Source organism: Balaenoptera acutorostrata, chromosome 1 (genome assembly GCF_949987535.1).
Source record: "Balaenoptera acutorostrata chromosome 1, mBalAcu1.1, whole genome shotgun sequence".
Taxonomy (NCBI): domain Eukaryota; kingdom Metazoa; phylum Chordata; class Mammalia; order Artiodactyla; family Balaenopteridae; genus Balaenoptera; species Balaenoptera acutorostrata.
This window is the reverse complement of record NC_080064.1, coordinates 118,409,465-118,470,412: the sequence shown is the minus strand read 5'-3', so window position 1 is coordinate 118,470,412 and position 60,948 is coordinate 118,409,465. Positions and strand designations below refer to the sequence as shown.

At 41.6% G+C, this 60,948-nt stretch overlaps 2 protein-coding genes and 1 pseudogene across 5 annotated transcripts; 1 reads left to right on the top strand and 2 right to left on the bottom strand.

Annotated features, from left to right (window-relative positions):
* Positions 1–544: 544 nt before the first annotated feature.
* Positions 545–15,826, bottom strand: SLAMF7 (SLAM family member 7). 3 transcript variants are annotated; one of them, XM_028163897.2, is made up of 7 exons: positions 15,759–15,826; positions 8,332–8,664; positions 6,768–7,040; positions 6,434–6,550; positions 5,403–5,506; positions 3,220–3,282; positions 545–2,392 (listed from the first exon to the last, which is right to left on the bottom strand). In XM_028163897.2, the coding sequence occupies exons 1-7, from the start codon at positions 15,811–15,813 to the stop codon at positions 2,318–2,320; spliced, it is 1,020 nt and encodes a 339-aa protein (XP_028019698.2). In that variant the 5' UTR covers positions 15,814–15,826; the 3' UTR covers positions 545–2,317. The 3 variants fall into 3 exon arrangements, with proteins under 3 accessions (XP_028019698.2, XP_007171812.2, XP_007171813.2); XM_007171750.2 differs by having other exon boundaries at positions 545–2,389; XM_007171751.2 differs by lacking the exon at positions 5,403–5,506 and having other exon boundaries at positions 545–2,389.
* A 1,662-nt stretch (positions 15,827–17,488) lies between these two features.
* On the bottom strand, positions 17,489–18,270 carry LOC103019083 (40S ribosomal protein S3a-like; annotated as a pseudogene).
* A 24,291-nt stretch (positions 18,271–42,561) lies between these two features.
* On the top strand, positions 42,562–58,281 carry CD48 (CD48 molecule). 2 transcript variants are annotated; one of them, XM_007171752.2, is made up of 4 exons: positions 42,562–42,703; positions 50,988–51,281; positions 53,676–53,933; positions 56,431–58,281. In XM_007171752.2, the coding sequence occupies exons 1-4, from the start codon at positions 42,622–42,624 to the stop codon at positions 56,508–56,510; spliced, it is 714 nt and encodes a 237-aa protein (XP_007171814.2). In that variant the 5' UTR covers positions 42,562–42,621; the 3' UTR covers positions 56,511–58,281. The 2 variants fall into 2 exon arrangements, with proteins under 2 accessions (XP_007171814.2, XP_057412556.1); XM_057556573.1 differs by lacking the exon at positions 56,431–58,281 and having other exon boundaries at positions 53,676–53,959.
* The last annotated feature ends 2,667 nt before the right edge of the window (positions 58,282–60,948 follow it).

The window sequence follows — 60,948 nt, the reverse complement described above, 5'->3', positions numbered from 1 at the left end:
ACTTCCTAACAACCATGTGGTACTGTGCTTTGCCTGATAACCTCCCATAACTGCCCCCACCTCCGTCTTCCTTTGTCTGGAGATGTTGATGGAAGAGGCCATTTCAGGAAGGTTTATTCAGTTTTCCTGGGTATCTCACATGTATATAGGAGGAATACTTGTTATTAAACATGTTTGTTTTTCTTCTGTTAATCTTTTTATTATGGGGTCTCAGCCAAGAACCCAGAAGGGCAGAGGAAAATTATTTTTTCTCATCTACATCTGCACGGCTCCACATGGAGGCCAGCTGGGCCCTCCTCCAGGTTCCTCAGAGCTGGGGGACTGCCTCCTACTCACATTTGTTTCCCCTCAAATCAGCCTCAGACTGTTCTCTTGGTCCCCTCCCTTTTAGTTTTTTTCTTGAAGGCTTATTATCTCTTACATTGGCCATTTTATATCTGAAGGTTTTTTTTTTCTAGATATTTCCTCTTTCTTTCTCTCTCTCTCTCCATCCCTCTCCCTCCCTCCTTCCCTTCCCTCCCCCCCCCCCCCCATTCTCTCTCTCTCTCATGGTTTAAAACAACAATTTTTAAATTTCTCACTATTCTCTGGATTGCCTAGCTGGTTCTTCTGCTTCACGTGGTATTGGCTGAGGTGCCAAGAATGATGCAATATACAAAATGGCTTCCCTCTCATGGCTGGCAGTTGGTGCTGGCTGCTGGCTGGAAGCTCAGCTTGGCTGTCAGCCAGTGGCCTTGCTCTTCTCCCATGTGGGCCTTTCCACACAGAGCAGATATTTTCTCCCTTCACAAACTTTAACACACATTTCTCCACCTTATTTCTAATAATTCATATATTTGGACCCACAAAATGGCAGCTACCCCAGTGGTCCAGCCCACATCACGAATCTAAGCCTAAGTCAGCCTGCACTTATGGGAAACACCTGTCCAGGAACCTAACATCCACTAATCACAATCCTCCAACTCAGCTTTCCCTAGCTCACCTTACCCTAGAAACTAGAACTTATAGGGAAATCCCCACCTCTTAGCCAATCATGCCCTGTTTCTAAGTTGCCTCTTCTAAAACTCTATAAAACTCACTCTTGCCCAAAATCCCTCAGGAAGAGTGCTGCACTGCTTGTGAGGCACTGTACTCCAGAAGTTGTTTTCCCTTGAATAAAGGAAACACTTCACACCCCTAGACCTGAGACCTCAGATCCCTTTCCAACATTTCCATTCAAGATGTGTGTCCAGGAAGACATCCAAAGCAACCCTCTCCCTCCACATGTTTCTCATTTCACTAAAAAGGTGAGCTCTATGGGGGCAGGAATCACGTCTGTCTTATTTACTAGACTCACCTAACAGAGGTTCCTAATAAATATTCATTGAATGAATTAAACAACTTTAAATGTTTGCCAGTCTCCTATAAATAGATTCAAAGTGTGTCTTCAGGCGCAGTTCTTCCACTGAGATGGGCTCCTGCATAGGCCTAAGGCCTGGGTTTCTCCCTTGCAGCACAAAAGTGTAAATGAAGCTGGGGCAGTGGTCAATCACACTTCTGAGTTTCCACTCAGCCAAACTGAGTCTTCTACTTGGCTTCTCTGTCCTTGTGCGCTTTGACTCCCAAGTCCTGTGGATCCACACCCGACCCCCCTGGGTGTTGGGAATCAGTGGTCAGGCCTGCTGCCACTGCCCACGGAAGTAGTTCATGAAGGGTCAGTTTCAGGAGAACAGAGAGCACATCTGACGAAAATCACAGTAAGCTCAGCACAGTGTCAGGCACGTCGTTGATGAGTCAGTAAATAAATCCATTTCTGACTGCTGTCTTCTGCTTCTGCGGGGAACATCAGCTGGCTGCTCTGAAGTTCTTGTCCTCTTGGCAACCAAACCCTTGGTATATTCCTCATCTCCAAACCCTGGAATGGGAGCTGTCATTCAAATGTGTGAAACTGCATTTACATTTCAACAGAGATGCTTCTAAGCCCTTGCTTTGAGTTGGCTGATAAATTCCCAATCACATTTCCAGGAGGGATTCTGGATTTGAAGAGATTTCTCAGCAGTGGGTAGGATTAAGAACTCTCTTTTTTTTTTTGGCCTCACCACACTGCTTGTGGGATTTTAGTTCCCCAACCAGGGATTGAACCCCGGCCCTCAGCAGTGAAAGCACAGAGCCTTAACCACTGGACCACCAGGAAATTCCCGGATTAGGAACTCTTAAGTCTGAAGGAGCCTAAGGGATACTTTATTCTGGAAGGAAGTCAGTGTCCTTCATTCTTCCTTGATGTTTTTGGTCAAGTCAGTGAATTCTTTTGACCATTTTCTTTGGAACACATGGCTGCTTAGATGACATTCTCATGGGTAAATTGCCTTGGTGTGTCTGGCAACGTGGGCAGTGAGTGGGATTCCTCCACCTGCTGGGCAGACATAAGGATGCAGAACACTGGAGAGGAGCAGAACTATGGACCCCCCCCAGGAGACCCCACCATCCCAGACACTCTTCATTGCCAAGGGTACCCAACCCAAACCTCTCGCTATGCTTGCTCCCATTGTTTAATCATTTTGACTTTAGAAAAACTACTCCTCAAGCCTAACCCACATTTATCTTGTTGAATGCTTAATGAACTCAACTTTCCTTCTAATAATCTATCCAAACCAACCTTTCCTATTACTAGGCAAAGTGCTTTACCCATCCTCATTTTTCTGATGTGGTTGGGAGAGGAGACAGGAAGGTATCCCTGCTTCTGCCAAGCGTGATCTGTGAAGGAATAAGCTTTAAAAGCTTACTACGTTAGTAGCTTGACTGGGGAGAAGTTGCAAATCACATGTAACATAGCTAGACCATGGAAAAGAAGAGGAACACTCTCCTGCCTCCAGTTTGCTAGTGGCTCAGAAACAAGCCGGAGTTGTCTCCCCAGCCACCCCTTTCTCCCAGGCACAGTCTAAGCCATGGAACTTTTCCCATGCCCTCAGTCAGGATCCTGCTGATTTTCCCTATTGATCCCGCCTGGAACCTCTCTCCTACTCTATTTGTTCCACATTACCCCCATTTTCACTCTTAAAACACAATTCTCTTCTATTCCCCACATACTTGTGTAACCTTAAGCAAAGGGAATGGGTATCCTGGTGTGCCTTTTAGTAACAGGGAAAATGAGATCCCTGGGGCCCAAGAAATTCTAGCTAAACTTGAAAAAGGAAGAAGGATGGGACAGCTAAGATAAAACTCAGCTCTAAAGCTTCTTACCCTTGGGGGTATTTTCACAGTGGAATAAAGTGTATTTACTGCATTTTCCTCTGGTATAGTGCTCTGTTAAAAAACAAAAAACAAACAAAAGAAATCATCACCAACCCCCTGGGTCACATAGACAAGGCCAAAGAGACAACCAGAATCCAGAGAAGGGAAAACAGAGGTGGGAGGAGAGGGTGAGAGAGAAGAGAGGGTTCTGGAGCCAGAATGGGGGAGTGGGAAGTGCTCTTGTCAGTGACTGCTATTGTAATTATTAATGACATTTTTCAAGAAGCAATTGTGGGCTTCCTTGGTAGTGCAGTGGTTAAGAATCTGCCTGCCAATGCAGGAGACGTGGGTTTGAGCCCTGGTCTGGGAAGATTCCACATGCCACGGAGCAACTAAGCCCGTGCACCACGACTACTGAGCCTGTGCTCTAGAGCCCGCAAGCCGCAACTACTGAAGCCCACGTGCCTAGAACCCGTGCTCCTCAACAAGTGAAGTCACTACAACGAGAAGACCACGAACCACAACGAAGAGTAGCCCCCGCTCACCACAACTAGAGAAAGCCCACGCACAGCAACGAGGACCCAATGCAGCCAAAAATAAATAAATTTTAAAAAAGAAGAAATTGCATTATTTTAAAACTGTATCTTGTTTAAATTACTTAATAAATATATAAGATATATTAAGTCCTATGAGCTATGAGCCTCCTAAGATGATTAAAGGATAATTTGAAATCATATTGTCAATGTTGGAAATAAACTTTTCCATCAGTCAAAAGAGCTTATGGAGCAAATCAGAAATGAAGACTAAAGGGACAAAACAAAACAAAACAATGACAGCAATAACAAAAGCTCCTTCCAGGCTGGAGAAAAATATCCTGGGTCAGTGAAATTTATTCCTGAACATCTAGGACAGTCTTGTGGTCTCCAGGGAATGTGTCTTGAGCAGGGGAAGAGGGAGGATGGTGATAAAGTGATCAATTTTGACAGAAGCCGGGCTGAGTGAAGCACAAAGAGGTCGCCCTTGTGAGGAAAGAAGGAGCTCTCAGGACACCAACAACTTCGAAGAGGAAACATAATATCTCCTCTTGGAAAAGTTGTGGATAAGTTTAAGAAGATGCATACTGATCAGGAGACACTGAAGGCTGGAGTAAAACTAAGATTTTTTTTAAAAATTAATTAATTAATTAATTAATTTTTGGCTGTGTTGGGTCTTCGTTTCTGTACGAGGGCTTTCTCTAGTTGCGGCAAGCGGGGGCCACTCTTCATCGCGGTGCGGTGCGCGGGCCTCTCACGATCGCGGCCTCTCTTGTTGCGGAGCACAGGCCCCAGACGCGCAGGCTCAGTAGTTGTGGCTCATGGGCCTAGTTTCTCCGCAGCATGTGGGATCTTCCCAGACCAGGGCTCGAACCCGTGTCCCCTGCATTGGCAGGCAGATTCTCAACCACTGCGCCACCAGGGAAGCCCAAAACTAAGATTTTTGAAGCTCCAAAGTGCTTTTATTTCTTCATTAAGTGGGCCAATGTGGAAAGGACACTATGACCCCTAAGGAGCAAACCTAGCCTTGGCTGCAATGATTTTTGCCAGTGGACATTTTGAAGCTGTCTACGTAGTTCCTGTCTCCAAATTGTCTCTTGTTATTTGTATTTCTTTAAACCTTAGTCTTAAGATTTTCTTTTCAAAGAGTTTTCTTTGAATTAACCTTGTGTTCGTTCACTGCAGCTTGGCGACCCACACTTTGGAAGCCTTGAGTGAGGGCTCAGAGCCACCATGGACCCTCTGAGCCCCCTCCTGATGGTTCCTTGAGTTGCCTCAGAGGAAATGGCATCTCTAAAGCCAGCTTTCTGACAACATAACTCAAACATCATGTCAAAGTCACATTTCTCTACCCGCCATCCTATGCAAAAGGAATTGGGTCTGTTGAGTGGCCATTTTGAACAGTGGAGGGGAAGGAGTGATCCCGTAGATCACAGTGTGAACGTTACTGGCTAGGTCAGAACCAGATGCTCCAGGGGCCACCAGTTCCTGCACAAGAGAGAATCCATAAAGACTTGGGGGAGACACAGGTACGTTGGGTTTAAAGGGTTATACATTTTCATTTCCCATGTTGCCCAAATCCATGAAAAAATCTCAAGTAAAACAAGGAGGGCCTCAGAGAGGAGAATCAGGCCCCAGGAAAGATGGGAAAGAACTCACATTAAAGTAAGAGATTGTGTCATACTCCGAGGTCTCTTCAAAAGCGGGGGAGTAGTTAAGAGTTTCTGGATGAAGGTTCAGTCCCTTCTTCTCTTCAATGAACTCTGAAACCAAGTTGGGAGAGAATCAGAGCTGGCTCCTCCTTCCACTGGCCACCCTCATTGGCCCACCATCTGGATGACCCACTTAAGGTGGCCAACCATCTTGATTTCCCTGTAACTGAAGGGTTTTCCAGGACATGAGACTTTCAGTGCTAAACCCAGGAACCCCAAGATGAACTGGTCACCCTCATCACTTCACTTCCCAATTTCTGGACAAAGGCAGCCAAAAGAGGAAGCAGAGGAGATCAGAAATGCTTTTACAGTGTTTCCAGGAGGGAGAGAATATCTCAAAGTCTGCAGTTCATACCCAACCAGCGCTTAGGTCCCTCCCCAATACCCTGAGTGGACAGTATCAGTGGGAACCCGAGAAGACAAATCAGCAGGGTTTAGGGACACAGAGCATGGGGTACATCCTGGAGAAAGACAGAGAAAGGCTTCTCCAGGAGTAATGTATCTAGACTGAGGTGGGGAGTAGAGAGAAGTCTCTGGAGTTGATCCAATGGAGAGAACAGGGATGGATTGGGGGCTCTGACAGGGATGGGCTGAACGGACGGTGCTGGTTTGTGGACCTCAGAGTTGGAGGCCATGGCCTCCCAGTCAGGGGAGCAGAGTCAGCAGTGTGTGACCTGTGTCAGCAGGAGGGATACACTAGTAAGTCCCTCTGGGGGGAAGGAGAAGGGCAGGCACTGGAGAAGGAACTAGGAGAACCTTGGCCTTAGGAGAGAAGTTAAGGGCTCAGGTATTCTCTCCACTCCAGAACTAAGGAGTACAGATGGATGGTGCTGTCCTTTAGGGCAGAGATGATGGCTTCTTCATTTCTGCATCCTTAGTGCCTAGCACCAAGCTTGGCACACAATCCAACATACTGTTGAATGAATGAGGGAGAAAATGCATGATTGAGTGTGAAGACAAAAATAGTTTATGCTGTACCTTTTCTTCTTTCTCTTCGTATGATCAAAATAATTAGCACCAGTGCAATGAAACAGAGCAGGATGAGTGACAACAGGAGTTTGAGGATCACAGAGGTAGCCAGGCCACCAGCAGCACCTTTAAAGAGAGAATGGGTGGAGGCTAAGGGCAAGGAGAAGAGTCAGCTAGGGAAAATGACCCAACTTTTGGAGGAATTGTAACCTTCCTCCCAGTCTGATGACTTCCCCAGGGTTCCCAGTTTTCAGAAAAGGCTTGTTCCCATGGGGGACCAGGAGCTGAAGAAGATATAGGTCCTAAGACCAGTGGCTCCTGGAGAGAGAAGAGAGACAGTCACCTTCACAGAGTTTCCAGGCAAAGATGGGGTTTGAGGAATTGCTGCTGATGGGGTTTCTGGCCATGCAGATGAAGGTCATGTCCCTTTTCTCCTGCCTCCAGGATATGGGGAGGATGGAGCCACTATGAGACTCATTGGTCGCCTGTCCTAGGGACTTCCAGCTGTAAGTTACATCCTCTCCTCCCTGTTCCATGGAACATGTCAGATTGGTTACACATGTGCCATTCTTATTGTTCTGCAGACCTATGATGACTTTGGGCTTTGACAGGTGCTCTGTAAAAGAGAAACAGACAACCAAGTGTGGAAACTATGCCCATAGCCCTCCTTTTTTCTGCATTATTCTTGTAAACCTTGGACCTGAATCTCCCTGGTGTGCTACAGAGTGGAGAGGAAACAGTAGTTCAGAGCAGAATTCTCATTCTTATCTGGGGAAGAGAACTATCTAGGTCAGATTGCCCACAGCCATAAAACAACAACAATAGTAATAGAAATAATTACAGTGCAACAAGAATGAGCTGCCATTTACTAAGCACAGACATATGGCAAGCACTGTGTTAAAAGCATTTTAGATGTTCATTAGTTTTATCTTTTTTGGAGGCTCCCTATTCCCCTGTCCTCAGGCTTTCTTGAAGAGACTCACTTTACTCTCTAGGAGAGAACAAAGGTATTGGAGCAACACTTTTGGTTCCCCTCTCTACCTTGTGCTCATTCTTTCAGAGGATGAGCAATTGTTTCATTGCTGAGATGGTGAGTCTGACATCCCTCAACTACATTTCTCTATTTACATGTTTGAGCTGTTATGATTGTTGTGTAAATGTGGTTTGCTCTCCCCCCACCCCCGCCACCCCACTAGTTTGCCTGCAGAATGCATGTCTTCCATTCTTTTCAACTATATCTATATGGAGGACACATCTGGATTAAGGTGCATGGTCTACTTCCTACAAGCAAACCTCCAGGCCCATCTCCTGGTGTCCCTGATATTGCAGCTCAGTGAGAGAGGCAGCTATTCTTGTAGCTGGTTGAGTAATTGTTTCATAAGTTCATTTTCCCTGAATAGGCACCAAAGTCTAGACTTGGGAGAAAGTATTTTTATTATCCAGCTTTACCAGAAAAAACAAAGCTGATATTTTTATCTTCCTTTCTAATTCTTGTGTCTATTTCTCATTTGGTTAGAATATTCAGGGGAAGAGGTGTGATTGATAGTTATACCTGATAATCTTTCTAAGATAGGTATCACTTTACTCCCCATTACAGATATGGAAATGAAGTTTCAAAGAGATCAAGTAACTTGTCTAAGGCCATGTAACTAGTAAGTAGAGAAGCCAACATTTGACCTGCGTGATTGCCACTTCTCATAACGCCTATCTGCTGCACCACAATCCTTCTTACAGAATCTCTAAGAGGGGACTTCAAGGGTTGACTATATCTACTTCATCCACGCACGAGTTCCCTCTTTCACTTTATTGCCAAGGGTTTATCCAGCCTTTGTTTGAACAGCTCCAATATCAGGGAGTTCACCATTTTAAGAAGGCAGTCATCCACCTTTGGAACTGATTCTGCTCACCATAGACACGCAGCTCATACTCCTGGGTGAGGGGATCCTGGAGGGTTGAGCTGTGTATCTCCACACGGTAGACACCTGAGTCATTCTTCTTCAGTTTGCTGAGCCTCAGGGAGTAGCCTTCATGTGGGAAATTCACCCTTTCCTTGTTACGATGTTGGGTCACTATGATAACGGCTTTTTTGTCTGCCAACTTTGGCTGTATGGTGACGAGAGTGGTTGTGTTGAAGACCCAGATAATGCTGTCAATTGGATCTACTGAGAGATTCAGTGGGAAAGTCACAGACCCACCAAGGGCACCAACTAGCTTCTTCAGTACTCCAGAGGCTGCTGGCCCTGCAGAAACAGAGAACCATAAAATAAACCTGAGTTCCTGCCCTTGCCACCAATTACTCACTCCCTTTAGGTCCCAGAAAGGTCCCAAGAAACCCTCTCAGTCTAACCCAACCAGTCCTGGGAAACCCTTTGGAACCTCACTCACACAAAGGCACTGAGGTCAGAACTCTCTGCCTGAAAGGGGTGACTACAGGCGAACCCACCCCATTCCCAGAGATCTCTGGCTGAAAAGACCAAGCTCTGAGGTAGACCATGACGTCGGCTGCATCCTTGACAAGTTCCTGTGGGGTGACAAGTGGGAAGGTTACTGTCCAAGCTCCATTTAGAACTCCCAGATTGCTCCTGGGAGAGCTGATTGTGTTGCAGATGAAGAAGGTAGCAGTCTATCTGACCTGGGGCAGAGGTTCTCAAGCACAAACCAGGGCACCGGGAGGCAAGCTCTAAGTTTTTAAAGATAGTGGTAGCTTAGAAGTTTGAGGATGATTTATCTTTCTATTTTATGGTAGATGGGAGTGAATTCAAGATCATCCCCAAATGAGGTTCTCATTCACTTGAATTCCAATATCCTTCCTTGAGTGGAAAGGAAAAGGGTGAGTGACTGGGAGCTCTGGAATATGCCCAGGCTACTTTGTGATGTTTACCCTGAACTATCAGGAATTGTAGTAGGGCTTTACTGCTCCCTGCCTCCCAAATTTCTGTTTCACTGAAATCTTAATTCACCTCAGAAAGCATGACTTGCAAACAACCATCACTGATTTTGTGGCTCTAGGTGAAAAACAGTTAAGAATGTCTGCTGGAAAAGCTTCCGGAAGTGGTCAACTGAGCAGCAACCTAATAAATAGCTCATGGGCCAAAACTGGCCTGCCCCCTGTTTTTGAAAATAAAGTTTTATTGGAACACAGCCATGTTCTTTCCTTTGCACATTGTCTATGGCTGCTTTTCCACTACAAAGGCTGAGTTGGATAGTTGTGACAGAGATCATACTGCCTGCAAAACATAAAATTTTAGTATTTGGCCCTTTACAGCAAAAGTTTGTTAACTGGATTTGATTAAAAAAAAACAAACCTGAGATTCAAAAAAACCTAAGTAACTTTTCCAAGGGCACAAAGCTAGCAGCTGATAATTTGAGGATTTAACCCAGTGTCACTCCAGCCCTGGAGCCTGGACTCTTTCCACTATGGCTCGATTTGAGGATCCCTTGGCATTTGTGCCAGCTCCAGCCCTTTCCATAAGTTCCCTTCTTCAGTTCCCTCAAGGGCGCAGGTATCAAACCTGAAGCCCTGGGGTCTCATGGAATCCCGATTTACCATTCAAGTCCTTTGGTGACCTTCCTTCAAGTACAAGCTGCTCTACCAGTGCCTCCAGATTAAGGGAATCTGGTGCTACCAAATGTTGATCTAGCCCCTTGATAACAGGTCTTGGATCTTGACCAAATTTTTGCTAAATTTATCTCTAAAAGTACTGGTTTCTCTTCCTGAATAAATGCCTTTTAGGAGCTGATTCCTGTTTTCAAACATTTGTCCCCTATAATTTATATATATGCATATATACTTTGGATCACTCAAGCCTTTATCAAGTTATCCTGTTAAGTAAGCTGAGTTTCCGAAAAGCTGCCCTCCCTGCTTCTCTAATACTAAGGGAGGATGGTTTTTCTTTACTCTCTCTTTGATCATCTCATGGGGTGTCAAAACATTTCCAGTAAATGTTATAGACAAAACCAGTTTTATTTGAAATTTTGATTTATCAATTAATGTATTCATTCTTTTACTTCAACCATGAGATGGAAGGGGTGAATATTTTGCAGTCAAATAAAGATTGGATAGCACTTGCCCACAAGTAGGTGCAATTCTTGGATTAGGACACCTTTGAGTATTTTAATTTGCATGTGAGGTTTGGGGGACATGTATATGTCAAGGAGGTGACAAAATTGTAAGGATGTGGCTTTAGTGTTTTAGCATGTGTGCGTGCACTTAAGCCATGAATAATTAATTGTTCTTTTCACATCTTTACAAACATGGTGCTATCTTCCTAGGGTACATTTTAAGAAATGTTAATTGTGTGGAGATATAAGAAAATATCTACAAATTCATTGTTCCTTGTTAGAGTGAAATTGGAGGACAATACAGTGCAAATTGCCAACATGAACCTAGATGGAGGATATTGTTCTATCTTTATTGTACCTTCAGGGTGAGGAGAAGAGTCATAAAAGAAGAAAGTAGTTCCATGCCATTCCCTAAATGTGACCTCAGGCGTTAAGGGGCTGGGTTGGTTAAGTCCTAACTAGTTTTGTTTCCTCTTCCCAGTTGACTGTGAAAGGGGATCCAGAAACAAGACACTTCTCTTCTCAGCTTCTAAGACTGAACTGAAGCTCCCCTTTCTCTGATGGCTTCTCCACCTGTGGTGTGTGACCCTATAGGGTTTTACCATGTCTAGGTAGGTCATGCTCTGCTCATTCAGTCATTCCTTCCTTTAACAAGAATTTGTTTAGTTCCATACTTGTGCCTGGCACTGTTTAGGAGCTGAGGGTATAACTGGGGAGCAAGATAGTCATGATCCTTGCACTCATGGAGTTGGGAGAGAGTCATTAAATAAGTAACAACATGTGCTGTGAAAGGGGAAATGACAGTACTTAGGGAACACATGATGGGGGTGGGGGATGTAACATGACCTGTGTGATCAGAAGGCCCTAGAGAATGAGTAGCTACTAGCACCTATCTACAAGGCCAGGGAGGATTGGGCCCCATGAGACTCATCTACCCTCCCACCTGGATTAATGTGGTGAATGTTGTAACTTGCCTCCTCTGTATCCATTTCACTCCTTCCTCATTTTTTAGCAGCCATATGGTTTGGTAACTCAACTCAAGTGGTAGCCTTCCTCTGCATAGTAATTAGTTCAGGGGTATCACATGTCCCAGGTTGATTGTATCTGAGAGAAGCCCAGGGCTTTTGTTCCTAGGCCAGCAAAAGTTGATGCTGTGGGAAGATATGAAGCCTTGGACTGCCACCCACTTACTACCACCAGACAAGCAGTCAGGGCTCCTCCTTCAGCTTATCCCCAGTTTATGTCCTAACTCATGCTTTTATTGGTGTTTTATCCTTTTCTGTGTCCATCTAGATCTTATTTAAGAGGCATAAATCCTAGTTCAAAGCCCTTCCCTGAGGAAGTCTTCAACTCTTTCTCACACCTACCCTCTGAAATTCCACCATGAATGTCACTTCATTTTCCACTTTATATTCCCCATGAGGAGCTATTCCCCTGGATGGTGACTGGACATACCATTTTGCTGTGAGTTAGCGGATCACTGATCTACAGGCATTAAGTTCCAGATCACCTGGTGATGGGGTCTGGAGTCTCATCCAGGGACGGGTGGAGATGGCCTCTTCTCCCAGGCAACATGCAGCAGTGTAAAAAAGTTAGAGGTCTGGCCTAACTGGGGGTCAGGAGACCTGGGTTCCATTCTGGTTCCTCTGTAATAATAACTCCAGCAATGAATACTTGGTTTAATGGGTATTCTCGTTCTTGATCCTCAAGTCAACTCCATGTGATAAACGTTAAGCTGCACTTTATAGATGAAGACATTGGGGCTCCAAGATGCTGAGTGACTTTCCCAAGGCCCCAAACTGGAAAGTGGCAGATGTGACATGAGAAGCTAGTGTGTTCCCCCATCTCCTCTAGAGGCCTGCATTCTTTCTGCTGCTACCTCCCACTACCACTTTGAATTTCAGTGTTCTCACCTCTCATAGGAGAAAAAGAATAACCTTTATTCACCAGGATTTAGGGAAGGATGAAGGGTGAATACAGATGTGAAAACATTTTGAGAAGTACAGAGCAGTCTGAGACACGGTGGGAGGCAAGAGGGAACGACAGGCAGTAGTGCTATAAGGGACAGGCTTTGAGAAAGCTTCCCACTTTTTGGTCTCATTTCTGCAAGAATAGCTAAAAGTGAGATTTCCCAAAACTTCTTTGGATGGCTTCTCAGTAAGGTAAGCTTCTTAGAAGGTGGTCTGGACCCTAACGCCTATACATCAGTCACTGGCTAATTCACAGCAAAAGATAAGTCCAATCACCACGCGGGGAGATAACTCCTACGGCAAGCATCCCCGCCAACCTACTTTTGGAGGTTGAGGGAGCTGGGACAGGAGACCCTTTGCTTTCTGCCCTGGCCAAGTCTCAGGTATTTTTGGCACCAGGAGATTCAGCCCTAAGATGCTCTTCATAACAAGAACGGACAACAGCTCTTCCCTTTTGCCACCTGCCTTTCCTTTTGGCTGTCACCTCCTCCCCTTAACCTGTTCCCCCAAGGCTCATGTGTTGAGTGGAGGGAGGGAGCCAAATTAGGAGGAAGGGACACCATCAGTACAGCCAGAATCAAGAGATGGTGACCTAGGAGGAAGACCTCGGCATAGCGGAGTGTGTAAAGCCCACCTCCTGCTTGCCAGCCCAGTCCCCGAGCACCTCTTCCAGTACTGGGTGCCTCTATCAGAATGCACCATCGTGTCATGCCACCCTCACCATGGAAACCAAGGACCAGAGCATCTCAAAGCTAGGAGGAATTTTAGGGACTACTTAGTCCAATCCTATTTTATAGATGAAGAGCCTGGTGCTCTGAAGGTTATAGTGATGTGTGCCAAGTGAGTGGAAGGCCAGGATTAGTAACAAGGGCTCCTAAGGCAGGGTTTCCCAAGCTGTGCCCCTGCTACCTTTGAGGTCTGTGGCAGTGCCTCAGTGTATTTCTTGGGAGCTTAGATAGAGGTCAAGGGGGTAAGGGATGGAGTGGAGGCTATGGAACTGCCCCCCTCCATCAGGGAGGCTTCAATTCTATGCATCAGAGTTGTTTGTTTCTGTGTAAGTTTTCTTTTTATAAAAGGAAACCACTGCTTAAAAAAGAAAAAAACGACTTTGGAAATTACTGCTCTTTACCCAAATTCCCCTTAATTAATGTACTTGGAAAGGGCATTCACAATCAGTACCATGTAAGATGTACATAGAACAGAGGCTGGCAAGCCTCCCAATTCACCAACTACCTTTGCCAACACTCCAGTTCTAACCTGCAACATTCATATTCAAGTTTCCTACTGTTCTGCCCCTCACTCATCTCCGAAACGCTCCTCTTGTTTGTCTTTTCTGGTCTTTTTCAACACCTCCCCAATACCTCCTCACCCACTTTTTCTGATTTCCTTTTATAAACTGTCTCCTCAACCCTACTGTATCCTATAATCATCATAAAATTGTGCCCATTTTCCAGATGAGAATACTGGGGCGGCAAGAGTTGTTCCTTGGTCCCTCTGAATTTGGCCAGGGTGATTTTTGTTTGGTGCATTCACATCCTGGAAATGGAGTTCCCTACACTTCTTGGGCATTTCCAGTGCCTACCTTGGCCTCATGTACCTGGAGAGGGAAGGAATCTCTGGGGAAGATTCATCTCAAATACACATTTATTGAGCACTTTTTCTGAGGGTACAATATTAGGCCGTTAGTCTGGTGTGATGAAATGAGCACTAGCTTTGGAAACTCAGTCTCTGTTCTACCTCTTAATAGCTGTGTAATCTTGCCTAAGACACTTGACCTCTCAGAGCCTGTTTTGGGGATAATAATATCTATCTTATAGACTTGTGAGGAGATTGTATGAAAAATGCCTTGGACGTAACAGGAGCTTAATAAATGGTGATTATTATTATATTGTTTTGCATTTGATATCTTATTTAAAACATCACAATAATTTGCAAGTTAAGTTTCATTTTCTGTTACATACTTGTAAAGACCGAGGTTCAAAGGCTAAGAAACTTATCCACAGTAATATAGCTACTAAGTCAAACCCAGGAGTTCTTCTCCAGGGCCAGCACTGCTTTCACAGTCCTGCCCACTGGAGGCTCTACGACAATCTCAGATTGTTCTTTCAGTCACGGAAGGTATATCACAGCCTCCTGGAGCAGGGTGCACACTTGCAACTTGCACCTTGCTGCCCCAGGTCATGTTTCAGGTGGGCACCTGGGTTTTGAAAAGTCCTGCCATGTCCTCCCCCATTTCACCATCCCCAAGTTCCACTTCTGATCACCATTTCCGTTCAGGGAGTGGTTTTTAAAGTAAGGGTCAGTTCCAGGACCAGGTGCTTCCTAAAATTGCAAACTTTTAACGAACTCACGGAGGGTGAGAGTCTGTTGATGCTGAACAGTTCAAGAGGCCAGGTTGCAGGGAGGAAAGGATTGGGAGCCCTGACTTACTATGAGGGCTTGGGCAGGTCTCTTCTGGCAGGTCTGGGGCACACATAAATGAACCAGCCACACCAAATCCTCAGAGGGAGACCTCATGGTGGTTCTCCATGAGTTTGATGACCAGAGAGATATTCCTAACTTATGGGGTTCCTGGTCCTTTCTGAGATCCCTGAAGATAGTAACATCTTGAAAGACTAGAATACCTGTGACAGGCATAGAAAAGTCCTCAGTCCTTCATGGCATTAAATATAAAGTGCCTACCTATGAGTTGGTTTTCTAAGTAGAGACTGATTGGGTTACTTGGGTTAAGAGAGAAAATTCAAATGTTCTCTGCCATCAGTATGATTGTTAAATGCATAATAATTTAAAATATTTTTCTAAATAATACATATTTATATTTACATAAATATAAAACATAGAAGTATATGTATAAATGTTATAAATATATTTAAATTAAACTATTTTAAATATATATTTCTAAGTAAATAAATATACACCTGTACCATCTCATTTTGTTTTAAAAATTACCCTCAAAATGAGGGAGGGCTGAGGTCCGAGGAAGATGACATTCTTTATCTATTTCATGGCAGAATCCAGATTAGGACACAGGTTTTTCTGATACCCAACACCACTTCTTTCAGCCCTTCCTTCCCTGGGACAGTCAGAAGGACAGTCAACTCCCAAAGTCATTCCTTCTCCTCTCCCTCCAGTCTCTTCCTGCCCTCTGTGAGTCAGAGACCACAGGATATAAAAAGCAATATTAGATGAGGGAGCAGAGCCTCCTAAGTTGAGCCAGAGGCCCAGAGTGGAGCCAGGAGTCTGGAGCTACATGCAGGGTGAGGTAGGCAGTCAGGAAAACAGGAGGATCTTGCTGGACTCACCTGTGAGCTGGCAGAGGAGAAAGATGAAGGCGAAGCATGCTGGGGAAGCAAGCATATTGCTCTTTGGATGTCAGTCACTAAAATGAACCCACTTCCCTCTTGTAGTCACCCTCTTATATCTCTTCCCCTGCTGGGATTTTAAGTAGGTGGGGTCATGAGATTGAGAATGAGTCATCTCAATTTTCTCCATATGGCCAGCTTTTTCTGTTATACCATGTGACCTTTCAGAGGTTCAGAATAGAGAACATGGAAGGAAATAGAAGGTTATACGGAGAACAAAAAGGTGGCACTGGGGATAATAATAATATCTATTGAGCTTTGTTAAGTACCAGGAGTACCTGCATTTTTAAATTTATTCTTCATAGCAGCCCTGTGAGTGAAATACTACCATAATGCCTAGTTTACAGATGAGAAAATGAAGGCTTAGAGTATAGTACAGCAAAATTAAGAAGTTCTTTTAATCAAAAGAAACCATTATAATAGTAAAAAGGCAAGCCATGTAGTGGGAGAACATATACATAATACATTTAATCCACAAGAGCCTTATATCCATAATATATGGTTGTCCAATTGTTCCAGCACTATTTGTTGAAAAGACTGTCCTTTCTATATTGAATTGCTTTTTATTTTAAAATTAATTTTTATTGGAGTATAGTTGCTTTACAATGTTGTGTTAGTTCCTACTGTACAGCAAAATGAATCAGCTATACATATACATATATTCCCTCTTTTTTGGATTTCCTTCCCATTTAGGTTACCACAGTGCATTAAGTAGAGTTCCCTGTGCTATACAGTATGTTTTCATTAGTTGTCTATTTTGAATTGCTTTTATACCTCTGTCAAAACGCAGTTGATCATACTTGTGTGGGTATATTCTGGGCTACCTATTCTGTTCCATTGATTTATATAATGTAATTATTGATATATTATGGCTTAAGTCTGCCATTTTATTGTTTGTTTTCTTCTTGTTTCTTCTGTTTTTTTATTCCTCCATTTTACTTTCCTGGGCATTCTGTAGGTTACATGAATTTTTTTTAATAATTCCATTTTGATTTATCTATAGTGTATCTTGAGTGTATCTCTTTGAATAGATTTTTAAATGGCTGCTCAAGGCATTATATTAAACATACGTAACTTATGGTTTACTGATGTTGGCTTTTTACCAGTTCAACTAGCATGTAGAAACATTACCGTTGCAAGATTCCTTTACCATCACTCCTTAATAACTTATCTTAACTATATCCTCTCCACATATTGAGAACCATATCAGGTAATGTTATAATTTTTGCTTCAATTGTCAAATATAACTTAGAAAACTCAAGAGGAGAAGGATAGGGAATTCCCTGGTGGTCAAGTGGTTAGGACTCAGTACTTTCACTTCCAGGGCCTGGGTTCAATCCCTGGTGGGGGAACTAAAATCCTGCAAGCCGCCTGGTGCAGCCAATAAAAAGAAGGAAATGAGGAGAAGGATAGTCCATGATATTTAACCCATATTTTTACTCTTTCCATTGCTCTTTCTTTATTCCTGATGTTCCAAGTTTCCTTCTTTTTTCTTTCTGTTTCAAGATATTCCTTTAGCCATTCTTTTAGGGTAGGTCTGCTGGTGACAAATACTTTTAGTTTTCCTTCACAATGAGGATGTCTTGATTTCACCTTCATTTCCTAGGTATAGAATTCTATTTTTTTTCACAAATAAGATCTTTTATTTATCACCATTAGAAGTCTGATTTTTAAACAGATTCTTGGACTGGTGGCTCATATCCATCAGTTCATTCAACTTTAGCACCTGCTGCATCCCCAGTAGCTTTTCCAGAACTACTACCTTCACTATGTAGCTCCATGAGTTTTCCCAATTCAAACTTGGGCTTCTTCAGCATTTTTACTTTTCTAACAAAGGCATCATGGAGTGGATAAATAGATTGGAAGGCCTTTTCTGTCTTTCCCAATGCTGCCTGGAATGAATTTATTTACCCTCTTTCAAGTCAATTGTCTGCACCTCTTGGGTCATGATTTTCATCATCTTCTTGCGGATCTGGAGGAGGACCTTCTGGTATTGGGCATAAGAGGTCTTCCGAATCTGATTGTTGTGTTTTTTAGTAAAACCCATACAGAATAGACGAAGCAAATAACCATAGGTAGTCTTGACATCAATGTGAGCTTCAATCATGGTCTGCCATTTTTTGACCATGGAGCACATTTTGTCATGGGTAAGATCCATGGCATGGAAATTAGTCAGGCAGTTTTTGTCCTGAACATCCTCAGTAATTAGCATGAATTTTCTAAATGCAACTTCATCATTCTGCAGATCAGCAAAGCTCACTTCAAAAATATGACCCTTGAGGCCATCAGATGCGATTTTCCTTCCTTGAGTTCTCGTGACTAGTGTTTTCCCAATATTTCTTATATTGAACATAGCTGGTGCTTTCACATCATACCAATCTTTCTTAGAAAATGGGTCAACCACTTTCTTCTTGGCTCCCTTTTTACCACCCTTTGTAAGGCGCTTGTTCTTGCTGACCCTGGGTATAGAATTCTAGATTGACAGTTCTTTTCTTGCAGCACTTGAAAAATGTTATGCTACTCCTCTTGCCCGCATTGGTTTCTGATGAGAAATCAGCAGTCATTTAAATTGTTTTCTCCTGTAGTTAATATGTTGTTTCTCTCTGTTATGAAGATATTTTTTCTTTTTTGTTAGTTTTCAGCTGGATGATTATTATGTGTCTTGGTATGTATTTCTTTGAGTTTCTTTGGGGTTCATTCAGTTTCTTGAATCTGTAGATTTATGTTTTTGCCAAGTTTGGAGAAATTTCAGTACTTTTTGAATAGTTTTTCTCTTTTTAGCCCAGCATTCTTATTTTTTCTCCTCTCATTCTGAGACTTTGATAACAAGAATGTTAGATTTTCTATTATTGCCCCCATAGAGCTCTGAGTCTCTGTTAATTTTTTTCAGTCTATTTTCTTTCTGTTGTTCAGATTGGGCATTTTCTATTTTCTATCTTCAAGTACACTGATTCTTTCCTTTATAATCTCCGTTTTGCTATTAAGCCCATCAAGTGACTTTTAAATTTCATTTACTGCATTATTCACTTCTAAAACTTCCCTTTGTTCCTTCTTCATATATTCTGTTCTCTTGTTGAGACTTTCTAGTGGTTTTGTCTTTTTTCATTTCCAGGGTTTTATAATTACTTGTTGAAGCATTTTTATGATGGCTGCTTTAAAATCCTTGCCAGATAATTCCAACATCTGTCATCTTGGTTTTGATTCCTATTGATTGTCTCTTCTTCATTCAAGTTGATATTTTCCTGGTTTTTGGTATGATGAGTGATTTTTGACACTGTGGTGGTGGGGTAGGTGATGTTATTACCACTGGGTGGTTGTGAAAATCCAAATTCTCCCTTGTCCTTGCTCAATAATACCCCAAGCAAGAGAGGGAAGTACTGCCTTATTACTTCAGGGTGGGAATGGAAGTTCAGTCTTCCCACTCAGCCTCTTCTGATGTCACCCCAGTTGGGAAGAGGAGGGATTCCTCCTTACTGCCAAGAGAGATGGAGGTCTAGGCCTTCCTCTTGGCCTTGCTGATGGTGTGGGGTCCCACATTTTTCCAATGGCATTTGGCCAGAATAAGGTGATTATTGCCTAAAGGCTTCTGTCTTGCTAGGCCATCTCTTTTCTCATCCTTTGCCAAGAGAGAGAAGAGTTCTCTTGGGATTGGCATTTCTGGGTTACAGACTTGTTTAACACACAGCCCAAGATATATACATGACAAAAAGGAAACCCAGGGAACTAACCACGATGTCATTCCTTGTATCTTGAGGTCCCTAACCAGCACTTCTTCTCTCCACCTTTTAGAATCTTCTTGTATTTGTGTTTTATATATAATGTCCAGAGTTTTTATCTGTTCTTGGAAAAGTAGAGAGAAGTGTGCCCACTTCATCTTCTCTGTAATGAGTAGTCTGATCATGTGTTTTTATAGCCTTTCTAATATATCTATCTATCTATCTTTCTCTCATTGAAATAATGGTGGAATCTTTAAAAATGACTCCTTGTTAATTGGTAAGATCTCAGAAGATTTAATAAAAACTTGGTAAAATTCAGTACTCACTCATAATTGCAAAAATTTGTAGAAAACTACAGCAAACATCATATTTAGGTAGTGAGCCTTTAGAAGCAATACTATCAAAGTCAGGAATAAGGCAAGAATTTCTCCAGTTACTGCTACTATTTATTAATTAACTGGTGTCTTGGCCAAAGCAATGAGACAAGAAAAATAAAAATGTATGTGGATTAGAAAAGGAGACACAAATTATCATATTTTTAGATCACATTACTGCTGATGTAGAAAATCCAAAGGAATATGAAGGCAAATTATGAGAACAAACAAAGGAGTGAACAGGACTCCAGCAAACAACCATATCGTATACGAGATATTTTTCTAACTTGACTCACAGGTTAACACTTGTTTACTAATCTTGACATAGTTCAAGATTACCTCCTAGTAAGTCCTCAGTAAACATTAGCTATTATTTTAATTATAATTCATTTAAAATAGCTTCTAATCAGTTATAAAGAGCCAGGCCTTGGGCTGTAAGCATAAACAGATGAAGTCCCAGTCTTTTTTTTTTTTAAGTCTCTATTGAATTTTTTACAATATTGCTTATGTTTTTATGTTTTGGTTTTTTGGCCGGGAGGCATATGGAATCTTAGCTCCCTGACCAGGGATCGAACCCACACCCCCTGCATTGGAAGGCAAAGTCTTAACCACTGGACCGCCAGGGAAGTCCCCTAGTCCCAGTCTTTACGTGAGGAATGCTGGTGAGCCATATGCCTGCTGTGCGTCTCCACTTGCCCTCTGCCCTCTGCATTGATGTTCCAGCTCCCTCCCCACTGCAGAAAAGCCACCTGACCCCTTCAGGTAGGCCACAGCACTCCTAACTGATACCTCATCTCTGATTCCCTGACTCTTTGCTGCTATCTGCTGGCACAGATATGTGTGCCATGTGTCAGGCTTAGGTAAGAGGGATGGGAGAGGTAGGTGGGAGACTGAGGGTGTGTGTAAGTTGACAAACATGGAGATGTCTGCTACGTCTAGTCTCTGTTTTCACAGAGCTCATGCCACCAATTGTAAATTCTGACATTATAATCATATACAGTAGTCCCTTGGTATCCATGGGAGATTGAGTCTAGGACTGCCCACTCCATACCAAAATACCCTGGATGCTCAAGTCCTTTACAATCACCCTCTGTATCTGTGGGTTCTAGAAACATGGATATGGAAGGCTGACTGTAATGTAAATCTTTTTCAAAAAAAGGAGGGGGGGATTTGGTAGAAAGCTCAACATATTTCAGTTACTTAGCAGCTGTGCAAATTAGTATAAACAGATTTACAAATCACTTCGGGAGCCATTTTGTGGAAATTTAGGGTGATTTTTATATAAAATACTATATTTTGATGTAAAGAAGGTAGACTGTGTTAGCACATTAAGGTGAAAATCACATCAAATTGATACTAAGACTAGAAAGCACACTGGAAGAACTTGCTACCATGTGCCCCTGACAAGCTGTGACCAGCTCTGATCTCATGTAAGTAGTCAGTATTGACTCCACAGCTAAATTGGGCAAATGAATGCAGTTACAGTTAGTAAAAACTCACAAAAAGAACACACAGGTATTGTGATTAGCAAGTGTATAGAAAAATTCAGTGTTAGAAGAGACAGGAGTAGAATGAGCAAGATGGTGGTGTAGGATTTTTTAGTGTCTGTCCCCTCCTAGAAACATCAATTTGAACAACTCCAGTGGCTCCAGGCAGCTTCTGTGACAACAGGCTCCTGGTGGACTCCAGTGAACCCAGCCTCCTGGACCACCCCAGAGCAAGGCAGCTCCCTTAGCTCATGACTACTGTGGCCCCAGCTCCCAAACAGCTCCCATGAATCTAAGCTCCTATGAACCCAGACTCCAGCTGGGCCCATGCTACCACACCCCAAGCTGCCAGCCTGCCCCAGTGCCAGGATGGCCCCTGCAGACCTAGACTTTAGATAATCTCTTACAGACCCAGGCTCCTGGTCTGTCCCAGTGCCAGATGACTTCTCTCAGACCCAACCTTCAGGCCAGCAGCTGTGGCCTCAGGCTCCAGGATCACCCTAGGTCCAGGCCAATCCCCATGTCCCCAGCCTCCAGGCTGGCTCCCACAAAACCAGGTTCCTGGCCCAACCCAGCACCTGGCTGGTCCCTTTAGACCCAGATGTCAGGCTCATCTCACTGGTACCTGGAGCCTTGGTTGACCCCTGTGGTCCTAGAAGACAGGTCTTCCCATTTGGACACAGATCCCAGGCTCCCCACCACAGACTTATGCATCAGACCCACCCAAGTGAACCCAGGCTCCAGGCCCAACCCATGGACCTAGGCACAAATGAACCCAAGCACCAGGCCTGCCAGTCTGCTGACCCAGGCACCATACTTGCCAGTCCAAGGACTCAAGAAGCAAGCCCACTCAGGATCTCTGGATCTCTGGATGGGCTGACTGGTAAAGGGTTTTGCCTGCTGAAGCTAGTCTTTAAAGACTGGAAGAGGTGCCTACTTCCTCAAATGTGCAGACACCAATTCAAGGCCACAAGGATCATGAATAATCAAGGAAACATGACACCATCAAAGGAAACTAATAAAGCTCCAATGGCTGACCCTAAATAAATGGAGATTTATAAAGTATTTGACAAAGAATTCAGAATAATCTTCTTAAATTCAGTGAACTCTAAGAACACATATAGACAACTAAATAAAATTAGGAAAACAGTGCAGGAACAAAATGAAAAGTTCAACAAAGAAATAGAAACCATTAAAAAAAAAAAAAACCAAAAAAGAAACCCAAAACAGAAATCCTATGTTGCAGAATACAGTAACTAAACTGAAAGAGTCCATAGAGAGCTTCAACAACAGACTCAACCAAATAGAAGAATTAGTGAACTAGAAGACAGGTCCTTTGAATCATTCTCTCAGAGAAGAAAAAACAATGAAAAAGAGTGAAGAAAGCCTATGTGAATTATGGGCTAACATTAAAATAAAAAATCTACACATGATTGGAGACCCAGAAGGAGAAGAGGAGGAAAAAGGGGCAGAAAGCTTACTTAAAGAAATAATGGCTGAGCAAGATCCTTTTTGACCCACCTCCTAGAGAAATGGAAATAAAAACAAAAATAAACAAATGGGACCTAATGAAACTTAAAAGCTTTTGCACAGCAAAGGAAACCATAAACAAGATGAAAAGACAACCCTCAGAATGGGAGAAAATGTTTGCAAATGAAGCAACTGACAAAGGATTAATCTCCAAAATTTACAAGCAGCTCATGTAGCTCAATGTCAAAAAAACAAACAACCCAATCCAAAAATGGGCAGAAGACCTAAATAGACATTTCTCCAAAGAAGATATACAGATTGCCAACAAACACATGAAAGAACGTTGAACATCACTAATCATCAGAGAAATGCAGATCAAGACTACAACGAGGTATCACCTGACACAGATCAGAATGGCCATCTTCAAAAAATCTGGAAACAATAAATGCTGGAGAGGGTGTGGAGAAAAGGGAACCCTCTTGCACTGTTGGTGGGAATGTAAATTGATACAGCCACTATGGAGAACAGTATGGAAGTTCCTTTAAAAACTAAAAATAGAACTACCATATGACCCAGCAATCCCACTACTGGGCATATACCCTGAGAAAACCATAATTCAAAGAGTCACGTACCACAATGTTCATTGAACCTCTATTTACAATAGCCAGGACATGGAAGCAACCTAAGTGTCGATCGACAGATGAATGGGTAAAGAAGATGTGGCACATATATACAATGGAATATTACTCGGCCATAAAAAGAAAAGAAATTGAGTTATTTGTAGTGAGGTGGATGGACCTAGAGTCTGTCATACAGAGTGAAGGAAGTCAGAAAGAGAAAAACAAATACTGTATGCTAACACATATATATGGAATCTAAAAAAAAAAAAAAAAAAAAAAAGGTTCTGAAGAACCTAGGGGCAAGACAGGAATAAAGACGCAGATGTACAGAATGGACTTGAGGACACGGGGAGGGGGAAGGGTAAGCTGGGATGAAGTGAGATAGTGGCATGGACATATATACACTACCAAACATAAAATAGATAGCTAGTGGGAAGCAGCCACATAGCACAGGGAGATCAGCCTGTTGTGTTGTGTCCACCTAGAGGGGTGGGATAGGGAGGGTGCGAGGGAAACACAAGAAGGAGGAGTAATGGGGATATATGTATATGTATAGCTGATTCACTTTGCTATAAAGCAGAAACTAACACACCATTGTAAAGCAATTATACTCAAAGATGTTAAAAAAAAAATGAGAGTTCTAAAAAAAAAAAAACAAAAAACAAACAAAAAGAAATAATGGCTGAGAATTTCCCAAATCTGGAAAGAGATTTTGACATCCAAGTTCATGGAGCTAATAAGTCATGGACATGTTGGTCATTTATATGTCTTCTTTGGGAAAAATGCCTATTCATGTCCTCTGTCCATTTTTAAATCATATTTCTTTCTATTGAGTTGCATGAGTTCCATATATATATTTTTTATTGAAGTATAGTTGATTTACAATATTGTGTTACTTTCTGCTGTAAAGCAAAGTAAATCAGTTATATATATACAGATATCTACTCTTTATTAGATTCTTTTCCCATGTAGGTCATCACATAGTATTGAGTAGAGTTCCCTGTGCTATACAGTAGGTCCTTATTAGTTATCTATTTTATATATAGTGGTGTGTATATGTCAATCCCTATTTCCCAATTTAACCCTCCCCCCTTTCCTCCCGGTAACCATAAGATTGTTTTCTACTTCTGTGACTCTATTTGTTTTGTAGATTAGTTCGTTTGTGCCATTTTTTTAGATTCCACATATAAGCGATATCATATGATATTTGTTCTTCTCTGACTTACTTACTTCATACTTTATTCAGTATGACAATCTTTGGTCCATCCACGTTGCTGCAAGTGGAACGATTTCATTCTTTTTTAGGGCTGAGTAATATTCTATTGTATATATGTACCACATCTTCTTTATCCTCTCCCCTGTCAATAATCATTTAGGTTGCTTCCATACCTGGGTTATTGTAAATAGTGCTGCAATGAACATTGGGGTGCAGGTTGCATGAGTTTCTTATATATTTTGGATGTTAACCCTTTATCAGATGGTTTGCAAATACTTTCTCCAATTCAGTAGGTCACCTTTTCTATTGTTTCTTTTGCTGTGCAGAAGCTTTTTAGTTTGAGGTAGCTCCACTTGTTTATTTTTGCTTTTGTTGTTTGTTCTATTGGTGTCATATTCAAAAAACCATTACCAACACCAGTGCCAAGGAGTTTTTCAGCTATGTTTTCTTCTAGGAGTATCACAGTTTTGGGTCTTACACTTAAATCTTTAATCCATTTTGATAGTTTTTGTGACTGGTATAAGATAGGGATCTAATTTCATTCTTTTGCATGTAAATAACCAGTTTTCCCAGCACCATTTATTGAAGACTATACTATTCCCATTGAGTATTCTTGGCGCCCTTGTCAAATATTAGTTGACTGTATATACATGTGTTTATTCCTGGACTCTCAATTCTGTTCCACTGGTCTATGTGTCTGTCTTTATGCCAGTACCACACTGTTTTGATTACTATAGCTTTGAAATAAAGTTTCAAATCAGAACATGTGATGCCTCCAGCCTTGTTCTCCTTTCTCAGGATTGCTATGGCTACTTTTGGTCTTTTGTGGTTCCATATAAATTTTTCTATTTCTATGAAAAATGCCATTGGAATTTTGATAGAGTTTGTACTGAATCTATAGATGGCTTTGGGTAGTATGAATATTTTAACAATATTAAATCTTCCAATTCATGAACACAGGACATTTTTTCATTTATTTGTGTCTTCAATTTCTTTCATCAAAGCTTTGTGATTTTTTTAAAAAGTATTTATTTATTGGGGCTTCCCTGGTGGCGCAGTGGCTGGGAGTCTGCCTGCCAATGCAGGGGACACGGGTTCGAGCCCTGGTCTGGGAGGGTCCCACATGCCGCGGAGCGGCGGGGCCCGTGAGCCACAATTACTGAGCCTGCGCGTCTGGAGCCTGTGCTCCACAACAAGAGAGGCCACGATGGTGAGAGGCCCACGCACCGCGATGAAGAGTGGCCCCCACTTGCCGCAACAGGAGAAAGCCCTCGCACAGAAACAAGGACCCAATGCAGCCATAAATAAATAAATAAAAACAAAAATTAAAAAAAAAAAAAAAAGTATTTATTTATTTATTTTTATGGCTGTGTTGGGTCTTCATTTCTGTATGAGGGCTTTCTCTAGTTGTGGCAAGCGGGGGCCACTCTGCATCGCGGTGCGTGGGCCTCTCACTATCGTGGCCTCTCTTGTTGTGGAGCACAGGCTCCAGATGTGCAGGCTCAGTAATTGTGGTTCACGGGCCCAGCTGCTCCACGGCACGTGGGATCTTCCCAGACCAGGGCTCGAACCCGTGTCTCCTGCATTGGCAGGCAGATTCTCAACCACTGCACCACCAGGGAAGCCCAAAGCCTTGTGGTTTTCAGTTTACAAATTTTTCAAATCCTTGGTTAAATTTATTCCTAAATAGTTTATTATTTTTGATGCTATTACAAATAAGATTGTTTTCTTTATTTTTCAGCTAGTTCATTGTTAATATATAAAAACGACTCATGATTTTCCCTTGACAAGCAAACCAAAAATATACCAATAACACAGATCCTGTTGTGTTCATAACCATCAAGTGAATAGCTCAAACTATTTCTCAGAAAGATATATGTATTGATCCCTACAATAAAATCTTGTGGCTAGTTAAAAAAATGCAGTTGATTTTTGTATGTTGATTTTGTATCCTACAACTTTATTAAATTCCTTTATTAGTTCTAACAGTTTTTTGGTGGAGTTTTTATGACTATTTAGACAAGTTTACTTCTTGCTTTCTAATTGGATGCCTTTATTTCTTCTTCTTGTTTAACGGCTCTGGCTAGGACTTTCAGCTCTACGTCGAATGAGAGTGGTGAGAGTGGGCACATTTGTGCCCACTTTCTTAACGTTAGAAGGAAAACTTTCAACCTTTCACCACTGAGTATATCGTTAGCTATGGTTTTGTCATATATGGCCTTTACTATGTTGAGGTACATTCCTTTTACACCCCATTTGCTGAATTTTTATTATAAAAGATGCCGAATTTTTTTAAATGCTTTTTCTGCATCTATTAAGATGATCATATGATTTTTATCTTTCATTCTATTAATATGGCTTATCACATTTATTTATTTGCCTGTGTTGAAATCCCAGGGATAAATTCTGCTTGATCACGATGTATAATCCTTTTAATATGTTGTTGAATTTAGTGTGCTAGTATTTTGTTGAGAATCTTTGCATCTATATTCATCAAGGATATTGGCCTGTAGTTTTCTTTTCCTGTAGTTCCTTATTTAGCTTTGGTATCAGGGTAATGCTAGCGTAATAAAATTAGTTTAGGGATGTTCTCTCCTCTTCAGTTTTTTTTGAAGAGTTTGAGAAGGATTGGTGTTAATTCTTTTTTAAATGTTTGGTAGAATTCACCAGTGAAACCATCTGGTCCTGGCTTTTTCTTTGTTGAGAAGTTTTTGATTACTGATTCAATCTCCTTTCTTGTCATTGGTCTGTTCAAATTTTCTATCTCTTCTTTATTCAGTCTTGACAGGTTGCACATTTCTGGGAATTGATCCATTTCTTCTGGGTTATCTAGTTTGTTGGCATATAGTAGTTCATGGTAGTCTCTTGTGATGTTTTGTATTTCTGTGGTGTGAGTTGTAATGTCTCCTCCTTCATTTCTGTTTTTATTTATTTGAGTCTTCTCTCTTTTTTTCTTAGTCTAGATAAAGGTTTGTCAATTTTATCTTAAAAGGAGATGGCATGTTTACTGGAACATGCAAGAAATTTACCTCCTGGGAATATAACAGCACAATCAGAGTTATAAACTGTTCTACTCAAATAATGGGAACAGTGGAGGGTGACTAGAGAATAGTGTGATAAATGAATGGAATTTAATGCCTTCCAGAACATTCACAGAAAAGTAGAAAACCACTGTTTTCTCCAAAAGGGGAGAAGATCTTGGTACTTCAGTCTACACTTTCTCAACCTCCAGAAAGTCTCTGTGTGAAGGTTAGCCAACTGTGAAGTTAGGGGCAGTCCCTAAGAACTCCCTCACTTCTGACACTAATTACAAGTTCAGGGGCTTCCCAAAACCACACTCTATTTTGATAACTCACTAGAATTCACCTCACATGTGAAAGGTTCGAGATTTGTAACCAGGTTGAAATACCAGGCTCTCCAGGCAGTTCTGGAGAGCAGCAAAATGAACCTTACCCTCACAGGCCCCTGTGAACAAGAACAGAGTTGGCCCAGGGGATTAGTGTACACCGCAGGGCTTGGGTTTGAATCCTGGTTCTGCCACTTGGCCACTGTGTGAGCTCTTTGCTGTGCTGACCTCTCTGGGTCTCTCTCTCCATTTGTTAAAAAAAAATTCACCAAAATCTTTATACTCATGGTTATGATTTATTATAGGGAAAGTTTACAGATTAAAAGAAGCCAAAGGAAGGGATGCTTGTGGCCGAGTCCAGGAGGGTTTTAAACATGGATCTTCCAATTGTCCTCTTCCCATGGAGTCATGAACAGCATTAACTCTTCCTGGCAGTGATGAATGACAATATACCTAAAGTATTGTCAGTCAGGGATGCTTACTCCAGTCTTGGTGTCCAGAGTCAGTGTTGGTGTTTCATCATTCAGGCTCCAATATTGCTGATCTCAATTTTCAGCCCTTCAGGAAGTTGAGTTGCTATATATGACCCAAAGTCTCCACGTTGAATCACATTTTTGATGTGGCTCAAATCCCCTAACCTAAATCACGTTGTTACTATCTGGCAGGTGCAAGCTCCCCTGGCAAACAAAGACACTCTTATCAGGCTTGACATTCCAAGGGTTTAGAGATTACCTCTCAAACTTAGAGGAAAACCATCTTTGGCTGAGCTTGTTTATTAGAGAGATAAAGCTGTGTAGACCAGACAAGAGTGAGGGAAGAGTGAGGCCTGCCTTGAGAGTCACTCTCCTGTGAGGGAACTATACATCCAGGAAGTAAATGGTGGTGATTTCCACAGTCAGATAGCTGGATAGGGGAGAACCACCAGCACCACCAGACCTGAAAATTCTACTTTCTGCTGCAAAAATGTCATAAAAGGCTTGAATAACATCTACAGAGTTGAGGAAGGTGCAGATGATGACCCAAGAACTCTATTGCCACTTCAAGTCATCATTTAGTACAAGGGAAAAGAAGGAACATTCTCAGATGCACAAAAAAATATGCCACCCTTGTGAAGTTTTAACTGAATGAGCTACAGTCAATGCATGTTTAGACTGGTATGCCAATTGCTTATACTGATATCAACTTTATCTTCTTGATATTAGAAAAATTCCATCACAAATAACATGACAGGGGATAGATGAAGCCACAGGAAAAGAGTAAATCATTCAGGGAACATATGTGAGAAGAGAAAGGATGAAGGACACAATTCTGAGAACTGCCAGTAATAAAAATGAACACAAGAAATAGAATCAGAGAGGTAGAAATGAAACAGGAGTGGAGTTTGGGATTAGCAGATGCAAACTATTATATATAGAATGGATAAACACCAAGGTCCTACTGTATAGCACAGGGAACTATATTTAATATCCTGTGATAAGCCATAATGGAAAAAAATATAAAAAAGGATATATATAACTGAATCACCTTGCTGTACAGCAGAAATTAAGACAACATTGTAAATTAACTATATTTCTATAAAATAAAAATTAAAAAATAGGAGTCTCTCATGTGTATTTGTCTACAATATTTTTCTTCAACAATATATAACAGATTTCTTTTAGATCAATACCTTCTGTTTTGTCTCATTCTGTATTACAGATCCATATTGTTCCCCAGTATGTTTATACCATAATTTATTCACCCAACCTCCTATTGATTGGTATTTGTAAATTATTTCCAACTTCTTTCATTGTGAATTATGTTGTAATGAACATTGTTTTACGTCTCACTTATCCTTGTGCAATTGTGCCAGTATGTGTGTATACAGGTTGTTACAAGTAGAACAGAGTACCAAGGGTATCAAACAGTTAAAATTTTGACAGGCAACAATAAATTTTTCTCCAAAAAGTCCGCACCAATTTATACTTCCATAAACAGTGTATGTATCTGGTTTCCTCTAATTTTGTCATCACTGGAATCTATCAATTATTTTTTTCCAATTTGATAGGCGATATTATCAATATCTGTTTAATTTACATTTCTCTGATTCCTAGAATGAATGTGCATTTTTCATGTTTATTAAGCATTTTCTTATTCTTATTCTATAAATTGCCTGTTTATATACATTGCAATGAACACATCCCTGTAACATTATTGTATTTCATTTCTGCAGTATTTGACATTGTTAATATCCCAGTTCTTCAAATTCTCTAATTTCCTATTGACTTCCTTTAAAACGCTTTAATTTTCTTCCTACTTTTCTAGTGAGTTGTTGTCAATCTCCTCTGTGTATGTCTCTTCCATTACAATTCTTTAAATGTTAGTGTTGCCAGGATGCTATAGACTGGATGTTTGTGTGCCCCTCCCTTTCCAACACCCTAAGTCTTCTGTTGAAACTTAATCTCCAGTGTGATAGCATTAGAAGGTGGGACCTTTGGGAGATGATTAGCTCAGGAGGGTGGAGCCCTCATGAATGGGATTAGTGGTCTTTTTTCCCTTCTAGTTTCATTGAGATATAATTGACATACAGCACTGCGTAAGTTTAAGGTGTACACCGTAATGATTTGAATTTCATACATCATGAATGATTATTACAACAAGTTTAGGGAACACCCATCATCTCATAAAGAAACAAAATTAAAGAAATAGAAAAAAATTTTTTTCTAGTGATGAGAACTCTTAGGATTTACTCTTTTAGCAATTTTCATATTTAAGGTACAGCAGTGGTCATTATATTTATCATGTTGAACATTACATTCCTAGTACTTATTTATCTTATAACTGGTAGTTTGTAGCTTTTGACCACCTTCATCCAATTCCTCTCCCCACAACCCCAGCCTCTGGTAACCACAAATGTGATCTTTTTCTATGATTTGTTTGTTTATTTTTGAAGTGTAATTGACCTACAACACTGTGTTAGTTCCTGTGCCACAACATAGCAATTTGGTATTTCTATATATTTCAAAATGATCACCACGTTAAGTCTAGTTATGATGTCATCATACAAAGATATTAGTTGACTATATTCCCCCCATTGTACATAACTATCTATCTGTATCTATCTGTTTATATACACACACACATATAGTTATTTTAAATTGCTGATCTCTTAAATTCAAATGCATTTGACAACCCTGCATTTTCACTCCCCCCAACACACTAACTGTTCTTGATGTCATATTTTACATATTTTTGTTTTGTGTGTCCCTTAATTACTTGCTGCAGATATACACGATTTTACTACCTTTGTCTTTTACCCTCCCTCCTAACTTTATACATGGCTGATTTACTGTATATTTGCCTTTACTAATGAGATTTTTCCTTTCATAATTTTCATGTTTCTAGTTGTGGCCTTTCTTTTTCACTTAGAGAAGTCCCTTTAACATTTCTTGTAAAGCTGGTGTGGTGTGAACTCTTTTAGCTTTTGCTTGTCTGTAACACTTTTGATTTCTCCGTCAAATCTGATTTAAAGCCTTGCTGGGTAGAGTGTTCTTGGTTGTGGTTTTTCCCTTTCATCACTTTAAATATATTGGGCCACTCCATTTTGGCCTACAGAGTTTCTGCTGAAAAGTCAGCTGATAGCCTTATGGGAGATCCCTTGTATGAAACTTGTTCTCTGCCCCTTGCTCTCTCACTTCTCCTTCTGAGACCCTTATAATGTGAATGTTAGTATGCTTGATGTTGTCCCAGAGGTCTCTTAAAGTGCCCTCATTTCTTTTTATTCTTTATTCTTTTTTTCTGTTCCTTTACACTTATTTCCCTTACTCTGTCTTCCAGCTTGCTGATCCATTCCTCTGAATCATCTAATCTACTGTTGATTACTTCTAGTGTATTTTTCATTTCAATGATTGTATTCTTCATCTCTGGTCTCCTTCATATTTTCTAACTGTTAAAAACTTCTAACTTCTCATTCTGTTCATCCAGTCTTCTTCTGAGTTATTTGAACATCTTTATGATCATTAACTTGAACTCTCTATAGGGTAGATTGCCTATCTCCACTTCACTTAGTTCTGCTTCTGGGGTTTTATCTTATTCCTTCATTTGGAAGATATTCCTCTGTTACCTCATTTTGCTTAATTTGCTGTTTTTATTTCTATGTATCTGTAGGTTGGTTATGTTTCCTGTGCTTGGAGAAGTGACCTTTTGGAGGAGACCTCCTATGCCTCCCAATAGCGTGTTCCCCTCTGGTCACCAGAGCTCTATGCTCTAGGATTGCCCCCTATTTGGGCTGTGTGGGTCCTTCTGTTGTGGCAGGCTGACTATTGTGGGCAATCTGGTAGATGTCGCTGGCCCCCAGTCCAGTTGGTTGCCAGGTCCTGCCTTGTGTGGAAGCTGCTGGCCACTGGTTGTCAGGGCTGAGTCATGAGGCTGCTAGCTGAAGGACCCCAGGGGGTTTTGGGTCTAGTGCTGGCCCACTGGTAGGCAGAGCCAGGTCTGGCATGGGTGGTTGTGAGGCCAGGGGTTCCAAATCTATTGTCAGTCTACTGGTGAGCAGGGCCAGTTCCTGACACAACTGGCTGTGGGGTCTAAGTTGTCCCAAGACTAGTGTTGGCCTATGATGAGTGGGGCTGATCCTAGGGCAGCTGAGTGAGGGGTCCAAGGTGTCTTGAAGCTGGGGTTGGCCTGCTAGGGCCAAGGCCAGCAGGTCGTGGGGCTGCTGCCTACCCACTGGTGGATGAGGATGGTCCTGGGGCTAGTACTAGTTCATTGGTGGGCACAGTCAGGTCCCAGGGCCTCTGACTGCATGACCCTGGTGTTCTCAGGGCTAGTGTTGGTGCACTGGTGTATGTGGTGTGGTCCTGGGCCCTCTGATGGGCAGGGTCTGGTCCTGGGATGGCCGTGGGCTCAGGAGGCCTTAAGGCAGAAGCCCTGCTAGTGGCTGGGACTGTGTTCTCGACCAGCTTGCTGCTTGGCTTGAGGCACCCCAGTACTGGTGCTGAAAGGCTGGTGGGCTGGGCCAGTCCCTGCACTAATAAGCTAGAGGGAGGATACCAAAATGGTAGAACAAGTTCCCACATGGTAGAACGAGTTCCTCAAAATGGCTGTCTCCAGTGTCTATGTCCCCAGGGTGAGCTGCAGTTGCCTCCTGCTTCTCCATGAGGCTCCCCAAGATCAGCAGGTGGGTCTGATCCAGGCTCCTTTCAAATTACTGCCTCTTTCATGGGTCCCTCAGTACAGGGAATTTTGTGTCACCTTTTAAGACTGGAATGTCTACTTCCCATAACCCTCTCACACCCCTGAAAGTAAGCCCCATTGGCTTTCAAAGTCAAACATTCTGGGGGTTCATATTTCTGGTGCAGGACCCCAGGGCAGGGGAGCCCAATGTGGGACTCAGACTCCTTGCTCTTTGGGAAGAACCTCTACAATTATAATAGTCCTCCCATTTGTGGGTCACCCACCTTGGGTTATGGGTCTTGACTATACCGTGTCTTCACTCTTCTACCTGTCTCCTTGTGGCTCCTTCTTTATATCTTTAGTTGTAGGAGATCTTTTCTGCTAGTCTTCCAGTTTTTCTCATCAATAGTTGCTCTGTAAATAGTTATAATTTTGTTATGCCCATGAGCTCAGGGTCTTCCAACTCCACTCTCTTGGCCCTGTCCTAGATTAATACTTTTTAAAAAGAGACCTCAGAGAGCTCCCTCCTCTTTTCTACCATGTAAGAACACAGTGTGAAGATGCCCATCTATGAACCAGTAAGTGGACTCTCACTAGACACTGAGTCTGTTGGTTCCCTCATCTTGGATTTCTCAGCCTCCTGGACTGTGAGCAAAAAAAACGTGTGTTGTTTAAGCCATATAGATAATGGTATTTTTGACATAGAGGTTGGCATGGACTAAGCCACAGGGGATGCTCCTCCTCAACCCCCTTTTCACTTTACATTTTCTTTCCAAGAAAGATCCTTCTAGCACATGGTATGACTTCAACCACAATTTGTGTGCTGCTTATACATGTAACGGGTATGTAGCTCAGGTGACTCTTTTTAGTCCCACATCCATATATTCAACTCTGTCATAGACATCTTAATCTTAACGTATCCCAAACTGAACTTATCATCTCTCATGTCCCAACTTGTCCCTTCTCTTATCTTGGGTTTGATCACCCAAGTCAGCAACCAGACTCTTCCTTTTCCCTCTCCTTCAACTCGCATATAAAACCAGGTATCAAGTTTTGCTGAATCTGACTTGTTCCGTTTATCCACCCCCCTCCCTGCCCCGCTTCAACTAAGGCCTTCATTATTGCTTAGCTGGATTCTTCCAATAGCCTTGGAATATCTCCTTGTTTCTAGTCTCATTCTCCTCTTCATCAGTTTTGTTTCTAACCTGTGAATTGAAGTATAACATTCCTCTGCCCCAAATCCTTTCTTTACATCTCCTTGAAAGGCTACAGGATAAAATCCAAACTCCTAATCTTGGACACTAAAACCTTAGCACTATGGACCAGGTTTTCTTTCCTTTTCTTTCAACCACATTAAAATATCCTCAGTTTCTTGAACTAACTAAGTTCTCTGGCTTCTCAGATATTACCCTTGTTCATCCTCATTATGTAACATACTTCCCCTGTTCTTCAAAGGAACCACACCTATTAACTTCTCTCCCAGCAGCCTCCTCTGATAACACAGAGTTATATTATGCAGTCATTCTAAGTGACCCCATAGTTTCACAACCACATTTTAATGCTTTGCTTCTCTAGCTGGTTCCTCCATGAGACTGAGAGTTGCTTAAGAGCAGACAAGAATGTAACTTTTATTTCTACATCCTCAGATGTAGCTCAAGAAATATCCAATAAATAGAAGGAAGAAGGAGAAGAGCAAAGGAGAATCTGGCATTTACCTCCACAAAAATAATGCTCACCAAGATCAACGTTACCAGTGACCACACAATTACTAAATGCATTGGACATACTTTTTGCTAATCTGGATATAGTTTTGAAAATCTTTTCCTTGTTTCTTTGTTTTGTTTTTTGAGACATTGCTTTCTCTTAGACTCCTGTCTATCAGGTGGATCCTTCTCATTTTCCTCTTCAGGATCCTTTTCTTCTGCTTGTTTCTTAAATATTAAGCTTACCTCCTACCTCAGGATAGTGTGCTGGGTCTCCAGTTCTTTTAGTTTCACTGGAGACCGAGGTCCAAGCTGGAGCTTACTCAGACACCTGCAGAGTTGTACTGCCGCCTACTGGAACCAGCAAGAGGCCAGCCAGCAAAAGTAGAGCCCCTCATCCTAGGGTGTTGTAAATAGGTTTTGCTATTCTCTGCTGGCTAAGACCTCAAATGTTTCAGCAAAACACTGGGCAACAGGGAGATTAGTTCAAGATGGCAGAGCAGAAGGATGTGCTCTCACTCCCTCTTGCAAGAGCACCAGAATCACAACTAACTGCTGAACAATCATCAACAGGAAAACACTGGAACTCACCAAAAAAGATACCCCACATCCAAAGACAAAGGAGAAGCCACAATGAGATGGTAGGAGGGGCGCAATCACAATAAAATCAAATTCCCTAACTGTGGGATGGGTGACTCACAAACTGGAGAACACTTACACCACAGAAGTCCACCCACTGGAGTGAAGGCTCTGAGCCCCACGTCAGGCTTCCTAACCTGGGGGTCTGGCAATGGGAGGAGGAATTCCTAGAGAATCAGACTTTGAAGGCTAGCGGTATTTGATTGCAGGACTTTGACAGGACTGGGGGAAACAAAGACTCCACGTTTGGAAGGCACACAAAAAGTAGTGTGCACATTGGACACAGGGGAAGGAGCAGTGACCCCACAGGAGACTGAACCAGACCTACCTGTTAGTGTTGGAGGGTCTCCTGCAGAGGTGGGGGATGGCTGTGTCTCACCATGAGGCCAAGGACACTTCCAAGAACTTCCAAGTTCTTGGAAGTACTCCTTGGAGTGAGACCTCCCAGAGTCCGCCATTAGCCGCACCAAAGAACCTTGGTAGGCTCCAGTGTTGAGTTGCCTCAGGCCAAACAACCAACAGGAAGGGAACCCAAACCCACCCATCAGCAGTAAGGTGGATTGAAGATTTACTGAGCTCTGCCCACCAGAGCAACAGTCAGTTCTACCCACCACCAGTCCCTCCCATCAGGAAAATTGCACAAGCCTCTTAGATAGCCTCATCCACCGGAAGGCAGACAGCAGAAGCAAGAACTACAATCTTGCAGCCTGTGGAAGGAAAACCACATTCACAGAAAGATAGATAAGATGAAAAGGCAGAGGGCTAGGTACCAGATGAAGAACAAGATAAAACCCCAGAAAAACAACTAAATGAGGTGCAGATAGGCAACCTTCCAGAAAAAGAATTCAGAATAACGATAGTGAAGATGATCCAGTACCTTGGAAAAAAAATGGAGGCAAAGATCGAGAAGATACAAGAAATGTTTAACAAAGACATAGAGGATTTAAGGAACAAACAAACAGAGATGAACAATACAATAACTGAAATGAAAACTAAACTAGAAGGAATCAATAGCAGAATAACTGAGGCAGAAGAATGGATAAGTGACCTGGAAGACAGAATGGTGGAATTCACTGCTGCAGAACAGAATAAAGAAAAAACAATGAAAAGAAATGAAGACAGCCTAAGAGACCTCTGCAACAACACTAAACGCAACAGCATTCGCATTATAGGGATCCCACAAAGAGAAGAGAGAGAAAGGACAAGAGAAAATACTTGAAGAGATTATAGTCGAAAACTTCCCTAACATGGGAAAGGAAAGAGCCACCCAAGTCCAGGAAGTGCAGAGGGTCCCATACAGGATAAAGCCAAGGAGATACACGCCAAGACACACGGTAATCAAATGGGCAAAAATTAAAGACAAAGAAAAGTTATTGAAAGCAGCAAGGGAAAAACGACAAATAACATACAAGGGAACTCCCATAAGGTTAACAGCTGATTTCTCAGCAGAAGCTCTACAAGCTAGAAGGCAGTGGCATGATATACTTAAAGTGATGAAAGGGAAGAACCTACAACCAAGATTACTCTACCCAGCAAGGATCTCATTCAGATTCGATGGAGAAATCAAAAGCTTTACAGACAAGCAAAAGCTAAGAGAATTCACCACCACCCAAACAGCTCTACAACAAATGCTAAAGGAACTTCTCTAAGTGGGAAACACAAGAGAAGAAAAGGACCTAAAAAACAAACCCAAAGCAATTAAGAAAATGGTCATAGGATCATACATATTGATAATTACTTTAAACATGAATGGATTAAATGCTCCAAGCAAAAGACACAGGCTTGATGAATGGATACAAAAACAAAACCCATATATATGTTGTCTACAAGAGACCCACTTCAGACCTAGGGACACATACAGACTGAAAGTGAGGGGATGGAAAAAGATATTCCATGCAAATGGAAATCAAAAGAAAGCTGGAGTAGCTATACTCATATCAGATAAAATAGACTTTAAAATAAAGAATGCTACAAGAGACAGGGAAGGACACTACATAATGATCAAGGGATCAATCCAAGAAGAAGGTATAACAATTATAAATATATATGCATCTAACATAGGAACACCTCAATACATAAGTCAACTGCTAACAGCTATAAAAGAGGAAATCGACAGTAACACAATAATACTGGGGGACTTTAACACCTCACTTACACCAATGGACAGATCATCCAAAATGAAAATAAATAAGGAAACAGAAGCTTTAAATGACACAAAAGACCAAATAGATTTAATTGGTATTTATAGGGCATTCTATTCAAAAACAGCAGATTATACTTTCTTCTCAAGTGTGCATGGAACATTCTCCAGGACAGATCACATCTTAGGTCACAAATAAAGCCTCAATAAATTTAAGAAAATTGAAATCACATCAAGCATCTTTTCTGACTGCAACACTATGAGATTAGAAATGAATTACAGGGGAAAAAAACGTAAAAAACACAAACACATGGAGGCTAAACAATACATTGCTAAATAACCAAGAGATCACTGAAGAAATAAAAGAGGAAATCGAAAACTACCTAGAGACAAATGACAATGAAAACATGACGATCCAAAACCTATGGGAAGCAGCAAAAGCAGATCTAAGAGGGAAGTTTATAGCTATAAAAGCCTACCTCAAGAAACAAGAAAAATCTCAAATAAACAATCTAACCTTACACCTAAAGGAACTAGAGAAAGAAGAACAAACAAAACCCAAAGTTAGCAGAAGGAAAGAAATCACAAAGATCAGAGCAGAAATAAATGAAATAGAAACAAAGAAAACAATAGCAAAGATCAATAAAACTAAAAGCTGATTCTTTGAGAAGATAAACAAAACTGATAAACCATTAGCCAGACTCATCAAGAAAAAGAGGGAGAGGACTCAAATCAATCAATTTAGAAATGCAAAAGGAGAAGTTATAACAGACACCGCAGAAATACAAAGCATCCTAAGAGACTACTACAAGCAATTCTATGCCAATAAAATGGACAACCTGGAAGAAATGGACAAATTCTAAGAAAGGTATAACCTTCCAAGAGTGAACCAGGAAGAAATAGAAAATATGAACAGACCAATCACAAGTAATGAAATTGAAACTGTGATTAAAAATCTTCCAACAAACAAAAGTCCAGGACCAGATGGCTTCACAGGTGAATTCTATCAAACATTTAGAGAAGAGCTAACACCCATCCTTCTCAAACTTTTCCAAAAAATTGCAGAGGAAGGAACACTCCCAAACTCATTCTATGAGGCCACCATCACCCTGATACCAAAAGCAGACAAAGATACTACAAAAAAAGAAAATCACAGACCAATATGACTCATGAATATAGATGCAAAAATCCTCAACAAAATACTAGCAAACAGAATCCAGCAAAACATTAAAAGGGTCATACACCATGGTCAAGTGGGATTTATCCCAGGGATGCAAGGATTCTTCAATATACGCAAATCAATCAATGTGATACACCATGTTACCAAACTGAAGAATAAAAACAATATGATCATCTCAATAGATGCAGAAAAAGCTTTTGACAAAAGTCAACACTGATTTATGATAAAAACTCTCCAGAAAGTGGGCATAGAGGGAACCGACCTCAACATAATAAAGGCCATATATGACAAACCCACAGCAAACATCATTCTCAATGGTGAAAAACTGAAAGCGTTTCCTCTAAGATCAGGAACAATACAAGGATGTCCACTCTCACCACTGTTATTCAACATAGTTTTGGACGTTCTAGCCATGGCAATCAGAGAAGAAAAAGAAATAAAAGGAATACAAATTGGAAAAGAAGAAATAAAACTGTCACTGTTTGCAGATAACATGATACTATACATAGAGAACCCTAAAGATGCCACCAGAAAATTATTATAGATAATCAATGAATTTGGTAAAGTAGCAGGATACAAAATTAATGCACAGAAATCTCTTGCATTCCTCTACAATAACAATGAAAGATCAGAAAGAGAAATTAAGGAAACACTCCCATTTACCATTGCAACAAAAAGAATAAAATACTTAGGAATAAACCTACCTAAGGAGACAAAAGACCTGTATGCAGAAAAGTATAGACACTGATGAAAGAAATTAAAGATGATACCAACAGATGGAGAGATATACCATGTTCTTGGATTGGAAGAATCAATATTGTGAAAATGACTCTACTACCCAAAGCAATCTGCAGATTCAATGCAATCCCTATCAAATTACAGATGGCAGTTTTTATGGAACTAGAACAAAATATCTTAAAATTTGTATGGAGACACAAAAGACCCCGAATAGCCAAAGCAGTCTTGAGGGAAAAAAACGGAGCTGGAGAAATCAGACTCCCTGACTTCAGAGTATATTACAAAGCTACAGTAATCAAGACAATATGGTACTGGCACAAAAACAGAAATGTAGATCAATGGAACAGGATAGAAAGCCCAGAGATAAACCGACACTCCTATGTCAACTAATCTATGAGAAAGGAGGTAAGGATATTCAATGGAAAAAAGATAGTCTCTTCAATAAGTGGTGCTGGGAAAACTGGACAGCTACATGTAAAAGAATGAAATTAGAACACTCTCTAACACCATACACAAAGATAAACTCAAAATGGATTAAAGACCTAAATGTAAGGCCAGACACTATAAAACTCTTAGGGGAAAACATAGGCAGAACACTCTATGACATACATCACAGCAAGTTCCTTTTTGACCCACCTGCTAGAGAAATGGAAATAAAAACAAAAATAAACAAATGGGACCTAATGAAACTTAAAAGCTTTTGCACAGCAAAGGAAACCATAAACAAGATGAAAAGACAACCCTCAGAATGGGAGAAAATATTTGCAAATGAAGTAACTGACAAAGGATTAATCTCCCAAATAGTTAACAGCTCATGCAGCTCAATGTTAAAAAAACAAACAACCCAATCCAAAAATGAGCAGAAGACCTAAGTAGACAGTTCTGCAAAGAAGACATACAGATGGCCAAGAAGCACATGAAAAGCTGCTCAACATCACTAATTATTAGAGAAATGCAAATCAAAACTACAATGAGGTGTCACCTCACACCAGTTAGAATGGGCATCATCAGAAAATCTACAAATGCTGGAGAGAGTGTGGAGAAACGGGAACCCTCTTGAACTGTTGGTGGGAATTTAAATTGATACAGCCACTAGGGAGAACAGTATGGAAGTTCCTTAAAAAACTAAAAATAGAATTACCATATGACCCAGCAATCCCAGTACTGGGCATGTATCCTGAGAAAACCATAATTCAAAAAGACACATGCACCTCAATGTTCATTGCAGCACTATTTACAATAGCCAGGTCATGGAAGCAACCTAAATGCCCATCGACAGACGAATGGATAAAGAAGATGTGGTACATATATACAATGGAATATTACTCAGCCATAAAAAGGAACGAAATTCCGTCATTTGTAGAGACATGGATAGATCTAGAGACTGTCATACAGAGTGAAATAAGTCAGAAAGAGAAAAACAAATATTGTATATTAACACATATATGTGGAACCTACAAAAATGGTACAGATGAAATGGTTTGCAGGGCAGAAATTGAGACACAGATGTAGAGAACAAACCTATGGACACCAAGTGGGGAAAGCGGTGGGGTGGTGGTGGTGGTTGTGTGATGAACTGGGAGATTAGGATTGACATATTTACACTAATATGTATAAAATGGATAAGTAATTCTAATAAGAACCTGCTGTATAAAAAAATAAGTAAAATAAAATTCAAAAATTAAAATAAAAAAAAAGATCAAGAGAAAAAACAAAAACAAAAAACAAAAGAAACCCACTGGGCAGCAGCCCTTTTGAAAAATCCTCAGAGGATTCAGTCTGAGCAAATCCCATGACCTTGACTTCCATCCTTTACCCTGTTCTGTCATTTGACTCCGCCTACTCCTCCTCAGCTTCTTTTTCATGGTTCACTTTAAAATCTTCCTTAGTTAACTCCACTTCAACCTTGCTCATTCTACTCCTGTCTCATCTTTTCTTCTAGTCCAAATGTTTACTGTAGTCCACGTTGGGGGAAGAGCTGAATGAAAACTGGGCTTGACTGGAGCTGAAGCATGACCTCAGGCAAGTCTGACCCTGAGTTTCAGTTCGGAAATTCAGGTAGTAATACCTGTCCTCACCTCACAGGGCTCCAATATGATCAAGTGTCATATACAATTTCTGGTATTTAGCTGACTCTATTTCCCCATGCTGATCCTTTGGAGAGGGTAACTACTTCCAAGACAAGAGTTCAGAGATTGAGGAGAGCAGTGTTTTTATTTGTCATCTCCATGTTGAGAATCAGAAATGTCCCCAATTTGGAAATAGCTACTAATATGCTGTATCAGGGACTGTGGCTACCTTATGGGTCTCCAAATTGTCCTGGGTGGGCAAATAATTCATTTAGATACAAGAGGGATGGGCCTGAAATTTCTTAGACCACAAGCATGTGGAATCCATTCATTTGGGTCAAATAACCTTGATTTTCTACTAATGTTCAGTGGATAGGCCAATGTAAAGGTTCATACAGTGAATTTGTCATAAGGGAGGAAGAGCCTGGGGGTGAGAGACCAGTATTCAAACTGTGTAGATCTGATTTCCCACACTTTGTGCTCTCAACCTACCCACACATGATCTACTCCTCACATGATTTAAAGTTGGCTCAGGCCAGAAATCCCCTTAGGTGGGTACCTGCAAATTTTAGCCTCTGGATTAATCAGGGTGATTCCTAACTGGGAAACCAAAAGCAGATATTCTCTATCAGGGGTCTTTAATCTTTTCTGAGCACTGACATCTCTGAAAACCAGTAGAAGCTATGGATCCTCTCACCAGAAAACAAAACTAACACACATTCAAACAAAATGGTTCGTTTCTGTTGTGCTCTCATTAAAAAAAAAAAAAAAAACAGCAACGGGGCTTCCTGTTTCTGGTGCCCAGGCCTCACCCACGAGTTGCTGATTGGAGAGAAGAATTCAGTGCTTTTTTTCTCTAATCTTAAGACACGAGTTCAAGAGAGCCCTGGGTCCCTTCCTAGCTTGGTTCTGGCCTGTCTCCAGAGTTCCTGGGAAGTTCTGGAGAGTAGCATGTGCTCCAGAAGGTGGGAACTGTCTCTGGCTCTGGAACTTCTACTGTTGCCTCATTTGTTCCTGGCAACCAGCATACAAGGTACTTTCCACAAATTGTCTGCCTCTAATTGTGCACTGAAAGCCCTGTCAGACGGAAAAGGGAATATGGGGCGTGGCTCCACCTGGAAGTGGAGTAGGGGGTCCGGGCAGCAGTGGTAAGTTGGGGAGCCCTCCTTAGCCTGGAGAATCAGACTCCATCTCTTTCCCCAAGGGGCCGTGACAAAATTAGGACCTTGGTGAGATGGGGAAGTAGGCCCCTCATATTTAGTGCTGTGGTTTGTCCTCTGTAAAGTCTCCTTGCATTGTGAATAACAGGAAGCTACTCTGAGAGCCGCCACATTTTATGCTCAGGTGTGTTGTGCTCCTTGAGGCATTCGTTGAGACCTTTGTCTTTGCAAGGAGTTGTGTCATGAGCAAAGGTAAATGATGCTGTCATTGTCCCAGAGAGAGACAAAACTGTGGGAAAGGAAACTTGTCTAGGGTCTCTGAGTGAGAGTCTGAGCAGAGAACTCAGTATCAGAGGAACCTCCAAACATCTGATTAAGAGTTCAGGTTCATTCTTCTGCCATGGGCTTGTTCTGGTCCCCTCGTGTGCTAATTTTCCTTTCCCTGTTACAGCTGCCCAGCCCTCCAGAACCTGTCTGAGAATTGAGAGCTAAGTTATTGTCTTTCTCACTATTCCCCCTAATAAATACTCAGGTCTTTTTCATTTGAGAGGCTTTAATGCTCACCACTATGGAAAAAAATGAGTAAAAGTGAATGTTCTTATGGTAAACAAATATAACATCATAGAATTATGACAGTATGTAACTTTTAGGTAGACGAGATAGCAATGCTTAAAGGAAACCCTGTTGGCCAATTATGCAAGGCCTCTCAGGGTGGTAATACATTGGATCTGGTTTATGACTGGTTTAGGAGAGGAAGAAATTTTTCTCTACCCTTCTAGGTTCTTCTGGCTGGTCTAAGGATTAAATTGACATGAGACATATTAACAAGAGAAAATCAGAGTTTAATATTGCATACATGGGAGAAACCCAGAAAACCTGAGTAACTTGCCATAATGGCTGAAGTCCTCACCTTAAATATCATCCTCAGCTAAAGACAAAACAGGATGTTGAAGGTGACAGTTCTGGGAGGTTATCAGGAAGAGCACAGTAAACAAGGGTAAGGTTGTTAGGCAGATTTAAGTTAGCGCCTTCTCCAGTGATAAGAGTTTCTAGAGACCAAAAGAGTTTCTAGAGATTTGGTCTCCCTCTCTGTCCTCTTCCGGTACAGAGAGGGAGACGCCCTTACAAATGAAAATTTCCCTTACAAATATAAATGTTTCTTACAAAAGGGTAACTCCTACATGGTTTTCAGAATGTTTACCACGTCTTCTCTTTCTTTAGAAAATAACCAGCTTAAAACAATTAATATGCCAAAGAAACATATATTAGGGTGGCAAATTCTGCTCCCTTAGGCTGTATGAGCCTAGAGACATGATGTCTTCAGGGCACTCGTGGCTGTGTGGGCTCCATGGGACTGACTGTACTCATAGGACACTGATATGACCTTGGGAGTGGGGACTGGCATGAAGTATTCATCCAATTGTTGGGAAAGATAAAGATGCCAAGAGAACTGGAATATTTCAGGACTTTTCTAGACTTAGGTCAATGTGTCTAAATCTTTTTATGTCTAGATTATGCCTACAGATGGTCTTTTTATCCCCAATTTATGACCCCCTCACCCCATAACCACATTTCATCTAAATTTAACTTTGCTGTTTGCCTTGAAGGAGGTTCTGTCTCTCTTACCTCTACGTCTATATAAATGCCTTTCCTTCTGCCTAAAATTTCCTTCACTCTCTTCTCTCCAGCTCCTCCCTTAGCATTCCATTTTCATGTGACTTCCTCCTGGAAACCTCAGGCTCCAGGTTATGGTTGGTGAACTGCTTAATTGTCTGTTTCCTTGAGCCCCATGAGGACAGGGACCTTGTCCAGTGCTAAACCTGGCACAGTGCCTAGAACATGGCATGGGCTCAATAAATAATTATTAATCCTATGAATGAATGACATCAAAGGACTTCCTTTCAGGTTATCTGTCCAGATCTTCCTAGGGGTATAGTAATTCTCTCCTCCCCAGTAAGGGATGCTCTTGTGACGAAATTTAAGAAGTAGTTTTAAATCTTCTCCTTAATCCCTCCTCAGACTTGAGTTTCTCAGCTCTCTGACCTCAGGGCCCCCTCATCACTAGTAGGCATCTTCCCTGTCTCCCTTCAGTACAACAGAGTGTGGTGGAAACAGCTTGAACTGGGAATCAGAAGACCTATGTTCTGTGTTCCATGCCATGGGACTTTCTATAAATTGTGAAAGCTTCCTGAGCCTCAATTTTCTCCACTCTGTTATGGGTATAACAATATGCTCACCATTTTTTCAAGGGGTTATTGTTAAGATCAAAAGAAATAAAGAATGTGAAATTGCTCTGTGATTGTGACCACATACAATTTGAGGTAGATAAGAGCTGAGAAGAACATAAGGAAACTCCAAAGCCCAACACGCTCTCCTGAGCCACAGACCTGAATTTCTAACTGCTTTTAAAACATCTCCAGACTCTCCAAACACATTTCCAAAATCTAACTCCCCATCTTTGTTCCAGCTATCTACTGCTGCATAACAAGCCACCACAACACTGGGACTTCATCACCTTCCATTTAGTCATTGCAATCTGGCCGATTAAACTCATTAGACTTCCCATCTCAGGAAATGGCACTCTCTCTGTTCATCTTGTCCCCCATGACACACATCTGGAATCTTGATATCTATTGACAAATTACTTCCTTGAAAGGTTTGTACAGGTTTGTTAAATAGTTGATCTCATTAGAGAGCTCCAGGTAACTCTATATCAATATCTTTAAGACTCATCTCTTTCAGTTCTTCAAAGTTTTACTAGAAATCACATGACTTGTTTTTAGAGTAATCAGAATTTCTCCTTTAGGACCTCTTTCTCCTTCCTGGGTAGACTCTTTTTGTATGAAATTACAACTTCCTTTGATCTGATTTTTCCCCCTGTTTTAGTTTTGCTTCTCTACAGACAAGAAACATGGTTAAGCACAGGAAAGATCTGCTTCATTTTCTGTTATAAACTACAGGTAAACACAGTTACTTTATCCTAAGCATCCACACACATAACCAACTACTTCTTCTTGATAGAATTAAATCAAAATAGTACTTTTCTTTAAGTATTTTCTACTTCTAAAACATGGAATTGTTAGGAAGGCAAATCAAGATTTTTTCAATTTACTTTAAAAATTGAAAAAATACATAAATATATTATATATAAGAAAAATATAAGTGAATCTATCTATCTGAATTTATTAGACAATCCTCTGTAACAGACTAAACCACCACCTTGATATCCTAAGTTGTACTACAATGGCTGGGCATTAATTTTTGCAATCTATATCAGTAATATTAATGCATCTTTCTTCAACTTGTGATTGGATTAAAGAATGCTTCTAGAAGACTAGAATATTTTTTGTTCCCTTTTTTTATGGTTAATCAAGCATTCTTTCTACTGTTTCTATCTTTAGGTTCATGTTGCTTTTTAAGCCTACCCTTTCATTAGATATTTCATAACAAAACTCACATTTCTTTTATTAAATTAATTTTTATTTTATGTTGGAGTGTAGTTGATTTACAATATTGTGTTAGTTTCAGGTGTACAGCAAAGTGATTCATTTATACGTAAACATATATTCATTCTTTTTCAGATTCTTTTCCCCAAACTCACTTTTCCTTTGCTATTCTCAGGCATGAGTCTCAGCCCATGAGAGGTTGCTGGGTTTATATTTCAAGGTTTCCCTTAGCTGCTTTTTATTGATTTGTTGATACTGAAACCATGAATGCTCTACTCAACACTCTTTTATGTTGTTTCTTTTGAGAGTTTCTGGGCAGCTTCTCCATTGCTCCTCTGCTGTCTATGTCCTAATAGTCATCTTTTATTCATTTATTCAGGACCCAACCATAAGACAGGGCTGCTGCACTGTCCCAGTTTGGGCACATTATGATACTTAAGAAACACTGTTCATTGGTCATAAGTAATTAAATAGTAACTCCAATTTCTACTTGAAGTCTCTCAAAGGATGTTAAAGGGAATCCAATTTATAAGCTATAGTAATACTTCTACCATATCCTCTCCTGTCCTCTTCAGTCTTCTCAAACCATCCCACTCATGTGCTGCCCAGAGATTCTCACTCTTTTGAGCCTTAGTACTATAGCACCCCGATTTCCTAAACCAACCTGAGTGGCCCCTGTTTATCTTCTCCTTTCCTCTCTGCCTTTTCAGTTCAAACCAATCTTAAGAAGTAAGCAAAAAAAAAAAAGCTAAGTGGCAGTAAAAATAAGAAAAATGTGACTAGTAGGAGGTCATGAGGAGATGACTGGGAACACTTATGTATGCATTTGTGTCCCTGCCATTCATTCATTCTTTCATTCTATACTAAACAACAAATGTGAGCCAAGTATTGTGGGGATTCAAAATTAAGTAAGACATGGTTTTTGCCTTTGAGAAGTTCACAATCTTAGTGACTATGTGTCTGTTATAGTTTTTCCCTCCCCCTCACACTTTAGTTTGAAGTTCTTTTGAGCATGTTGGGGATACCCTGGACAAACAAGATCTCATTGTTATAAAGCAGACTCCATTCTCACAAGGAGAAATGATGTGTATTATAACTGGGTCTGGATCATGACTTGAGTCTATATGCTCTGTATTCTTCATTCCTCATTGGGTTCATCTTCATTCCTCCTTCCCCAAGGAAGCTTCAGGTAAGTTCTCTGGTCTTACCATGTTGCTGGGGCCTCTTTCTTATCATCACATGTCCTAGCCAAAGACTTGGTTTTGTTTTTCTTTTGTGCATGCTGATGTCTTTTACTTTTAGACCTAGCCTACAAGTGAAAGCTTCTTCAGGAGCTGCTACAGTTTTTTGGATTTTTGGCCCCTACTTCAACATTCTTCACTCTTCCAGATTCACATATAGGCATTCATTCCTAAAAAATATATCATTAGTCTAGTCCTTATTTTACCACTGTTTTGGTACAATAAAGTAAGTTCAACAAGCAGTTGTTAAACATCTCAATACTTAATGCATAGTACTAGATGTTATGGATACAAAATTAACGTAGGTAATAATAATAAAACAATACATGACATTTATTGAATACTTACTAATCTTCCAAGTATTAGTCTAAGTACTTTATGTGTATTGATTATTTGTATTAATTTAATTGTATTCTAAGAATTTATTTGTGTAACTCTGGGTCAGGGTTCTTTAGAGAAAAAGAACCAATAGGATATATATAAATATATAGAAAGAGATTTATTATGAGGCCCATGCAGTTATGGAAGCATAACCCATATTATGTACTTCTTTGGAGAAGTCCCATGATCTGCCATCTGCAAGATGGAGGCCAGGAAAGCTACAGGTGTAGTTCCAGTACAAATCCACAGGCCTGAGAATATATAGACTCATGATTTGAGTCTATTTGCTCTGTGTCCTTCATTCTCAGTGGACTCATCTTCATTCAACATTCCACAAAGAGGCTTCAGGGAGCCAATGGTCTAATTCCTAGTCCAAGTCCTAAGGTCCAAGGACCAGGAACACTGATGTCCAAGGGTAGGAGAAGATGGATATCCCAGCTCAAAGTAGAAAGCAAATTTGCCTTTTTTTCTGCCTTTTTGTCCTATTCTGGTCCTCAATAGATTGGATGATGTTCACACACATTGGTGAGGGTGATCTTCTTACTCCGTTTACTGATTCAAATGCTAATCTCTTCCAGAAAAACCCTTATAGATGATCCAGAAATAATGTTTTACCAGCTCTCTGGGCATCCTTTAACTCAGTAAACTTGACACATGAACTTCACCTTCACAAACTCTGTAAGATAAATACTAAAACAAAGGCAGAGAGGCTAGGTAAAATGCTCAAGGTTATACATCTAGTAAGTGGGCTAGGATTTAAATAGTCTAATTCTAGAGCCCATGATCTTTTTTTTTTCTTTTTGAATTGTATTTATTTATTTATTTATTTTTGGCTGTATTGGGTCTTTGTTGCTGCACGCAGGCTTTCTCTAGTTGTGGCGAGCTGGGCATACTCTTTGTTGCAGTGTACAGTCTTCTCATTTCAGTGGCTTCTCTTGTTGTGGAGCACGGGCTCTAGGCACATGGGCTTCAGCATTTGTGGCATGCAGGCTCAGTAGTTGTGGCTCGTGGGCTCTAGAGCACAGGCTCAGTAGTTGTGGCACACGGGCTTAGTTGCTCCGCGGCATGTGGGATCTTCCTGGGCCAGGGCTTGAACCCGTGTCCCCTGCATTGGCAGGCAGATTCCTAACCACTGCACCACCAGGGAAGTCCCCAGAGCCCATGATCTTAACCATTATACTACAATGGAAAATGAGTTAAACTCATGAGATTCGTTTTTTGTCCGTAGGAAGCATGTGGTCTGGTGATAAAGGCAAGTAATAGACATTAAATGGATCACTTTAATATGATATGAGTTCTAAGATATAGACATGCACAGGATATTGTAGCTTTCCTTCCTCCTTCCTTCACCACCTATGTGTAATGATTCAAAAAAAGCCATCCTGGTGGTTGGCTGTGACTTCTCACTGAGAAATAAAGTGGTTAATTGTGGGTTGTGCTATCGTCCTAAGCATATGTCTGAGACTTGTTGGAAAGTCTACCAAGGATGACCTAGGCCAGCAGTTCTCAACCAGAATGAAGGCAGGAAGATTTTTCCTCCCAGGGGGCATTTGGCATTGTCTGGAGATATTTTTGATGGTCACAACTGGAATGATGCTACTGGCATCTAGTGGGCAGAGGTCAGGGAGGCTGCTAAATATCCTACAATGCACAAGGACAGCCCTTCACAACAAGGAATTCTCTGGTCCAAAAAGTCAATAATGCCAAGGTTGAAAAACACTAGGCTGTCTATTGTCACCACTTTTATTAATTCACATGGAAACAAGTAACAGAATGAGAACGAGTCTAGAATATGTGTCTAGTAATTTTAAAATCTTGAAGAGAAAGTATGCTCCTGAAGAGGCTGTATGGTCCAAGAGGCCAGAGACTCTGCATTGCTGATGTCAGAGCCTAGAACAGGACCTGGCACATAGTCATTGTTCAAATATTGTTGGTTGGACTGAACTGATTATGTCACAGAGATTATAAAATATGGAATGGATCAATCAGAAACAGTGTGGAAATAAATGTCTGTGTGTGTCTGTGAACGCACCAGGCATACATTAAATGCTCCATAACTGGTTGTTGAATGGATAGATGGATGGTTGGAAGGATTAGTGACTAGGAACTTGAAAGACCTGGGAACACAGGCATTTTGAATCTTTATTGAAAAGAATGTTTTTGGAAATGATAGACATGTGGAAATTAAATAGGTATAGATACGATGTTAAACAATATGAAGTTTTGTGTGACAGTATATGAGGTAAGAGCGATATAGATCATATTTCTTCTTTCCTCTACCATTAGCTTTTTTCTACTGCTCTTTCTCAGCCTATACATTTACACTTAGTTTTCCTCCCTCCACAGAGAGTGTTAGCAGACCTCCCTTCATCTTATGTCTTCTGGCTATCACCTTTCCTTTCTCCTTGCATTCAAGAAACCAGGTTTTTTAGAACTGAGGCTTATACAATTTGGGGTGCCCTCATGAGAAAGAGAACAGAACTGTAAACACAAATAGGAAAAAAAAATGAATGTAGTTAGAATGAGAAAAGAAAGCCCAGTGTATCACAAGTTTTTTTAAAAGCTGACAAATACAAAAATCACAAAAGCCAGAAAAATAGCACAATATTTTTATTAATAAAATGCTTTCACTCTCCTATAATACTTTGCCACTGACTAACTCTGGTTCCCTTTCATTTCAAACCTTGTTTCTCCTTTACTTCTTACCTACTGCTGGAGAACTAAATTGAACCACAAGGAACACAAACACAGAGAGGAGACGTGACTCGTCATCATTTTATTTGAAAATGTCCTGTTATGAGAGTAAGGGAGAGAGCCAGGTCTGGCTCAGTGTCCTTTTTCTTTCTCGTCTAGGGCAGAATTAGACGGATTATAAGCACATCTCCTGTCCTCATGCCCACTTCTCAAGCTCTAACTATCATTGAATTCCTGATCAGTGGTCAGGCCCTCTGATAAAGATCATACTCACTGCTCCCAAGCAAAAGTCTCTTCCTTCTTCTTTGTTCCACCAGCCCAGGCCAAAGCCTGGGCCACTGGGCAGCTCTGCCTTCTCTAAAATGGGTCTCACTCACTCTGACTCTCATTGGCAGATTATTCAAAATATGCCGTCTCCGGCAGCAACGTGAGTCTGCCAATCTCCAGTTTGCCGAGGAACTACAAATCACTCACCTGGTTTTATAATGCTGACCAGAAGATTGTAGAATGGGAATCCGGTCAGCCTAAATACTTCAATACTAAATTTAAGGACAAGGCCAGGCTTGATCCTCAAAGTGGCACACTGCACATCGATAACATCCAGAAGGAGGACAGCAGCACTTACCTCCTGATGGTGCTGAAGGACACTGGGGATGAGGACGAATGGAAGATCTCACTGGTGGTGCTTGGTGAGTTCGGGGAACCAAGCAGCAAGTCCCCACTCTAGGGCCCTGGACGGACCACTGGGAGGGGACTCTCCCTGGGGGGGTGGGGAAACCTCAGGATAGGCTTAATTCATTTCTCCTGGAGCCAGTTCCACTTGGAAGTGAGGCTGGGCCAGCCAGACTCGAAGTAGATTACTCTGGGACATTTAAAACCTCTTCTGACATTAAGGAGTCTAAGATTTGAAGATAAAGAAAACAGTAAGGATGGTTTCCTCTCTATTCTCTTCATGCTCTCCTGTGATCAACCCAAATCAGTTCTGAGCTCTTCTTAATAACATAACTGAACAAAGACTTCATCAAACATAAGGAAAAAGATAGAAGAGATAAAGAATTGGGTAAGAGATGTTCAAGAGTGTTTTTACCTTTCAGAATGGTTGGGACAAAAACTTCCACTCCTAGCGCCAGCCTAACCAGTATATGTGAAGTAAGGGCTTGAACATTATACTTGGAGTCAGACAGACCTGGGTTTAAAACCCTGGTCAGTAACTTACTATCTGTGTGAACTTGGAGAAAGATCTTGCCATCTCTGCCCCATTAGGTAAGATTCTGTTGATGGCAAGTGATGGAGACCAATTTGATGTACCTTTAGCAAAAAAGGAGAATTTCTTTAAAAAAAGAAAACTAGGACTATTTAAAGCAATGCAAGGAGTTTAGCAGAGTCAAAAAGGGCTGAAGGGGAGGAAGAACGGTCTAAGAGGCTAAAATCCCCTGCTCACTCACTTCCTCCATGTCATATGGCCTGAAAATTCAAGACGTACTGGGAACAGGAAAGATTCAAAGGCTTTTACAGTGTTTTTTTAAAAAAAATCCCAAATTTATATCATTTACCAAATTCTGTGGTAAATACTCCCACCACAGCCACCTCCAAACTGCTAACAGTTTCACAACCAACTTGCAACATTTCTGCATATCTTAAAATCCACAAACTGGCTTGGCTTTAGCACACTTGCCTAGGGATAAGACCCTGAGGATGCGATTAGCAGAAGAATCATCCTTCAGTCCAGCCCAGGAATTTCTGACAGCTCAAAGGGGGCCTCTTGGAGCCAGGCTGCCCTAGCTGGCTCTGTCCACAAAGTGCTCAGGGCTGTGCTGCTTACCATGGGAAATGAGGAAGGTATGCAAGACTTGAGGCCAGACCACAGGAAATGATGAAAAACAGTATGAAGATTGCTCATATAAAGTATGCAGGAGGAGTCCAGCAATCTGATAGGGTTTCATGGAGGAGATGGATCTAGAGTTCAGGAGGTCAGATGGCAGAGTCTCCATTGCCCCTCACAGACATACAACCCAGAGGCCAGCACTGATTGGGTCAATTCTCTGCCACATTTTAATCCTCTGACATCTGAGCTGCATTGATTCTGTAAGTGTTTTACCCTTGACCAGAAGGAAAAGACCCCAGAGGATTTCAAGTAAAGCAGTCCTAGTCAAGGAAGGAGCAGATGATGGGATTACCTCTCAACCAATCTGGCTGCAGGATGACAGCAGTGAGGACGCTGTGACCTCCAGCATGCATGTAACGCTTACACCCTGCAAAAGCACTTCCTCATGGACGATGACATTGTATCTTACTAACATTGTGCTGTGAAGCAGAGTCATCTTACATGCAAGAAGGAAGTTCAAGGGGTTAGTTATCTTGCCTAATGTCACTCTACCAGGGCCAAGTCCAGGACCCAGGCTGGTCTCACTGTAAAGCAAGTGTTATGTCTTTTCTATCGCATAACTGATTCATCCATCCATCCATCCATCCACCTATCCCTTTCATCAGATACTTATAGAATACCTGCTCTGTGGCTGGCACTGAGATACCAAAGTTAACTGATGCAGTGCTGTTCATCACTACTGATTTTTGCTGGGAATTCCATGAGGTTCTTCTCTGTAGTTCTGCCAGCGTCCAGGAAAGGTATAGGGTGATACCTCTTACCCCAGGACTCTTGCTGAATCTGAGCCCAAGAACTCTTGAAGGACTGATAGGCCAAGGTGCCAAGTGTGGGCCATTGCTAGAGAAGGGGCCCTGAGCAGCTCAGACAGTTGGGATATCAAGTCCAACCCCGCTGATCTCTATGCTAAACCATTGCTGTTCTTTCTGGCCCACAGCCGGTCGTAATCCCATTTTTGTTTCTGGGTGCATGGCTCCCCCTTCTGGATCCAGCTTAGCTTCACTCCAAGGAGTAGCTGTTTCAGTCGGAAGCCTCCAGAGGTCAAAGCTGCTCACTGGCTCCCTCTGCAGGGGCCTCCTCTCCATGACTGCTCCTGCAGCCCGCTGGGGCTCCCTTTGTACTTTGTTGGCTAAACCCTCCCAGCATAAATGCTTCATAAATGCATAAACCCATTGTCTCATCTTGACGTATTCATTTTTAGACCCTGTAACAAAGCCTGTCATAGATGTCAAGAAGACACAGGAAGTGAACAAGTGTAACCTAACCCTGTCCTGTGTGACCCAGGACCAGCCTGTAAACTACATCTGGTATGCAGAGTCCCTTCCAAAAGAGTTCCAGAGCAGTGTGCTTGAAGTGACCCATGCACCACAAAACTACTCCAGGTCTTACACCTGCCAAGTCAGCAATCCTGTGAGCAGCCAAAATAAGACAGTCAACTTCACTTCACCCTGTGTACAGGGTAAGAGATACTGCCAGGGGAGCTGAGGTGGGCACAGGGTAACTAGTCTTCTCTTGAAGGAAGAAAAGCTTGGAGATCTTATTCAGCCTCCTGGCACAGAAATTAGTGGAGAATCCCAAAGGCGTCTGTGAGGCATGGAAGACTTGGGTTCTCTAAGGTTTCACTGCCTTGCTGAAAGGGTTCACCACCTCTCAGAGAGCTCACCTCGGCTTTGTGGAGCTCAGTGTCCTCATCTGCAAAGGGCAGTTGGCACAGGGGCTCTGATTTCCCCTTCTCCTGCCGTGCTCTAACAGTGCATGGTCCTGGAATCTGAGGCCAGTGTCCTTGCAGAATAATCTGAGATTTCAGGGTGAGCAGGGAGAAAAAGGGCAAGTAGGGGAACAGTCCAGACACTGTTGGGCAGCAACACAGAGACATTTCTGGTAGGCAGCAAAGGAAAAAAGGGCCAAGTGGACGAGCATGAGCGAGAACAAGTGGTGAACAGGAGATCCTGATCCTAAGGTAGAGACTTTCTGTTCTTCCCCAGGTGTATGCTCCTTGATGAAGTTGCAAAAGCAAACTCTGGGTTTCATGTTTCAGATTTCTCTGTCGCCTGGGAGGATCCACTCATTAGAGCATCACTCCTGGTTCTCTCTCAAGCCTACACAGGTCCCATAGTGGGGTAGCTATGAGCATAGGTTTTGGAGTCAGTTACACCTGGGATTAATCCTGGGACTGTCACTTACCAGCTAAACAAGTTACTTAGCTTCTCCAAGTCATGTCCTTCTTTTTTAATTTTTACATCTTTATTGGAGTATAATTGCTTTACAATGTTGTATTAGCTTCTGCTGTACAACAAAGTGAATCACTGTATGTATACACATATCCCCATATCCCCTCCCTTTTGAGCCTCCCTCCCACCCTCCCTCTCCCACCCCTCTAGGTGGTCACAAAGCACCGAGCTGATCTCCCTGTGCTATGCGGCTGCTTCCCACTAGCTATCTATTTTACATTTGGTAGTGTATATCTGTCAATGCTACTCTCTCACTTCATCCCAGCCTCCCCTTCCCCCACTGTGTCCTCAAGTCCGTCCTCTATGTCTGCGTCTGTATTCCTGCCCTGCCAGTAGGTCCATCAGTACCATTTTTCTAGATTCCATATATATGCATTAGCATAGGGTATTTTTCTCTTTCTGACTTACTTCACTCTGTATGAAGTCATGTCCTTCTTAAATAAGACAAAATAATAGTTCTTATCTCATACTGTTATAAGGATTAAATGAGACAATACAGATAACTACCTAGCACAATATCTAACAAGTCCTCAGTGAATGGTAGTTAACTTAGGCCCAGTCTTTTTAATTCTAGAGACACTAGGGATTTGGGAACCACTTAATAAATTTGGATCACCATCTTCAGCATTCCAGGCCCTGTACTCTCCACACGCCTGAAATCATATCCCCAAGCCCTGGTGTACAGATCCCTCCAGAATAACTCATACCTGTGATGCCAACATTTACCTGAGATCCCTGTCATACCCAATCATCAGGGATCATGGCCCCTGGAGACATGGCTCTTTCATGGTCTTCCTGGACCCAGTCTACTCTGCCCACCTGTGCTGATTTCTTTACCTCTGCTCCCACACATGAGCTATGGAAGCTGTATGTTCAGTATTCTTCCCAACCTACTGGTCATGTCTCTTCTAGTCTTTCCTGATATGCCCTGCTTTTCTGCCACCATAGACCCAATATGACACTTTGGTGTCTGACCATAAGACCACCAGTTGGCTGGGTGGTTCTAGCACCACATTTATATCACCATCATATCCTGAGATCCAGAAAATGGAAGAGAAACAATCCCTGTCCTTTATAGAATGAAGTGGCTGCTCATTCACAGAGAGGATGAAAACAATAATACATCTATTTTTTGAAGGGCTAAGCCCATCTTGTCACTTTTTAGCTGTCCAAATTATCCTAGAAAAGTACCCCTAATTCTTCTTCCCTAATTTATCAGGATCCTCTCCTCCCCTCCCCTGCCTTCCCCTTCTGTATCTCTTTATTTCCCTTTCTTTTTTTTTTCCTACCCTTTTTTTCTTCCTAGTTGGTACTGATGGTTAGTAGTGTAGAGAAACACGGAAGGGAAGTAATACTTCCTTCCCTAAAGTTAGCGCATAGCATCATATTATCAACTGCACCTGAAGCTCTGCCCTACTTAATGGCTGCCCAGTGTAGGAGAGTGATTCTTTCCCAGGTCCAGAGATGTGCCAAGGTAACCTTCAAGTACAGGACTCAGCTCAGCCAGTGATATTTAAGGGATTTCTGTACTCTTTATACTTTACATCTGGGAGTTTGAGCTTTGCTCAATCTGGGAAAAGGATGTCCCAGGCACACTGGGTCTGGATTCAGGGAGGAAACAGTTCTCCTGCTCTATAAGCTCCCATGCCAATGTCCAGTACCCCTGCCCTTTCTCAACACATTAATCAAGACACCTAAATGTTTTGTGTTTTCTTGCTATTTCAGCCCAATCCTCTGGAGTAGCTTGGACTGCAACTTGGCTAGTGATCATGGTAACCACTGTTCTTGGTCTCCTATGGATCTGAGATAAGCTCTTCTAACTCAAGAGTGAAACTTCAAGAATGCAAGATCTTGCCCTCATCAGTAACCATACTATTAACCAGGACAGAAATTCTGGCTATATAGGATGGGGGAAAGTACTGAGATGTCTACAAGGATTTTCAAATTAACTTTTTAAAACCACAGTAATATTTTATTTTATATCCTCTAGTTGTTTTTTAACATACATATACACATGCATTCTTCCCACCAAAAAATGGGCAAAACGTATTATGCAATGTTTTCTTGTTGGAATAAATATTTGATATGATTGTCAAAGTGGATTCCTAAAGTTGCCCCAAATTTGTTGGACAATGCCTGCTCCACTAGCCTAGACAAACTGGAACATGGAGATACAAACGGGAACACCTGGGACCACTGCCTCCTTTGTGCCTACAGGGCTGGGAGGTAATTTGTTCTGTCCCTAACTCTCGCTTCCACATCCTTGCCAAACCTCCTGGGGTTCCAGGTCTCAAACTCCTCTCCCACCAAGTTCTGGTCTCCTTCTCAGTGGTTTGCCTTGTTCTAGCCTCTGTGAGGAACATACTTACTAGGTTTCCTGGGAATGTGAGGTCAGGCTTACTCCCCCAGAACTGAGTATGCAGCTTTTTTTTTTTTGGCCCTGATTTTTTTTACATCTTTATTGGAGTATAATTGTTTTACAATGTTGTGTTAGTTTCTGCTGTATAACAAAGTGAATCAGCTCTACGTATATGTATATCCCCTCCCTCTTGAGCCTCCCTCCCACCCTCCCCATCCCAGCCCTCTAGGTCGTCACAAAGCATCGAGCTGATCTCCCTGTGCTATGCGGCAGCTTTCACTAGCTATCTATTTTACACAGGGCAGTGATATCTGTCAATGCTACTCTCTCACTTCATTCCAGCCTCCCCTTCCCCTCCTGTGTCCACAAGTCCATTCTCTATGTCTGAGTCTCTATTCCAGCCCTGTCACTACATTCATCAGTACCATTTTTCTAGATTCCATATATATTGAGTATGCAGCTTTACCACATAAAGAGGGTCCTTCCCAAGCCTCTTATTGGGAGTTGAGTTTCCTCTCCTCTTTTCACCATTGTTGCTGTGTGGGCAGCTCTTCAAGTCCTAGTTGTGTCCTGAGATCCAAAAAACCATCAAATCGACTAAATGCTGTCATCAGGGTCTTTCATTATAGGAGGGTAAGAGCTACCAGGCCCACCATTGACATAAAACCTGGATTTTTTGCTGTATGTTCTCCTCCTCTAAGGTTCTCCATGGGCCTGAAGCTGAGAGGGTCACTAAAGGATGTGCTTCCCTTTCAATGAACTGTCCCACCACAGACCATTTTCTCTTTACACCCAATCAGCCTTACCTCCCCTTCCGCTCATCACTTCTGTGGCAGAGATAATACTGTGTGTTCATCAAACACTTTCATTTCCTTTCTGGACTTTGATGGTTAATAATTTTATGTGTCAAAACTTATTCTGGGTGTGTCTCTGAGGGTGTTTTTGGGTGAGGTTAACATTTGAATCAGTAGACTGAGTAAAGCAGATTATCCTCTCCAGTGTGGGTGGGCCTTATCCAATCAGTTGAAGGCTTGAAAAGAACAAAAAGGCTTACCCTCCCACAAGTATGGAAAAACTCCTCCTAACTGACTGCCTTCAAGCTGGGACATTTGGTTTTTCCTGCCTTCGGACTTGGACTGGAACTACGCCATCAGCTCTCCTGGGTCTCCAGCTTGCTAACTCAGATCTTGGGACTTGTAAACCTCCATAATTGCATGAACCAGTTCCTCATAATAAATCTCTTTAAATGTGTGTGTGTGGTGTGCTACTGGTTCTGTTTCTCTGGAAAACCCTGACTAATACATCAGCCAATAGCAAAACTCTTTTTCCCAGCTCCCTTTTCATCTAACTGGGGCCCTGTACCTGGTTTTAGCCAATAGAATGTGGGTAGAATTGATGTAACAGAAAGTGAGGGACTCAGAAGTGGAACCACATAATGCAAGGAGCCTCGGTTCAAGCCATTGTTTGGAAGCCGGCTGTCTGATCTGCATTGGACATGCATGACAAGAAACTTTGGGTGTGTTTGTTACAACAAGATAGCCTGGGCTCCCTAAGACACCCTCTGTCTTCTCTCTCAGCCCAGCCTGCAGTCCCATCCCAAACTGACCTCTGATCAGCTTGCATCCTCCAATCAGGCTGTCTAGATCTCTTTTCTGTATGCAGTGTCCTCCCCTCTTCCTTCACTTTATTTTGGCAGAGGAGGAGGTTTTGTTGGGAGAAACACACACACACACACACACACACACACACACATGGGCATGCATGCACACATACACATGAATGGAATAAAAGAGCATTTCTGGGGAAAGTAGTAAGAGGAAAGAAATGTCACTTTATATCACAAATCAGCATATTCCTGGGCTGCTAAGGAAGAGGCACATCTCTCCAGGCATCACGTTTCTATTGGTTCTAGTTACTTAAAAACTTGCGGCAAATCCCACCTTAGATAGCTCAGGTCACCAGCAGCAACTCTTCTCTGCCTCTCCCATTCCTTGAGGCAGTGCCAGATACAAAATACGTGGGGCTCCGTACAAAATGCAAATTAAGGACCGCTTGTTCAAAAAGCAGGAAAAGAGTGCCATTAAATGTACCAAAATGAAGCTTTTTCCTTTCTTCCACAGACTCTCTCTACTTGGGATGGTATTTTTTAACTTGTTATTTAAAGATGTTCTAAGTAAAGAAAAACTAAAATCTTAAATTATTACTATGAATTTTACTGTTTATATTGTGCAATGTCAGTTTTGAAAGAAATACAAGAATATTACTTTGTATGTAGAATCATTGAAATTACTCAGTTCATATTTCATAGCTCATACATCCACACACATTCTACCAGCACTCTATGGAAGCCAGTGGCTTCTGTAACACAATTCCTTTGTACTTGTTTTGAGTCTCACTGAACTCCTGTGCATCGTGCATCCACTGGATTCTGCACTCATGCGGTACCATGAATGAGGCCACAAGGAACAGTGATTGACGTGCATAGTGCACACATCTCCTGCTCATGTGTGTCCTGCCTTGTCTCAATGGACTTCACTTAAAACACAAGTTGAAAGATAAAATTATTAAGAATTGCAACTCCAAATATCATATGTTATTACTTATATGTGGAATCTAAAAAAATTATATGGGGCTTCCCTGGTGGCGCAGTGGTTGAGAATCTGCCTGACAATGCAGGGGACACGGGTTCGAGCCCTGGTCTGGGAAGATCCCAAATGCCGCGGAGCAACTGGGCCCGTGAGCCACAATTACTGAGCCTGCGCGTCTGGAGCCTGTGCTCCGCAACAAGACAGGCCGCGATAGTGAGAGGCCCGAGCACCGCGATGAAGAGTGGCCCCCGCTTGCCACAACTGGAGAAAACCCTCGCACAGAAACGAAGACCCAACACAGCCATAAATAAATAAAAATTTTAAAAAATATATTAAAAAAAAATTATACAAATGAACTTACTTGCAAAACAGAAAGACTCACAGACTTCGAGAGCAGACTTGTGGTTGCTGGGGGGTGAGGAAAAGTGGGGGAGAGAGATAATTTAGGAGTTTGGGAATAACATATACTCACTATGTTACATATAGTAGCATATACTCACTACTATACATAAAATAGATAATCAACAGTGACCTACTGTATAGCACAGGGAACTCTACTCAATATTCTGTAATAACCTATATGGGAAAAGAATCTGAAAAAGAATGGATATACTTATATGTATAACTGATTCACTTTGCAGTACACATGAAACTAACACAACATTGTAAATCAACTATACCCCAATATAAAATAAAAATTAAATTACAAAAAAGGAAAAAAAAAAGAATTTCAAGATGGTGACAGCAGAGTACTAAACCAAGTGCAGCACCCTTCTGAGCATAGGGCCCTGTTTGATTGCTTAGGTCACATGCCCATGAAGCCAGGTTTGCCTCGAGGATGCCTCATACCCTACGGCCAAGACAATTGCTCCTCTGAGAGTTCTAGTACAGGGATCAAACCTGATTCTCATGTGTTCCCCAGACCCTCATATATTTCAAAAGTTAGTGGGATGATTATCAGTGTACTCAAGCCATTTGTCTTTGTGCAAAGAAGATATTCCAGCATTGGCCCAAAGTTCTTACCATGAATAGCCTCATGTGAACTGAAGTCTGAAGACAAGTTTCCTGTCATTCTTCAGTCAGCTCTGGGGAGCTCTACAGCACTGCCCTCTGCTGGCTCCACGGCAGCAAGTTTAAGTTTAAAAAGTCTTGGATTAGTCCAGTGCTTCTCTAACCTTCACTTTAGCAGTAGCAAATCACCTTGGGATCTTGTTAAAATGCAAGCTCTGAATCAGTAGGTCTGGGGTGGAGACCAAGACTCTGCATTTCTAACAAGACCCCCACAGGATGCTAACG

Bases quoted from the DNA above. Each gene is read 5' to 3' on its own strand.
- SLAMF7 (XM_028163897.2), bottom strand. From the start codon at position 15,813: ATGCTTGCTTCCCCAGCATGCTTCGCCTTCATCTTTCTCCTCTGCCAG. The intron at 8,665-15,758 runs GTGAGTCCAGCA...CTGTTTCTGCAG, and splicing joins TCTCCTCTGCCAGCTCACAG to GGCCAGCAGCCTCTGGAGTA. The intron at 3,283-5,402 runs GTGAGTTCTTTC...GTTTTTTAACAG, and splicing joins ACACAATCTCTTACTTTAAT to AGCACTATACCAGAGGAAAA.
- CD48 (XM_007171752.2), top strand. From the start codon at position 42,622: ATGTGCTCCAGAAGGTGGGAACTGTCTCTGGCTCTGGAACTTCTACTG. The intron at 42,704-50,987 runs GTACTTTCCACA...TCTCATTGGCAG, and splicing joins CCTGGCAACCAGCATACAAG to ATTATTCAAAATATGCCGTC. The intron at 51,282-53,675 runs GTGAGTTCGGGG...ATTCATTTTTAG, and splicing joins GATCTCACTGGTGGTGCTTG to ACCCTGTAACAAAGCCTGTC.